The sequence below is a fragment of the Ascidiella aspersa genome, chromosome 8 (assembly GCF_963924565.1).
Source record: "Ascidiella aspersa chromosome 8, kaAscAspe10.2, whole genome shotgun sequence".
In the NCBI taxonomy this organism is placed as follows: domain Eukaryota; kingdom Metazoa; phylum Chordata; class Ascidiacea; order Phlebobranchia; family Ascidiidae; genus Ascidiella; species Ascidiella aspersa.
Window position 1 is genome coordinate 8,396,845 of NC_139454.1, and position 72,089 is coordinate 8,468,933.

At 35.1% G+C, this 72,089-nt stretch overlaps 1 protein-coding gene and 1 long non-coding RNA gene across 2 annotated transcripts; both read left to right on the forward strand.

Annotated features, from left to right (window-relative positions):
• The first annotated feature begins 218 nt into the window (after window positions 1-218).
• LOC146135644 (uncharacterized) lies at window positions 219-1,948 on the forward strand. The gene is made up of 4 exons (XR_014501581.1): window positions 219-334; window positions 678-798; window positions 1,455-1,519; window positions 1,779-1,948. It is a non-coding gene; the product is annotated as an uncharacterized LOC146135644 (long non-coding RNA).
• A 41,527-nt stretch (window positions 1,949-43,475) lies between these two features.
• LOC146135645 (receptor-type tyrosine-protein phosphatase alpha-like) lies at window positions 43,476-47,862 on the forward strand. The gene is made up of 9 exons (XM_083396101.1): window positions 43,476-43,594; window positions 43,707-43,850; window positions 43,963-44,111; window positions 44,492-44,627; window positions 45,412-45,515; window positions 46,339-46,445; window positions 46,649-46,689; window positions 46,764-46,880; window positions 47,677-47,862. Exons 1-9 carry the CDS (start codon window positions 43,529-43,531, stop codon window positions 47,860-47,862), a joined length of 1,050 nt encoding a protein of 349 aa, XP_083252227.1. The 5' UTR covers window positions 43,476-43,528.
• The last annotated feature ends 24,227 nt before the right edge of the window (window positions 47,863-72,089 follow it).

Consider the following 72,089-nt stretch of genomic DNA (forward strand, 5'->3'; position numbering starts at 1 on the left):
AAAATTGTATAGTAAAATGGAGTGTTAATAAGCTAATTAATAATAACATATTTTATATTTTATATGCCTAGGTTTAATTCATACAAATATATACTATGTGGATTTACAAAATGCTAGTTTCTATAAACTCTTTCGTAATGTTTTGGACAGCTGTTTATCGAAAGATCTAGTGGTGAAATAACCGGAAATGCTTCGGAAATATCCAAGTCTGCAGCAACCTTGGTAAAGCACAAGGTCAAGCTAAGCGACGGAGAGTCTCTCACGGTCAAATATCAGCCGGTCACCGCTAAATGCAAAGCAACCAACTTGCCAGCAACTGGAACTTGTGCAAGAGGTATGTTTTTATTTTGAAATCACTCTTTGTTGTATAGAAACAAATTTACATTAGTGATTGTTATAACGTTTTTAATACTATATTCAATTTTTTTATTAAATAAACACATTAGATCGCTTTATTTAAATGTCGCCATTGCGTTTAATACTAGCTTAAAGGCCGAACACGTTTATTATACAAATTTAAAACTACGGAGGTGTAGAACTCTGCCGACTTATTTCACCTGGTTTTTCACATTTAAGTCATCGGTATAAGATCCAATTATTCAGTAATTTCAAGCAACTCACAAGTTACCAATTTAAAAGATAATTTCAGTTACCCTATAGCGCACCTTTCATTGCAGCACCTGCTACTGTAACGACAGCACCTCACTCCCCGCCAAGCAACCCTGCACCAATTGTAGGAGGGACAGTCGGCTCGATTTTGATCGTCATTATTTTGCTGGGACTGGCCTTCTATAACAGGTGAATATTATTGAAGTGACGCGAGTCCGTAAGTGGTCTGCTAGTAGGTCCACGTACAATTTCTTATAGTCTGATGAAAAATTATCAAATAAAACTAACAGGTATTACTATTGCTAGGCCATTTTGAATAATAAAACATAACCAAGAACTGCAATTTGTTGTTTTAAACTTAAATCCAACGTAAATAAATCAATAAAAAGAAATATTGAAAATACCTGAATACTTAAGTTTCTGTAATTGGAAGCCAGTATATTAACTGTATTTTAATCAAGCAGTGGAATGTTTTATCATGTTATCTACCTATATCCTGAACACTGACGGCCTATAAATTAAATAAGGGGGAGGGGGGCAAAACCTGGGGTCGTTTCATTAATTTTTGTGGCCGTTCACATGTTTAGGAAAAAACAAGTGTTGGCGGCCGTGCGTTGATGAAAACTTGTGTTTACCTAATATAGTTGCATGATTTCGCACGAGTTCGTTAGAGAACACATTTCTTTTTAAGGTTTAATTGTTTAATGACGTTACGGTGTGACTTAAGTTTCTAAAGCCATCTCTAACAAAATTGCTACTGGCGGCCGTGAGACAAATAAAGACTGTCGTCACCAGCTAAAAGGTTGTGCACACCTGAATACAGAATAAAACTTTGTTCGTCACAGAACTGCTCTTCATGGGTTTATTACGAGAAGAAAGAAGCGATCCAGTCTTCTACCTCCTATCAGAGGTGACATAAAATGCATTTTTAATGACAATGACAACTCATATCTATATCAGTGTTAACGTTAACGGTATAGAATCAGATTCATGCTTTAAAAACTAGGCTGATAATTTTGACTAGAGAAGTGCTGAAGACATTTTACTTTTTCATGAGTTCTGGTCCAACCATATTTCATTGGCTCTCATCAATTTGTAGTCTAACTGCTTACGTTTTACAATAAAAACTAAAGAGTTTTCCGGTAAAGATTTTATTTGGCATCGTTCAGCGAGAGATGTCGGCCTCAACGCCGAAGAAAGTGAGGATGAGGAGAATCCTTACGGGAATGTCGATTTGAATCACGCACCGCAAAATGACGTCACAAGCATTCCTATTGTCAGCCTCGAGGGGAATTACCTTGCCAGTGTGCAAGCGAACCACGCTGAGTGGAATCGGCAATTCGCTGTAAGTTTGGTGATCATGTTATGCACATGAAAGTAAAACATTTCAAAATTTGGCTGCAATATTTAAAGTTATTTTAACATTTTTAACATTTTTATTTTGTTGGTGGCCTTTAATGAATCTGTCAGATAACCTTTAAATACTGGAATGATTTTCTACAGGATTGTGTTTGTCATAAAATTTTATTCCAACAGCTGATAAAAACGTCTACTGCCGCTCTTTTTACCACCGAAGTTGCAAAAAAAGAAGAAAATGCCAGCCGAAATCGATACAAGAACATCATTCCATGTATGCGTGTTGCTTTTGTTTAAAAAACGGTATTAAATAACAACGTTTGAATAATATTTTTAGACGACAACAACTATGTACCTCTCCAGGGAACAACATATAATTATATAAATGCTTCGATTATTGAGGTAAGAAATGCGATGAAAAACTCGTTCGACAGTCAAAGTTTGTTATTACATTGAAGTTTATTCTGTTTTGTTTAGTTTTAAAACTATACCTTGTTAATTATCACGTACAATTTTTCACAATCAATAAGCAAATATAAACCCGCCAATCAACATGAATCACTTTGGCACAGCCAAAACAATACATTTGCTCTAGGCTGACAAACTAAGGTAGTGGGCAGAAAATGTAAAACCAGCCCTGAAAAAACACTCCGAAAATAAGTCGGATACATGGAAATATGTAGAAAATAACGCGATTTACGTGAAAATATATTTAGGACTTGGCTAAATGGCTGCTTTCAACATTTTTACATTAAAAACAAAACATATAGTTGGTACTTATTCAGGGCTTTGATAAAACTCCAAAGTGGATTGCCACCCAGGGTCCGAATCATAACACAATTGGTGATTTCTGGATGATGATATGGCAACAAAACTCCAGGGTTGTCGTTATGCTCGCTAATCTATTCGAAAAAGGAAAGGTAACTATGAGTTTTCAAAGTTCTATTTGATTAGAAACAAAAGATTCCAAAGAAAATTTACAACCTTATGAAAACAGAAAAAAAACTCTATTAGGGTTTATCACTGTTTAACTAATTGTGTATTCAATTATAAATTGTTACAGTGCAAGTGCAACCAGTACTGGCCAGAAAAGGGTAAAACTTTGACTCGTGGGAAGATCAACGTGAAAACCGAAGACGTCATCAACAAGGGCTGTTACGTCATCAGAAAAATGTCGGTCGAACAAGCAAATAACGAATATTCGACAGTAAGTCTTTTACTTGTACTGCCATGTAACTATTTCATGTGAAACATTTATGCTAACAACAACCTATATAGGCAGTTTTAATATTCGCAGCTTAGATTTCGTTATTCTTCTTTACAGGAGCTTCGAACGATCACCCAGTTCCACTTCACCGCTTGGCCTGACCATGGCGTCCCAGCCACAACCAGCGGATTGCTGCGACTTTACAATGACGTCAGCAAAATGCAAAACCTCGGAGAAAATCAACCAACAGTCGTACATTGCAGGTTGTTGTTTGACATACACAGTTTTTGCAAAAGTTTTTTTTTTATTATTTAATAAAAATGTTTACCCTCTATACAGCCACTTTTTATTTTTTACCCTCTATACCGCGATTAAGTAAACTATTTCTAGATTGTTTGATGGGTTGAAATCGGTCATCATATTATTGATTTATGTTTAAGCAAGTCAAATCTAGAAAATAATTTTCCTCGTGGTGAGATTCGACTCACGATACGAGGAACGTTAATTGCTCTACCTACTGAGCTAAGGCTAGCGGTAAAATAGGTCATCATTCAATTGTCGAGCAATAGTGGCTAACATACCAAACGAGCACCCGTAACCTTCTTAAGGCCATACAAAAACCTAATTGTCCTTAATTGTAAATTTAGACGATTTGTTTTCACTTCAGTGCCGGAGCGGGAAGAACAGGGACCTTCATCGGACTCGATTACTTGCTGGAGGAGATGAAGATGAGATCAAGCATCGACGTCTACCAAGCTGTCATGCATATGAGAGAACAGAGGATGGAGATGGTTCAGACGGTGGTAAGGTGGAATAAAATAGTTTGTAACTTTCGGTTAAATCTGGATAGGTTTTCCTCTGCAGTAATTTATCTAGAAAAATGCAAATGTTGCACGCCTATTTAAAAGATTTAGGTAAACAAATGCTTTATTCCGATATATAATTCATAAAAATATTTGCAACTGTTATTTTTGTTATCAGCTGCAATACGTCTTTCTACACAAGCTACTTTACGAAATCCATGTGCTGGGAAATTCCGATAGCGACGCAGAAGGTTTAATAAGCAAGCATAACGAAATGCAAGGGTAAGACCAGTAAATATATCAAACTGTTACTTTGCAGTGTAAAACCAGAAGTATTTCGGTACATTAAAACGCATTCATTTACATTATTTATATATGTCGTTTTCTTTTCTTTCTAAAGTAGTGCTAGCTAACATATAGCGTAAACTTGGAAATAAGAAATTAATGTCTAACTCTTTATCACCAACTAACGGAAATTATATATATTGTGAACTGTACTATTTTCGTTTAATCTTTTAAACATTTTGCTTACAATTACAGCAATTGAATTTGCTATAAAAAAGCAAATAATGCTTTTTGCATTTGGCTATCATTAAATGTTTTATAATCAGGTTCACTATACTGCAATACACTTGTTAAGAAATTCTTTAAAGTTCAATATACTTGTATTAGGAATCCTCTCAACAACACAATATCCGTGGAATTCAACAAGTTAAAGTTTATAGAAAACAACCGACCAAAATCTCCAATTAGGATCAAAGATTTACCCCTTCTTCAATGTAAGTATGTGTTTGACTAAGCTTAAAAAAGTGTTGTTTTTTCTATCCGCTTCCTATATACTTTGAAATCCTTACGCAAAACAGAATGGGATATAATTGCGCAAACTTTGACGTGACGTAACGTATTTCAATAAGGCTTTTAACCTTTAAATTGCCCCGTATTTAAGCAATTACCAGTTTAAGCAGATTTGTTTGTTGCAGATAAGCCAAAATCGGATAATTTTTCCGCCTACACGGTCGAGGTAAGCAGTGTTAGCCTATTAAGACAGGGTATGGACTAAACATAAACTAACGATTTTGAATTTATAATTTTAGACTTATGCAAGAGTGGAAGGTGTTATCGTTTCGACCCAACCCAACAAAGACAAGGTTGAAGACTTTTGGTCGATCACTTTTGAGAGGGAAGTTGGACTCATCGTTGCGTTGGGAAAGGTCTGTATTGCTTAAGAAAAATAAGATAATTGAATAAATACATATTATTTGCGATGCTACAAAGAAATATTATAAGGGTAAGTCAAGTATTTTGCCATATATATGGCAGTATAGGTGAAACCTAAAGATTTATGCGCTTTTACAGCTTAAAATGTTTTACTCTTATATGTTTTAAGAGCGAGAAAAAACCTTAGATTGTTAAACATGGAAAGCTATACATATAGTTTGTGTGACTCTTATTAACAGAATTTCACACTAAACCCTCTTTAATAAAGAAATTGGTCACGCTTGTAATATTTTGTCATATATATAATCGTAGCTTGATTCTCATCATTGGCCTCAACCGCCCAGCACCAACCAGGAATTTGGAGACATCGTTGTGAGCAAGATATCTGAATGTGTGGAAAAATCAGTAATCCAAACACGTTTCACAGTGGAGAGCAAGCAACGTGGAATCAAGGCAAGTATTGCGTTGTTAATGTTTTCAAGATTCAAACTCTATTTAAAAGTAAAGTTCATTTGATTCTTATATTTTGTTAAACCGAAAACGTATGCCTCGTAAAGTAAATATTCACTTGTGTTCCCGTACATTTTGATATTTCGTTGATGATTTCAACATTAAATGAATTATGTGTAGATATTTCTTAGCCACAACACTTTGGTAGTTGATTTTGTAGATGTTATTCTTCTTGTTTGATGGTAGTAAACACTACCTATCAAATATGTTATACAACACTCTACCACATGTTCTAAATGTGCTAAAATAGGTTAAAATAAAGTAACAACATCCAACACTTAGGTCCCTGTAACTCAACTTGAGTTCGACAGTTGGTCGAGCCAGGGTTTACCAAACGAGGATTTGTTCAATATATTTTCTGTCATCGACTCGCATCTGAAAGGCAACTCAAACAAGAACATGATCTTGCTTGCTAAGTAAGTTGTTGCTGTATGCCAGTGAAAACTTATTTGCACCACCGTTTGTAAATTATGCACTTGTTGTGTTCCAAAACAGTTTGTGTCCCCCAGCAAATTTCTATGTAATCAGTTTGTTTATGGTAAATTGCTTGGCTTCACAATGTTTATTAACAGATCTAAAAGCTTTAGAAACACCTCTTTTATAGTTGTCTTAAACTATGACCGAATTTGACTTAATAACTGGCAAGAAACCCGAAGTGGTGCATAAGGCCAACACAACAATTTTTAGTTTAGAATTTTAAACAGCATTATGAAATTGTGTCTGGTTTGCACCTTGCGTTATTTTATTTGCTACATTTTTGTAAAACAGCGCGATGTCATTTTTTGTTTAGACACGATTTCACTCGTCCTGCGATGTTTTGTATTTGCTGGAACTTGGTGGCACGTTACAAAGCTGAAATTATGGTGGACGTTTATCGGGCGTTCAAAGATACCCAGGACTGCTTGCCGGGAGTTAGCTTAGATAAGGTGAAGCATTGTTTACTCTATTTGTAATACATGTGTTTGTGATATATTTATTTACTTACCATACAGACCCACTACGAATGCTGCTATTCACTGATGAAATCCTACATAGATTCATTTTCAAGCTACGCTAATTTCACTAAATGACTTTTAGCCGACCAAAGCATATATTGTATGGCAAATCTAAATTGTATTGTAGGTTAGCATGTATTGTCTTTTCATCCAATATTGTATTAGTTATTTGAGTATTTTATCGGGCTATTCATTCGTGTTTTATGATTGAGGCCGATTGGCAGTCGTATAACTAGTTAAATTTGCAATGTCTACATGTGAGCTCTAAACAGGAACACAGTTTGTTTTTAAATATTTTAAGCGTAAATGTACTCAATTATTTATGGGGAAATCTGAAAATCTTGTTTTGTAGAAAAGGTATATTATGTCATTTTATTGAAACCTACTTTTATGTTTATATCAGTGTCTCTTTATCGCGTTATTTTAATTATATATTGCATCTTATAACTTTTAGTGGCTGAAACATTATATGCACTTGATGTTTTGAGAAGAAAATATATATATATAAAATGCTGTGCTTTGCCTGGAGTATCAAACTTTCTTTTTGTCAGATATTATCATTCTGTGCAATAAATTAAATTAAAATGTACTATCATAACTTTGTACTGGTGTGTGTGGACTTTTGTTGTATTGACTCTTAATATTAGCAGTAACAAAACTAGGGAAGTCATGAAAAGTTCTAATTCTGTTCTCACAGAGAATTGCATATCTAGAAACTTAAAACAGGTGAGTGTTGATTATATTTAACACCGCTACGTTAAACTTCTATTCTGACGTTTTTAAAGTGGACTTTTTAACTCATGAGGGCTTTTTCATTTCAGAACCAACATTGACAGACATGAAAGCATGCGGTGAGTCTCATTTAAACATACAGTAAAATTACAGATGGATAATGTTGCTTCTTTTTGATTTTGCATGCCTTCTTTCTACAAGCTTTTCAGTATGCCTTCTTCTAGAAGCTTTTCTGTATGCCTTCTTCTAATAGATTTTCTGTATGCCTTTTTCTAGTAGCTTTTCTGTATGCCTTCTTCTAGTAGCTTTTCAGTATGCCTTCTTCTAGTAGCTTTTCTGCATGCCTTCTTCTAGTAGCTTTATTTCCTTCTTAGGTATTAGCATAATATAAATAACACGGGGGCGCAATTCAGAATTAGATCTGGCGGATCTTGCCAACGCTGTATGCTGCTGATAAACATAGCTCTTGAGTAGCTATATTGGAACCTGTTTGTTTTGTATGTAAGCATTCTGCTTAGGTATTTCAGTTAGAAAAAAGATACAACCCACAATCCGCTGTTATTTATATTTTTGATTGTTGTTGAAAAAAATATGCCGGTTGGTATAGTCGCTACTCGTGAAAGTTTACAATATTATACAAAGGTCGCCAATATTGGGTTGTCTCGTTGGCCATGCAACCCTTTACACTCGCAAATACCCTATAATTCACTTTTAAAAACTGTTGTTTAAATGTCAGCGATTTAAGTTACATGTTGAGAAAAAATCACTTTTATTATTAGATTCGATTAGGGCAGTGGTCGGCAACCGCCGGTTCGCGAGGAGTTCGTTACCGGTCCGTAGCAGGGTTTCTAGATTACAATTTTTACTTAAACCCAAAATGTACGTAAAAAGCCGGAAAAAAGTCAACAACAATTGAATGTATTTTTTTATTGAAAACAAAAACTTTGGTTTGGTTTAAAACTGTGGTTCCCAAACATTTTTGGCTCGCCACACACTAAAAAATCTTAACTATTTCGCGGCACACTTTTAACAGAACAACAATAGAGTCATTTTACAATTGCCCTTAACACCCGGCAAGCTATATATGTTGTACCGGTCCGCAGTGCAAAAAGGGTTGCCGACCCCTGGAGTAGAGCATGTCAACTATTTACATCGTGTAAATATATATTTTATGATTCATAAAACATTTCTAAAATGCATTCAAATAAACTACAACGACTTTTTATTGCTTCACTGCCTTTGATTGACAAAAAGCGTTTCGCGTGTTATTCTTTAATCAATTTAACGACTATATTTCCGTCCTTAAAATAACTCAACAGTCATTTAAAGTTGACAATTTTTTTTAGTTAAAAGGATTTTTTTACTGCTAAAGTGCGGAAAAAAACTTTTTTTATTTAGATATCAATTTTAATATAGTCCAAGTGCAATATGGTATACTGACATGATGATATAAAGTAACTAAGTTATTTATATTCATACTTCAACCTGTAATTTATGTTTTTTAAGTTGATACCAAAAGTAACAACGATAAGAAACAACAGATTATTCTTATATTTTTTTTCGATTCGTTCCATTTTTTACCTATGTTGCTTTGATTTGGATTTACGATTTGAAGCTTTGTATTCCCGGAACCCCAAAACTTTTCAAGGAGACCAATTGGTCGACCTTACTTTGTGAGACGCTGATCAAGTTTGAAAACCATACCTTTAATGATTTGCCGATACCCATGGGTTATTAGCCACATTGGACATACCATCATTTAAAGCAGAGGTTTTTAAACTTTTTTACCGCGGACCCCTAATTTGTTTTTGCTTCGCGTGGACCACGGTTGGCAAGAAATTTTCAAAACATGACGTCTTAAATGAACGTCACAGTCAAAAACTTTAGAAATACGCTGATGGTAAAATAAAGTCTAAACACATTGCTAAACATTTCTTTTTTGAAAAACTATTTTCTTTGAAAAATTGACTGCTTCTTAAATATACATTAATATTTCAATTTGACCTCCATGGACCCCCTTAAAATTAGTTCACGGAGCCTAAGGGGTCCATGGACCCCAGTTTAAGAACCCCTGATTTAAAGCCTCGTGCAAATAGCATATAGCGCTGTTTTATTTTTATCTTCCTCACTACTTTATTTTTTCCATTGCGACTTAGTTTGCGTATAAAAGCGAATGCTAGGCACAATTGTGCTCATTTTCGAGTTTAGTTGCGAGGTGGCAACTGCTATGCTGACTACCGAATAACAATGTGGTAGATATGATAAGCCTAACGATGAACAAAACGATAGTTTGTTTAATATTCGCCGTGGTATGCTGCTTCGGGAAAACAGGTTGGTTTTCTGGTTTTGTTTTTCTCTTGAATTATATTTAAAACTACTTTTTAGATGTCGTTGCGTCCCTTTTGAAAGACTCAAAGCCCTTTTGCGTACAGTCTGCATTATACAGACCGTTATTTCATATCAATGTAAACAGCGAAGTACAAAGAGGCGCTTTAAATCTTAAAATGTGGTTTTATAATTTGTTTTTTGTTTTTTATCAAAAGGTAATTTTGCAATGAAACGTCAATCAGCATTGGTAACACAGTAATGTTGTTGTTATGTCACAATTGCCAATTGTAGATGCGTTGCAAACCAGTATGTGGAGTTCCCGCAACCAGGCTTTGCATGAAAATTTTGAGAGATAGTGTCACAATGTTAAGTCATACCGTGAAGACCTAAAAAACTAATATTGTGAAAACTGCTGTTCTCGAATGAACGCGTGCTCAAATATGCTACTAAAGTTAAGTCTAATGGCGCCGTAAGCGAAAACAGTTCATTTATTTTGTTGGTTTGAAGATGTAACGCATTTCACACATAAAAGGGACAAAATTACTGTTCTATATGAGTTTATACGCGCGGCATGGCATGTACACAGCGCGTTTGGACTGAGAACATTTCTACAGAACGGGAAAAAACATTATAACGTTAAAAAATATTGTGCGTTTAACAAGTATAAGTTGACTAAGTTATAATTCAGGGGGCATGGCCTGGTGCCCCATCCTTGGTTTCGCCCCTGGAAAGAACCAATTTGACAAAACTAGTGTGTATATTCAGTATCGTGTCACATTTTGGTTATTTAAACGGAATGTTCAACATACGAAAAAAAATCATATTATTAAGAAGAATTAAGTTTCAGAGTTTGGAATAAAATAATATGTGTTAGTCATGGAATAAATAAGTTCATTAAAGGTATCCGGGTTTTTAAAACATTCTAAAAATTCAATTATTTCTTTCTCGTGGCGCCCCTCGCGCCCGCCAAGATTGTGCCCTCCCAGTTTAAAAACCCTTGCTATACTCGCTACCTCAAACAGCGATGTTTTGAAACAGAGGTCGGCAACCTACGGCCCGCGGGCCGCATCAGCCCGCCAATAGAATTCATCTGGCCTTTGGCCTCTTTGGACAAACTAGACACGAGTCTTTTTTAGATACCTATGGACTATTTTAACTACGTAAATGCGCTTGCGCGCTTCGCGCGAATGATCTTTGTACGTCCGGTTCGTTTACGTTTTAAGGCTGCCTTTTCAATTAAGTTAGCTCTTCTTCACCGTTGCGCCGTGGAAGACTGCCAAGTGCGTGGCGGACTATTGGGAAACGTATTCAAAAATGTTTGGAATATATTTTTACTTGTTTTTTTATTTTTGGCAAAGTAGGCCTTATAAGAACTTACACGAAATTTATAAAAAACTGCCAGTTAGCAAAAAAGAATCGCGCTAGCATCGCTCGCCATGTCCACACGAAAAGGTTAATAAACACTGAACTAACATAACTATTAAGGTTATCGCGTTCCCCCAAAGTAGTTTTGTTAGACTTTTTATTAGTAGTATGGATGGCGACGTGTGAACGCGAATTTTGAACCAACAAACGCCTGTTTTTCGCGCTTTGTGCCAGCACTTTACTGCCTCCTTAAATGTAATTAAAAACGTTTTGAAGTGTAAAAAAAGATCCGAGGCCCCCCTGAATAAAAGTTGTTCTAACATTTTAATAACACAATTCTTAGTTAGCATTTTGTGCGGCCCGTAGAGACATTTCTAAGTTTGGTTTGAACCGCGACTAGAAAAAGGTTGCCGACCCTTGTTTTAAAACAACAACGACATAATCGAATAATGTGTATTTTTGTTGGATCGTCAGCTTTCCTAATATTTGCAGCTTTAATGTCGGAGGTTAGAGGTATGGTTTTCACGTTAGTGAACTATTTTGCTGCTTTTTTAGTTTATGACAAAAATTTAAATATTTAAAAAAGCTACCATATTTTAATAAGGTTGCTAGAAACAAATTATTTTCGTGAACAAATGTCGTAATTCTCACTTTATTTTTCTAGTGTTAAATATAATCGACTACTGCAGTATATATTATTTTAGAAGCGCAAATGTATTACATTTTTTTGTTTATTGATACGCATACATTTCAATTTGGCGGGTTTACACCTGGACAGTCTCGTGGCACACCAGTTGCTGAGCACTTGCTTTGCCCATTATTCTTGTTTATAAAAACCTTATGTATATTGTTAGAAACCAAATGTATATAGTTAGAAACCAAGGCTGCGGAGTCGGATTCGGGAGTCGATGGAGTCGGTTTGTTTTGCTGTAATCGAACTCGGGACTCGAGTAAGACCACGTAAAACTATCCTAAGTCCTGAGTCCGTTTTTTAAAACTGATACCAACTTTAAATTGTAAAGGCGGCCTAGCATATAGTGAATATTTTCCAACCGGGTAGTGTGAGTGGATGAATTATATGGCACCCTATAAGTGCTAAGTGGATTGATGAATATCCACCGTTTTTATTTAGGAAAATTAGCGGAACACAGGCTGTAGAGTCAGAGCCGGACTCGGCGCGCACATTTGGCCGGAGTCGGACTCGGGTTTATTTATTTTTTGGCCGAACTCAGGGTCGGACTCGGGTTATTTCTAACCGACTTCGCAACCGTGTTAGGTACTATCCCGTGGGCATTGGATTTGTCAGTTACTAGGTGAAATAGTTAGTTTGGTAACAGTACACCCACCGATGCAACCTGTGCACCTCACCCGTACCCAGAACAAAAGGGCAATGCTTTGTAAGTTTTATTATATATTTTTCTTAACCTATTAATTAGGATTCACGTTATAAAATTTTGCAACTAAAAATGAAATAAACATAACTTTTAATCTTTCAAATTTATTTTTTGACGATATAATTGACGGCCTAATAATACAATTTAAATTGATGCACAACGTATTCTTTCAACGATGGCAGGGGCCACGGGGCCACGACCCTTACCAACATATATTTTGGAATAATTTCACTATATTTAAATGCAAAAATATACTAGGTTTACGCCATATTTGTATGACAACGTTTATTTAATTTGAGCAACTTATCAGTCCATTGGCACGCTGCATATGCAATTGGCACACTGAATTTGTTTTCCAGCTTAACAAACGCCCATTTTTATATTTCATTAATTTTAAATATAAACATTACATCGAAGATTTAAAGGTCTATATTAAGTCACAGTGTTTGTTAACATAGTTATTTTATAATTTTTCGTTTCGTGGGTAATTAGTTAGCTTTTAACTTAAAACTGCCACTTTTCTCCAAATACCACATAATGTGATTACATCTCGGAAGCTAACATAAAAAACGTATAGGATGCTGCCAACAAGGACTGCAGAAAAAAATTACAACAAGTCATATCATTGCTGTTAAAATGATGGCGGCCAGTATATGTTTTTTTATAGCTGTCACTTGGTTTAAAGAGCTCGGAATGAAATTGCAAGGGTAAATGCATGTGGAATATTAAACTGCTTCGATATCTTGTAACAATTATATTGGCAGTAAGTAGATCTATCACCATAACGCTTATTACTTTTTATGCTTTTGCTTTCATTCATGAGAGTTTCTATGCAGGCTGTCAGTGTTGAAATGCAACCTTATAATAATTAATGTTTTATTATATATTGAAGAGGTACTATAAGAGCTGAATAACATAGGCTACCGCCGAAGTAGCCTACTGTCAACAAACGTAGTTTCCCGCACTGTGGTTGTCTTATTTATTTGTTATCTTACTAAACAACGAATGTTATTGGGAGGCCTACTCCAATAACTATTTGTGATCGCTGTAACTTTATGTTGGGTTACGCACTTAATTAGTTAAGGGCCGCAAGGCCATAACTTCTTTTAACTGTCCAACAGTCAATATGTTGTTTGCCTAATTGCAAAAATTATTTAGGTGTTGTATACGCGTAAAGACGGCAAACAAGAAGGAAAGAAAATGCCGTTTTAGAACAAATTACAAAAAATGCGAAGAAAGTCAGATTCGCCCCACATAAATATAATCACTGCCAAACGTTGCGAAGAGGCATTTTAATATGGCTAAGTTATTGTTTGACAAGTTACATCAGTTAGTTCTATGCATACCTCCGCTTGATCCCCTAATGAACTTAGATGCTCAAATAAAGCTCAATATTCTACCGTTTTTTTCCATCGCTGGTTCGGGCTGGGAGTATAAAAACGATTGCAAACGTCAGTTGAGTTTAGTTTGTGTGTTAGGTAACATATTGCAACAGTAACCCGACACTTAACATATAGCAAGTTATGATGGAATGCTAGGCCACCATGGAGAAGCCTGTGACTTGTTTAATAATAATCATTGCGGCCGTCTGTTTCGGAAAAGCAGGTCAGTGTTCTTGTGATTTCTCTTTTAAATTACCATATATAAAGTTAGATAAATACAGCTCCTATGGTAATTATAATTGTTATTTATAATTGTACATACTTTCTGCTACAAGCTTCAACGTCATTCACCCCGAAGAAGGCGACTTAAACAGGTTGCCGAAACGTTCGTTAACATTTATAATCACCCGAGGAGCAGTTTTTGACTAATATTATGCCTGCTAGCAGCAGTTGATATATACAATGTTATTCATATAAGTATACATATGTGCAGTTTGCTTCGGAATATTTTTCACATATGGGGGAGTAGCACATTTTGTGTTTAGCCAGGCTTTATGTAGCAGGACACATTTATGAGAACTTTATTTCAACAGGTGCTCACAAATCGCGATTTTGGATATACTGTGCAAAAAGTATATGCTACGGGGCGAAAAGTATGTTGTTTAACATTTAATCAGTAAGTGTCCCACCGAACGCAAGATCGTCCATTTTTCCCTTATCAGCTGCGTTGAAATATATATTTAATCGCTTTGTTTTACCAGGGCGGCTAAAGTAAATTTCGGTGTTGGGTCGTAAGCAATGAAAAATAACTATTATAAAAATATGCCGCTCCGTAAATTACATATGCTTAGCACTTGCGCGTATAAAACATGACTTCCAGTTATGCATTATCCCTTTGGAAGAAATTAAGTTTAGTTTTTTCTTTGTGCAAGACATCTTATTTAGGCAAGCAGTCTGTATAACACCGTAATACATTAACAATAAGTTGGCTCGGACAGGGGGATATGCGACCGTTTTAATACATTTAAACAACTTCGATGTATATGCTACTCTTGTTAGTTTAACCGGATTACGTTTGCTTAAACCGAACACAGCAGCTAAATTGGAAGCCGTTCGCTTTGAATGTAAACATTCTATTTTGATATGTTAATTGAAAAAATATGCAACCAACAACTCGCTGTCCTGCATTCGATTGACATACGATTGCCATTTTGAACCAGGAACATCACACACTATTAGTAAACTATTGTGGAATCGTTGTATAACTTTCCAAGTAAATTAATTTTTTCCTCTAACATGCTTGATTTAATCAGTCGAATCGAGAAACGTAAACATTTATTTTTATTTCTATTTATGTAATTTGTACGTACTCGTAATTTGGCTCATGGGACTCGGCAAGTATCGTAGTAGGTCCGCCTTTGAGAACTATGTTTGTCCGTAAAAAAAGTTGGTTGTGTAAGTAAATGACCTTTTTTATTAAACTTTCCTGTAAAATTTGGTTATTTTACCTTTTATTATTTTACATGGACCCTTGTGAAATGTAGTTTTACCTTCATTTTTTATAAGAAGGATCGTGGATCATTCAAAAAAGATATGCATTTTTGAAAACTTAAAGAATTTCAGTGTAATTTCAGTGATCTATATTACAGTGAGGTTGTACGAACAGACAAGTTAAAGGCAGTAGTTATTGGTGCTATGAACGGTCCTAACTGAGCCATTACGTAGCTTAGTTGTAGCGCGACTAAAACTATATGGCTGAGGTCGCGGGTTCGAATCTTATATCGTTGGTTTAGAATCGTCATAAAGTTTCAAAACAAACAAAATTCAGTTCATAAGGTTCATAAACAAAAATATCAATATAATGTAAGAAACCTATACTTGACTCACTAGAATACTGTCATTAAAATCAAGCTTGACTTATCGTTACAAATACATCTGTCCAGATTGATTTGCCTGATTTTTAAACATCTGGAACTCCCACGGCTGTTTGCCCCGAAAACAAATAATAAATGATCGAAGCGGAATATTATGCAATTTTACATTTTAAGAATGGTTAGTTTGCATGTGGAATATGAAAATGTATAGTTTGGGTGTGGAATATGGATTAGCGCAGTGGTTTCAAAACATTTTAAAAAAATCATACGTGGCAGACTCGCTTGCCGTTAAATACGTATACAAAAAATAATAAAAGCAACTAATATTTTACTTAGTTGGTTGAGTTGGGTTCATTTGATTCGATTCATTTCATTTACCTTTTATGGGCTAGGTTTGCGACTATAAGCTTTACATTCGCGAACCCCTAAACTTTTCACGAACAATAATAAATTGTGTTTTAATAAAAATGCACAAAACAACGAAAAAGAAAATCCCGCAGGCAGCTAACGACCATTTACTTTTGTAATATTGCTCGAAAGTTCGCACAGAAGATAACATCGCGAAAAAGCGTAACATGGTCGGGACACTCTCGGCATATTTACATTGATAAATTACATATCTTGCAGATAAAAAGACACATATCACAAACGTTTTGCACGGTTCATCTTTGTGCACTCCGAAGAGTAATTGCTCGGGGAAAAATACACGATTTTCGTAGTTTTATACTTAACCACGCGCTCATGTTTCCCCGGTATAAACACGTCACAGAACACAATTAAAACAGGTGGTATGCGGTTTCCGTAGCCTTTTTGCAGAAAGTACATACATTCGATTCTATTTTATCAAACGAATAAAGGGAATCCTTTGTGGTAATTACGCCCAAGTTGAACTTAATCTGGAAGCTTCTTGGTTTGTTTTCGATTGTTGATTTGTACAGGTTTCGATATATGATTTTTCAATGCAAACCTGCACTCCCGCAACTTAAGGACCGATGCCAGGCTGTTGTAGGCCTAGGTAGTTGTGGTAAAACGTTTTGGTGGAATTGTATTAGTGAATAAATATTTTTAAGGTTTCGGTTCTACACGATCGTGAAGATGTTATGTTATTCAAACTCATTTTTCTGGGAGACTCGCTATTAATTTAATGGAACAACAATAAGTCCGATAGAATTTTTTTGGACGCATCTAGCACAGTCTCGCGGCACAACAGTTCATGAACACTTGTTTTGACCACGTTGCTTGTTTATGAAACAATAAAATATCTAGCTAGGTACTGTCCACAACAAAGTTGAGACTTTTAAATTTGGCAGTTACGCGGGTAAAATGGTTATAGCTAAGTACCATATTATTTTGTAAACCAGGAGGTATTCTCTGTGTTTTCTAAGGTACAGAACATTGAAAACATAAAATATGTAAAATTAACTCTGTTATTGTTCTATATTTTATTGTAATTTTATATTTTATTTTATTTGTAATTTGGTCAAAGAGGTCGCGTTAAAATTGCAAGGTAAATTGAGAAAAACCTAATAAATTACTTCAATATTTTGTAGCTATATTAATTTGGAAGTTTTCTGTAGATCGGTCACCACAACGCCTATTGTTAAGCAATTTAACCATGAAGCAAAACCTATAAGAATTGAGAGCAAAGCAGTTAGTTGTCCAAAACTCAATTGTCATTTTTATCGTTATATGTTCGCTTTAAAGTTTTACAAATATATAGTATCAGAAAAATTTATTGCTGTTAGTTTAACGTAAAGTATACAGCATTTTTACTTGAACTATATATCTTAGTTTGAAGACATACACATAATTATATTTTGGTTTAAAGTGTTCAAAACCAAAGTTTTGCACAGTTAACGTTGGAACGACAAGTAAATTGCTTGACTATATAAGTATAATGTCAAGTCACCTTCTTGTAGATCGGACAACATAACGTGAATTTGTTTTTAACGATGCAATACGACACACGAACAATATTGGTATGTTGTCATAAAACAAGTGGTAAACCAGGCCTGCACAATTTAAAATGGTACACGGACTGCTACCATAAAAAACAATTACGCGGGCCCCACACTGAAGTTAACAGACAATTCTTTTGGGATGACGTTGCGTTGTACACATGACTTCATAAAACAATTAATCTTAAAACCACCTTTTTTTAGGCAATCTCGTGAGCGAAAAAAGGTGCAGCTGAAATATAATCTACTTGCAAACAGCGCAAACAAAAACAATTACGTTTATTTGGTTTAAACCCGTAAAATTGACGTATAAAGCTAATAAAAGAGATTCGCATATTGCTCGAAGTAACGGAATTTAAAGTCAGATATAACAAAAAATGCACCGACAAAAACATACTAAAAACCGAAAAAGTAAAACAAAATGTATCAACAGAGTAACGTTGGCAAAAAATATAGCTTTGGGACAATCCCTGGATTCGTCTTTCACTTAATATACACCTACAGTCTGTGCAACTAATATTAACAATTACGTATGATCATGCAGTACACAAGCAAGTCAGGACTGATGAAAAAATAAAGCAATTATCTGAAAATGTTATCACTTCGTGGGCCGCATTATTAGGTTATTCTGGTCGCATGCGGCAGCACGTTGTGCAATGGTCAGGCCTCTTTAAACCTACAGTATAAAAACAAATGGAAACTGTACTATAATGTTAATTCCTATCATTTCGAGGTTACGTATACAACATCATTCCTTGAAATATGAATCTCAATTTTAAACCATACAAGTAGCCTCCTTACTTTTTGAGCAGTATTAATCAGGGAATGGTGGGCGTTAACATTTTTTTCGATAAGATCAATAGTTTTACAATTCAACCTTTTAAAATAATTTTAGGTGTTACCTTATTATTCCTTCATTGTTTCTTTTGTCATCTTTATATCTCTTAAAATATGTCCGAATTTAAAAAAAAAAATTGGATATTTTTGTCTCTTGAGCGATAAGATACGCACCTTTTGGCCGAAACGCTCAATTTCTCTGAACCTTTTCTGATGTGACTCGCCGTCTGGACATTCGGAATTTTAACATTCTCGGTAGCATCAGCAGGTTGGATCAATTATTATTTTTTTCGGGCAATACAGGGCAAAATAACAAAGAAAACAAAATAACAAATTCCCAATAACGCTGTAAACCAGTGTTTCCCAACCATTTTTGTACTAGTGTCACCTCTGGCTTGACAGACTTATTTAACGCCACCCAAGTTACAACAACCCTGGGGAGTGGGATGGGGTTTAAGGTGCCTGCTTGGTTAGGAGGCGGCATAACAACTTTAAAATATGACGTTAAACAAGATTACCACGAGGCGAAAGTATATGCAAATTTAGTCTAAATTGGCCTGTAATTTAGTATTGATGATGATTATGGGTCACTAATATATTTAACACAACAAGCTAAATAATATTAGAGGCAAATAAAGACTAATACCATCCCAATAATATACCTTTGTCGTATAATTTTAACTAAACGTTAAAGTATTTTTTTGTTATTCAAAGTTGTTAAAATGGAATATTTATAGCAATTTCAATAACAAAAATCTTGAGTCACCTTCTTCTGAATGTTGGCTTTTAAATCTTGTAGCCTACACTTTGACATCATATACCAGCAATTGCTTAAATGCAAGCAATTTTAAAATAAAAATAGGTGAAACGGCATTAGAAAAAACATGTTTCGCGAGTCACGATCTGTATTTTCTGTTCAGTGGTCACTGTACAGTACAAGTTGCCTAAGTAGTTGCCAATTTGTTATGTGTGGCTCTAGAGAGTTAACAAATTACATTAAAAAGGAAACAACGCACTTTTCTGTAGTTGGTTACCCCAATATACAAGTTTAAAAAGTACATTTTATAACAATATTTCAAGGTTTACAGAAATTAAAACAACTGTAGCTGTGGCGTGGTTTATAGCATAATTTGTGATTCTATTAACGCCCCCTTATATTGGCTTGGCGCCCCCCAAATCAGAAAAAGACTCACATTGCACCAATGTAACCACTAGATTAGAAAAAGACGCCATTGGTCCAAAAGGTTTTTTGTATCCCAATAAACTAAGGCAAAACACATACATAGTTAAAAATGCGAGTTGATCTTTATATGCTTTGCTAAAATTACAAAAAAATAGAGGTTGGCCTCGTACCTAGTTTTGAACAGAGGCGGGGGCGTAGGTGACCGACCCCTATACTAAACAAAAAATAATCTTGTAAACTCATAGACATGCTTTATTGAAGTGACTTGCATACCGTTAATGTTGCAATATTTAGTCCAATATGATACGAAGCCAAATAAAAGCGCATGACGCAATAATTCAGTCTTTTGGAATAGAACGAACCTGCATAGAAGAAATTAGTTCATAGATATACTTAAACCAATAAAATTTTGGGCAGATTTGACGACCTATTTTATACCATGGGACGACCTATTTTATACCATGGGTGGCGACCTACACTTTGGGAACCTCTATATTCTATAGTAACAACCACATGTCTGGAATCCACATTCAACCTAAACGTAAAATTGAGCCCTGCCGTACAACATCAATCTAAAAAGGCACAAGCTATACCACGTTAAAGGCTGCAATATACTTTTTTCACCTTTTAGTTAAATAACAATCAGTCTCATGTTATATTACGTGTAGAATAAGTGTTTTTTGTCTCGACAAACAACTAATTGAAATCTTGATAAATAAAAGTGTTTTTTACACTTTGTTCAAAACAACAATTATTTGGTATTATACATAGTTCCATTGGTCAAAGTGATCCATTAAATAAAAAGCATTCTTAAACTAAGACAAGCTGAGCTCACAACTTAAAAATAAGCACATTTTAGAAATAAGCATATTGGTGTTTTCTCAGACACTGCATTTAAAAAAGGACAAACTTTCAAATGAGCACGGAATGGTAATCCTACGTATGATAGTTGAAATAACCATAAGCGGATTTAGTGATAGATTAAATAAGGGACGAGCAAAATTTACTAGGGAATCGCATTTTAAATTCAGTGGTTTAACAAATAGGCACATACTGGGTGGATAAGTGTGTGCAGAATGTTTGTAGTCTATTGCATGGGGCTATACCTACAACACAGCAAGTTTGTTGAAACATGGTTACAAGCAGGTGCGGGTCTGTGGACAACCAGGCCCTGTCCACTCAAACTACATTTTTGGCCGACTTTTAAAATGAAAGTACTATTTTGTAACTTCTATCCGTTTTAAATATGTTTTTGTTCGTTGTAAGGATTTATTGCATACTGTGGCATGTTGCATAAACCGTATGCAAACCCTATACAAATTCTGTTGAAACCAGATTATTAGACTATGAGTGCGAACAATATGCAGTTTTGCCAATTTAAATCAAATAATTTTTTTTTTTTGCGTTATACGAGATTAGCGAGGAGTTTAGCTGCTTATCAGCACACAAGTTCGCTTAAGAACATTGCACGTTACAATGGTTATATCAACTCAAGCTATAGGAATCTGGATGAAAACAAAATTTCTCAACAGGAATCTAGATGCACATTTTTATTTCATTTTTCAATCAATCATATAGCAAAATAATAAAATTTAATTTAGACTTTGTAAAAGACCATGATTTTCTACATTTAATGGATTTATTATTTTTCATTTGGATGGCTTATTTTTCATTGCTTTACGACTTAGCATAATGCTTGGTTTGCCACTAAATGTACAACTTTATGCACGGTCTGTAAAGCCTTTTATAAAATTTAATAATTAACCATTAAGATTTTAGATGGTGGACGCACAAATTGCTTCATATCACGTGAAGCTGTTGTGCTACCGGTATTTCATCTGATGTAAACGAGACCTTAAACATGTTTTTTTTTTCAACTAAATATCATTATTTCGCGGTAAACCTAAAGGTCAAAGGATAAAGGATATGCAAATTATTAAACAGGTCACCTTTTAGGAAATGTAAATAAATGGCTTTTAAGAACAAGTTAAAGATGATGTATTATTGCTACAATGCAAACGTTAACGATTGCAACGTTACAATAAAAAGCGCGATCTTTATTATCGTATAAATGTTGCCATGTCAACTATTTAGGTGTCGTGTGTAGGCCTATATGGTCGTGATATTTTAAAATCTTTACCGTATCTCTTTCCAATGCATACATAGCGGTTGCGCCTAGAAATTTCCTAGTTCAAGTAAAATCAATAATAAATATAAATATAGCAATCACAAATAACGTTTCAAAATAAAATTTTTTAAGTGCTGTTACATTTTTTGTGTTTGTCAGCGCCATGCTTATACATGTGAAGGCTTGGCGCCTGTTTAAATGTTTGGATGATATACGTAATAAACGTAACGTTATTTCTAGCCACCGCAACATGCATGGGAAGAAACTTTGTGCTTTCAAGCAGCAAGGTAACTCAAGCAACCGCCAAGTCAGTTTGCATTGCTGGAAGTGGTAACTTGGCAAGCATTCTTGACGAAGCAACCCAAAACCACCTCAGCACTCGTGCAAGTAGGGGGACCAGTTGGATGTGGACTATAGGTCGGGACGGCCCCCCAGAAACAGTTTGTAAGAAATATAAAATTATAATTTGCTCTGTTGTTTGTGCAACAACAATGTGTGTTATCAGATGCTTTCATCGGAGGAAAACGTTCTGGAAACGATTTTAAGTGGCCCGACGGCACAATCTTTTCAACATTATCAGGTGCGTTTGTTACTGAAACTATCCGTTTGACTTAAGGTATGTTTTTCACTAACCTCGCGGGCCTGGTTAAACGCATTGCATTAGGTTTAGCTTGAACTTCTTTTTTGCTACATATGGTTGTGTATTTCTGTTTCAACCAAATGTTTTGAACAGGACTTGCTGGTATTATTTCGGTGATGATTTACCATTACCCCATTTATTGTTTTGTTAATATGCTACTTCAGGACTAAAGTGGTAGCGAAAGGGTCCATAGTACGGTAGTAACAGTCCAGTATATTAACTTCGGGTTGATTGAAGGTTGCGTGTTCCAACAGCTTAGCCACAGCAAGGTATTAAACGTATCTGAGTTTATTGAATAACATCAGAGCGGCAATTAACTTACAGGAATAGCTTAAGGTCCATGAACAGTACTGACGGTCCAGCATAATAACTTCTGTCCGTTGCATTATTTTAGTTGGGTGGGTTGTCCAGTTCAGTTCCAGTTACCATTAAATTCTGTTCTGTTAACTTGAGATACGTTTCGTTAAGTTTCGTTTGGATTTTGTACACACCGCCTGGCCATAGAATCGTTTAGCAGAGGCGTGTTAACGGAATGCAAATAACATCTTCCTGGTACTTAACGAGGTCAATGCTTTATGGTGACAGGTCTGCGTTTGCGTCACGTCATTAAGCTGGTTAAAAACATATTTTCGAATAATAAGAACAAATAATAAGACGACCCCTATACTTACTTCTTTGTTTTTGCAATTCTTTTATTTATTGCTCAAACAATTTTTAAATAACTAGCTTCTTGTTTTCCTTCGCATTTTTAAAGTTGCTTCCTTTTTTTGGCATGCCAACAACTAAGCATTTTCAAGTGTCTGGTATAAACCTAAAGAAAACCTAACTGCGTTCCACCGATCGTCAACAAAACATCAAAACCCGAGCACCACTGCAATTTTTTAAATATGTCGAAAAATAATCGCCTTATAAATAAGTTATCGTGTTTCTAAGAACAGGGGTCGGCAACCTTTTTCTAGTCGCGGGCCAAAACCAAACTCAGAAAGGTCTCTGCGGGCCGCACAAAATGTTAACTAATAATTGTTTTATTAACATGTTAGAACTGTGAATCAGGCGGGGCTCGGATCGTTTTTGCACTTAAAAACGTGTTTAATTACATTTAAGGAGGAAGTAAAATGTTGACGCAAAGCGAAAAAACGCGTTTGTTTGTTTTAAAATTCGAGTTCACACGTCGTCATCTATACTACTCACGAAAAGTGTAATAAAACAACTTTGAGGGAACGCGATAAAATTGAAAGGTAAATCTAGCTCAGTGTTTGTTAACTTTTCTAGTCAAGTCACAACTGGCGAAAGCGCGATTTTTTTGGGGTTTACGAACATTTCGCACGTTTTTATTACATTGCCGAAAAAAAAAATAAGTAAAATGATAAAAAATATTTGTCCAATACTTAAGAATACGTTTTCCGTTTTTCTGCGATGCACTTGGCAGCTTTCCACGGCGCAACGGCAAAAAATCGCTGATCTAGTTGAAAAGCCAGCTTTAAAACGTAAACAAACCGGACGAAAAAAGATCATTAAAAAAAAAGTTTTTCGCACTTACGTACTTAAAATAGTCAAAAAGCGTGTGAAATGGACTCGTGTCTAAGTTGTCAAAGAGGCGGCGGACCGGATGAATTACATCGACGGGTCGGATCTGGCCCGGGGGGCCGTAGGTTGCCGACCCCTGTTCTAGAATATACTTTAAGGAAAAAATACGTCGCTAGGCAAATAAATGGTCGAACGATTTTGAAATATGTATTAGCTATTTAAAATAAATGATTATATTTTCAACATGTAAACATGTAGTTCTTTGTTTGCCGTCGCAATCGCTTTCCGACTTAATCTTCTATTATAAGGGGTTTGTAAACAATACAGACAATTAACTGTTATCAACAAGGTTTTTACATTCTGTTTGAAATTAGGAAGCACCTGGTCTACATCTGGATACAACGGATGGGAAAGTGGAACTGGACCTTCAGGCAGTGGAACTTGTATGGTGTTTGCTGGAACTAGATCGAAATCATCCGGCAGCTATACTTACACTTGGCAGTGGGGAAATGCGGCGTGTACTGGCAAATATTACTACATCTGTGAATACCAAGGCAAGATTTCATCGTTACGATTTATGCAATATACGATAAATAATGTTGACATTTTACATGCTTTAGATAAAAATGGATTGCGGGCAATATTTTTTAGATTTAAGTTTTAGACCTTTATATTTACGTCAAGCATTTGAGTTAACAATAGTAAGTACGGAAGCGCGCTCTAAGAACGCATTAAACACTGTTTGGCTTATAATATTCGTAGGTGTGTAATGTGTATACATAGTTTTTCCTATAATCAATATAGGAGAATTTAGCTTGTCGAATATAGTGTTTGCAGCGTACTTGGAAAAAAGGGTAATAGCTTTATTTTAAGCAGATCACCAGGTAAATATTTTTCTGATCACCAGGTAAATATTTGTCGTGCCATCGTATAAAAAATGTGTCAATTAGAATTTTTTATAAGTTAAAACTGATAACGAAATTTCAAGTTGCATAAATGATTGGTTTGTGTTTCTAAACTTTACTTAAAGAAAAATATAACAAAAGCATAATTGACTTAGCTGATGATAACTTGGTAAGCTAAATGCTGGTATTTAATATAGGGTTATGCGGTATTTTTAAAAACGATGTGAAGCAAAAACGGTAATTTTTCGAAAAAACGTAATCTTTGGAAAACATTTAACTTCTGTTAAATCAGTTGTCTCTTACTCTCGGTATTTAGATTAAAAACTTTTAATTCATCGTATACTTATCGACCTTATACCGTGTCTATGTATATATGTATACAAAAATATATTATGTATATATATTTTGGAATGTTTGTAGTTATTTATTTCATTCCTGCTATTTTATCTGTTTTATTGAAAGCAAGGGCAAGGGCTTCGTACAATACGTTTGTTCCTAACTTGCGCAGTACAAAACTGTTCTATGAGATTCAAAATCGTTCATCGAGCGCTTTACAATATCATACGTCTCCATTGTTCCAATCTGCTTAGCTGTTATTCGCCAACATATATATATATATATATATATATATATATACTGTATATCAGGGGTCGGCAACCTTTTATATGTAGTGTGCCAGTTTATATATAAAGTCAAAATATCAACAACTCGCGTGCCAAACATTTTTCTATGTTTGGTACCTCCGGAATTGGTTGAAAAACAACGACTTCGGCAAAAATGTGCAATTTCATAGAGTCCCGAACCGGTTCAGACTGTACAAACTGCATTTCACCGATTTACGCAAATAAGATAGATATTCAGCAATCCACTCATAGGGGTTATGGAAAATATGCCACCATATTCTATTCCACTTGAACAATTTACAGTTATCAGTTTCGAAATTTGGTATTGCGCACGCGCACACGTACTCGAGTCCGACTCCGCTGCCCTGCTGTGATTTGCTAACTTACGAATGATCTGACATCTAATTTACGTATCTTGAGGGACGCCATTAAATCAAATTGCATAGGTTTAATTCTGTAAAGATAACCTAACCCTGAACACAACACTGTGCCCGCTTTGGAATATACTTCTGCGCTTTTTAGCCCATACCTAGAAGCGTTAACTCAGTTTCGCTTTTCGCTTGGTTTCTAAGTCGCACAAAAATACACGCTTGATTTCAATGTAGAATGCCCACGCAGTAAACATCACGCCAATTTTAGGGCATTGTGCCAAATACAAACATTTAGTCGTAAACAACAAGTTTAACGACCACAACAAATAATGTTAAATACAACAGTTAAGAACTAATATGTGACACGAATTGGCAATGTGTGCAACCATTTAGTTAGCCCTAGTGTTAGTAATGTAATAATAATGTTAAAGATGTGGTAGTTATGTAATAATTGCACTTTGTTTAGGTGATATAACGTGCGCGTCGAATCATTCGGCGGGCCCTGAAGAATCATCTAGCGTGCCACTTTTGGCACGCGTTGCCGACCCCTGCTGTATATATACATAGGTGCTGAAAATGGTACAAGGACCGCAACAAGCCAAATATCTTCGCGGGCCGCCTACTGTAGTTCATGCAACCACTGTATATAATGTTCTCTTTATAGCCAGCGTGTGTCAACTATATGCAGCTAAAATCCGGAAGACTCGCGCAAAGCCCGAAAAAAGTATTTATTTGTTTTAAATTGACAAAACTTACAATTTAAAATGATACGTGGCGCATTAGGCATATAAACAGATTCGCATATTGCTCGCATTTATAAGCTTATTTAATTGAAATTACACTTAAGTTTACGAGTCGCGCGGTACAATATGGTATAAGAAGCATTATGCTTTTGGGCTGAACATAAATCCTTCACCGGTTTAAATCATGCTGGCTAGAACTGGTTGTACATATTCTATTTTATTAGGGAACAAGCACAACCGGAGGCACATTTTCCTTATAGCGGAAATATAACTGGATGAATTACTAAACTTGGAATACCTATGTTATCATTGTTACCGGTAATTACGCATGCCGGACTTTTACATTTAGTTGAGCAAAGTAAGGGGTTCAAGGAGTTAAGTGACTAGAATTTTAACCAGTTAAAGGTTGGAATGTAGAACATTTGTTGGAAGAATAATATACAATAGCTATGGTAAGGTCAAGGATTTAACCGGCCAGCTACTTTTTACAACACTTTTTTTCTTGTCACGCTATTTCAACGACTCTTTTTTTATTTTGCTCTTCAGTGCAAAAAATGTCACTTTGAAAGTCAGTAAGCTACATAGGTGAAATCAGCCGTTTTAGCTACCTGTTTGTTTACCTTGTATTTTAAGTATTTATCAAATAAGTTACATTTTTACGGCAAGATTTTTTATGTTTAATATGTTTAGTCTATAGTCTATACCTTTTCTTATCAGCTAGGGGCGTGACTTAAAACTTATATTTTGACATATGTTAATTACACAAATGCTAATTGTTTCATTGCTTCGCGGTAAATTGTCTTTCTTGTATGAAAGTTTGGCTTAACCTTTCTAAAAAACACAATTTGTCCGTCAAGTGACTTTATTCCGTCTTTAAATGATAAACAAGACATTCGGAGCAAAAGAGCCCTATTCACATTCAACATACGGTGGCCTAATACTGTTCCAACCTCATAACGTTAGTGGAATTTTCGTGTTTGCCGTAACCTTTAACGGCTTTGCGCAGGCTATGTATCTCCAAAGCAAATCTTAAGTAAGGTAAGCACACTGCGTTTATTGACCTATACTGTTTATTCCATATATGTCAGAAAATAACCGTTTAATTAGTTTTATTGATTCATAAAAAGGGATTTGTATTAGACTTTTTTTAGCACAGCATTGTATGAGACAGTTTTAAAAATGCAACCATTATATTGTGTTTGTTGACCGATACCAGTAACGTCATTTTGCCAAACAAGGTCAACACTTCAAGGTAAAAACGAAAGCAATTTAAATGTACGAAGTTGAAGCATAAGCAGCGGAAACGGCGATAAGGAGTTCAAATGCTAATAAATTCACAGACACACGCTTAAATGCGGCGCGTTGTAAAAAGTAATTTGCTTGTTCCTGGATGGACAGATGGTGTTTGGGAGTTAAACATTTAGAATAATTTTGTTAATAGGGTTAATGATATACAGACATTTTGGATATGGCAAAGAACAACAACTTGGACATCAGGACTCAAAGAGTCGGTTTGTTTCGCTGGAGTCGCACTCGGGACTTGGGACTCGGGACTCGAGTAAGACTACGTAAAACTACCCGTGTCCCGAGTCCGACATGCGCATGTACAGTACCAAATTTAAAATCTGTTATGGCCGCCAACTGAAAATTGTTTAAGTGGAATAGCATATGATGGATTATTTTTCAACCATGTTTTGAGAGTGAATACATTACGACACCCCTATAATTGGATTGCTGAATATCCACGTTAATTTTTAGTTTGGTGTAATACGGGCTGTAGAGCCAGGGCCGGCTTCGAAACTCGACGAAATCCCACATTTGACCTGAATCGGACTGTTTAATTTGTGTTAGGACACTATGCTGATGGAATGCTTCGCCAGACGGTATCACTTTTTTCATCCGATTATAGCTTTTACCAAGATGTTCTTTATACTGCAGAGATTGTGTACTGCTGTAATGTTCATATGTTGATCCACGTATATTCGAATTATAAGTCGTTGTTCATCTTAAAAAACATTAAGACCAATATACAATTTCGTTTAACGGATATAAGCCTAAACGTGAAAAATATTACATAGCTCCCAAAGAAATGGCTCAAAAGATATGTAGCTTTTATGGCTTAAACATATGTAGTTTTCATGGCTCAAAAGATATGTTACTTTTATGGCTGAAAAGGTGGCTGACCCCTGGACTAATGCGAGTCTGAGACGTAACAGTCACTCCACTACACGTGTGCACTTTTTTTAAACAAAGTATAGCATGTAGGGTCATTAAATTACTGCAATAATTGAACTACTTTTGTAACTTTACTTCTAAGCAATCATGTTAGTTGTTATAGTTTTTATTTTCATTTATCCTGGATAGAAAAAACTGATTACTTTGGAGTATTACAACCTACATGTGGCTTTTATTGATGGTCCGTACGGCCTCACAAGGCTGTAAGACGTTTGTATATAAATGTGCGTAAATGTTTTTATGTTTTTTTGCTTGTATAATTTTTTATTTTGCAAAAATTATCTAACATTTTTACGTCACAGTTCCACGTAATTTGGCGGTGACGTCATCAACTGGCACACCAACATTGGGAAGCAGTTTGACATTCATAGGAAACATCTCTGGGCTTTACAACGAACCTCTTAATGTGGTTGTTGCCCATAGTGGAACAAACACCAACGTAATAAGTAATTTCGTTGGAACGAGCTTTACTTACGTGATCAACTCTGTCGCATTGTCACATAACGGAGATTTCGTGTTTACTGCAAGCAATAGTGCTGGGAACTGTTCTGTAGTGGCTTCAGTCAACATAATGGTCGGTAAGTCACGTTTTGTACCACATTTTTTGCATTGTTTAATTTTGTATACAAATTTAAAGGACCTGCTGTTAAGGGGGCCTTCAAACCATTTTGGTGTATATTGTTAAGTAATAAAAAACGCTTGACTATTCGTAGTATGCCGCCTTAAAAAATCGTTTCGGTGACTTTATTATAATAATAAACCAGACTTTATAAAAAAAGGGGTTGTGCGTATTTCACAAACACGCGATATGGTATTTATATGTTTATACTGAGACTTTCCAATGGCAAAAACACATATCAAACCAGCCCTAACAGTAATATGTCCTCCAGGAATTAAATTGAAAACCTTTGTTATCTTTTTAAATGATAAAGATGGCCTAATTTTGCCTTTCTTCCTATTTAGTGGGGAAGCTATGCACCAAGAAACCTTTCTGGCATAAATGTTCATTTTGGCGTTTTATTCTGATTTTTTGCCCAGACCCAGCTTGACTTTGTTGTGACCTCCGCTAATTTTGACATTTTAACCTTAGCGAAATACGCTTTTTAATTTTATAATTTATTTGTCCAAATTATTGCTTTGTTTTTCGCGTGTAACCTGTAACTAATTCAATTTTACTTGAAGAGCTATGGTTGGGATTTTGCACTCGCGTCCTTGAAAATGTAAATCCAATTCACTATGGTTTGCTAACTGCATGTAGTCATAAGGAACCATAATTGTTGTGTAATATAAACGAAAATATTTTTCTGAACAAAGAAAATAACTACAATGTGGACATTTTGACCACACTATAGGATCGCTAAATAGTTTAAAGTATATCAGTAAGTTAATCGACATGTTTATTTTGTGTGGGTGTACGATTTGCCGACAATTAGCCTATTTAATATCAAACATATAGAACAGTGTTTCTCAATCTTTTTGAGCGGCGACCCAGATGGCGTAAGTATAAAAGCCGCGATTTGGCGACCCAATTTTTACTAAGATCTTTGTAAGCGACCTAAACATAATGACAAAGGCGGGAATAAGCTAGAATTTAGTTTTAAACGAGCCATGTTTTCATATTGCTTCCAACACTGTTTGAAATATAGGCGTAATCTTGCTCAGAACCACTCTCAATAAATTTAACAAAGTAAAACCGAATCAGGCATTTTTTGGGTCACAACCCAAGGGTTCAAAATCACTGATACAGCAAAAGATTATCCGTAACTCGACAGTAATTACCAAATGATATAATGCCTACTTGTTTTATTACTTTGCCTTTGCCTCCTGGTTTTCATTTTGTCTTATAAAAAAAAGTTGTTGAGCCAAAACAATATTCACTCCCCAAAAAATTTAAATTTTCTCCTTAGTTAGCTGAGTGGCGGCCCCACTGACCACTGCGTTTAAACGACATTAGTGACCAAGTGTTGAAACCAAAATCGTTTCAAAAACTTCTACTTTAAAATAAGCAGTTATGTAAAAAAAACTTCTTGCTTAAGAATATATAATTTACGCACATAGTTTGTTTTTTTCATAATGTATTTTGTGCAATTCCTTGTGTTATTTTGGTTCTCGACTCTTACAGAATTTAACGTAAATCTAATTGTAATTATTTAAAAAATTACACATACCTTTACTTCAGTGGTTCCCAGGGTTGGCGTTTTAATTCTATGCCGAGAGATGTTTTAGACTTTAACATTTTTAATCTTTGATTCTATAGGCATCAGGAATCAGGAACGTACTATAATGGCCAATACTTACTAATATGCAGCGCAATATATCCGCTATTGTGACGTATCACATATAGTTTCGACGGTATTGCTGACACAAGGAAGCAGCTCCAAAGTTTAACGATATACATAAAGTTCAGAAGTATAACAGTTATTAAGTTTGATTTATTTCGTATTAAATAGGCCTATACGGACATCAAATGTCGAACTATTTCGAACTTGGATGAAATCTATGAGCGTATTATTAAGAAGCAAAACTCGAACGCCAATTATTTGGAAGAAAAGGCTTAAACTGTTAGTAGTTACGGAGATTTAAGAAATTTTAAACAGATAAAATATTTAGGACAGCTCTTGATTTTATATTTTCTTGTTTTATAAAGTGTTTACTGGATAGGGTGTTATTATATGAACAATTATGAAACTATGCGTAATTTGAAAAAATCTGATATTTTTAACGTTGAATTTCAAGAGTAGCAAATTTCTTAGGTTTACTTGTTTTAAGGCGTCAGTAAAGGGGGCGTAATCGTTGTTTTGTGTTCTGTAGCGGGGATGGCGAACCTTTTCATTGCGTAAGTCACAAACAGGACCTTAATCCTTACAAAATGCACAAGTGGGTCATATATTCAAATATAAGCTAATTATGGTCAGTGGTTTGCCATCCATGTTCTGCAGGATGCCTAAGTCATAAAATGATAATAATTGGACGCCACTGTCTTTCGTATTTCTCTCGGCCATTACAAATATAGCCCTTATTTGAGGTCACTGTATATTGCGCTTTAAAAATTTTGAAAACTTAACTCTGTATGTTACAATTAAATTATTTACTGGTTACATTTCGATGCTCGATGCTCCACGGCTGATTTAAAAGGATTTCGCCGCCGCAGTTTGAGTTCGCAACATAACAAAACCACACTGAAAATTTTAAATGCTCCCACAGATAACAGTTATAATTTAAAAACATTTTTTTAAGTTGTTTAAATTACAAGATACGGAAAGTGTCAGGCGTGCAGTAAATATTGATCATATTTGAAAATTATGAAAGGCAATGACGTCACTATAACATGTTAATCCGACTAAATATAAAAATAAGAATTCGCTAAAAATGAAAACCCAAATAAGTTATTGGAATACGCTAGAACAGGGGTTCCCAACCTTTTTTACACCGTCGTGGCCCCCATTGGAAATTTTTAAAAATCAATAGCCCCCCTAGTTTTTCAACATTTTAAAAATTAAAAAAGTCATTTCAATTTAAAAAATGGGTTATACCGTAACCGGTAGTTCATACAGTAATAGGGTCATACGGAGGGCAAAAATCAAAATAAAACGCCAAAATTAACATCCGTGCTAAAAATGTCTATACCTATCGTATGCATGGCAATGTACATAGCGCCCCAACGATTGGATAGGCAATAGGTTAATCTCTTCTTATTGTAAATTTTATAAAACTGTTTGAAAAGGTAAAAAAAGGAAAAAAATGTATTAAGCATGCAAATGAAAAAAATTTACAAAAAGCAAGTTTAAGCATTTTTAAATTTCCGTTCATTGGACCTAGAACCGTATTGTTAGTGGCAGACGAATTGACGTTTTTAAGCGGTGCAAGAAACCCATAAAAATATTTTAAGCCTATTTGATTTGAGAGAACTGGATGCGCAGCATAAGAATAAAAACATGACAATTTAAAGTTTAAATTATTTAGCTAGAACCTTAACTCGTGCGAGATAAATGGTTAGAAATGTGCGCAATCAAGCTTATTTCTAATTTGAGAAAGTGATTGTTAACACGCGTTTGAAGTGATATTATAAATATATAAATTTATTTTTTAAGCAAAAAAATCGTCATATTCCAGATAGTGTAAAATAAAAAAGTATTTTTTTAAAGATACATGTAGCAGGGACTTTCATAACAGATATTATGCGTTAGTGTTCCTGATCGTTTAAAAGTGCTATTTATTTACTATTTAATTAATTGCTCCCTTCTCCGTAATTAATTACTCCCTTTTCCGTAATTAATTACTCCATTCTCCGTAAGTATATTAAATCTATAGAAAATATAAGTATCTTATAAAATTATGTTTAGATAACAATCAGTCCAGACTTGAATTAAATTAATATGGGCTTTCACAACGAATATTATGTGCTGCTTTTAATGTTGGTTTACGTTTTTTCTGATTGAATTGGCAGGCTCTTCCGCATTACATCTCACATCGACTACACGGACAGTGGGCATTAACTCAGTGACATCGGTGACATGTACGTGCTCTGGTTATCACCAACCTCAATGTAGATGGTTCAGGTGAGGTGGTTTATTGCCCATAAATTAACCTTTGCCGACATATTTAACTTACGGAAAGGTTTGGCAACATGTTTGCAAGTCGCGGGAAAAAAACAACTCAGAACGGTATCAGCGTGGCGTCATTAATGTTAACTGACAGTTGTAATCTCAAAATTTGAAACGTGTTGTTTTTCAGCATTTTGTTTTAACAACTGTTTATGAGGGGTGCGCCAAATTTTTATGTAGGTGAAAATAGGTCTATTTTAACAAAAGTTTGCGCGAATCAAGAAAAACGGCCTTTATTTGATTTAAAATTTGGGTGAACAGATCGTCATACATAATTACCCTGAAGGTGCATTAAAATCGCAAAAAAATGCGATAAATAGAATGGTTAAACTAGTTTATGGTATATTTGAATATGGCTGTTGAACTTTCGTTTGATGTTCATATTGAAAAGACACAATAAATTCGTGCGAAACATAATGAAAAGCATTTACATATACTAGAACTGTGCAAAACTTTTCTTACTGATAATTCCTGGGTATGTATGGCGCCTTTAGGACTAAACGATTTTTTCTAAACACAACAAACATTTGATGTAAAAAGATGTTAAGCTCGAAATGTTTGGCATTTAAGTAGTTAAAATAACCCAAAATGAGAAATTGCCTCGTGTCTAGTTATAAAAGAAGTGGCTGGGTGAAAGATTTACATTGGCAGGTCACTTAGCCTACCTACTTGGCGGATTTATTTACTTTGTTGGATCCGGCCTTTCAATGTTTAATTGTTTCACTTGCGATCCAAAAGAGGACTGTTATCTCCGTAACAAAACATAAGTAAAATATTAAATTCTGTAAACAGTAAACTTAACATTAGGTTTGTAATAGATTTGTTTTAAATGTGACAAACCAGTTTAGCGTTTTTAATACTTTTATACACAAAAATCAAAACAAAAGTACACTATTTTGTTTCCATATGCTGTTGATTACCTGATCAAAGCGGCGAAAATTTTATTCCTAACTAAATGACACACAAAATCAATTAATAGAAAGGCTAACCGAAGCAAACTTTTCTTTAAATAAATATTATTTGTTTAAGGAACGACGTTGAGGTATCTTCAAGTTCTTCAACTGTAGTTTATCAAGTATCAACCACAACAAGTGGGGGATCGACTGGAAAATCTGTTCTTCACATCAGAATCAACAACGACGCTGGAAACGGGGGATTGTACAAATGTAGGACGACCAACTGGGCGGGAAGTGGCGTGAAAAGCAAGACTTTAACAGTCCGTGGTAGGTATAGTTACTTGAAATGACATCGCATTTTTTATATTATTACCGACATTATACTTTTTAATCAGTCATATGAACGGCCACGGTTGTAACACGAAAAAATAGTCAATTCATTTTTACTATGTTATACATATTTCAGCGGGAAAAAATTTATTTAACCTATATACAAATATTTATACAGTGGAGTAAATCTTAATGAAAAAAAGTCTCCTTTTTGTTTTTGGAAAGAGTAGTGCATACTTTTAACATCGCACCAAAAGTTGTAAAAGAGGCGGTAACCAATTTATCATGACGAGAGTTGTAACTAAAATGACAGAACATTTAGTTGGTAATATGCCGCCAGGGGACAATGAAGTTCTGTTAAAGTCTTTGCACTTATCAGGTGGAATGACTAAACAAATTGTAGAGAGTTAAAAAATAAATTTAATTGCCGATTCAGTAACGTCGACCATAGCAATTTCGCACACCGCAATAGACCTTGAACATGGATCAACGCAAGAAGTTAATTGCGTGTCCAGAGGAAATCCAATTCTGCAAGTCGATTGGATGAGGTTGGTTGTTTATATTAGTTGTTGTAAATTTATACCACAATAGTGTTAATTCCATTCATATCGATTTTACTAACCTTGCTACCGTCCTAATTCCATCCGCTTTTCGATAAATCTTTGAGGGGATAACTTGCCTAAATCCCAGCCAGTGACCTCCTCTAACCAATACCTCGGCCAGCATATAACATTACAAAGTCCTATGGCGTACATACTGCAGATTTTGGCCTGGATTTTTTTGGTCATAAAGTTGTGGAATGCGGATCGGCTGCTATAAAACTTTTCTTAATTTCAACTTGTAAATCATTTGAATGCCTACGGTGACTATCACAACCTTACCGTAATGCTAGCATTGGTACAAGTATATATAACTGTAAAAATAATAAAATTAAATCTATATGGATTTTTACTTTTCGTCTCTTTCAGAGGCAGTTCACCAGTTTCCACCGACACAACCCGCCACGTTTACCAATCAACATCTTCAAATGGATTTGTCGTAACACAAACCCTGCACATCAGCCTTGTGAATGTTGTTGACGGTGGAGATTACGTTTGTAAAGTTGCGGGCAACTTGGTTGGTGGCCAGCAAACAAAAACGTTAACTGTGACAGGTAAGTGTGACAAAACTGGAATTTTATAACATTTCAAGAGCTAGAAAAAGAAACGATAGTAATAAGTATCAAGAGTAGTACCATAGGTTGGTATTTGGGTGATATATTAAGTGATTAAGCATATAGCGTTTTCTTATTAGGGATCGATCGTTTTGCATTCAAATAAATCTGCGTTAACTTATTTCGAGGCACAACTTGTTACTTGCAACTTTTATAGCTTTTATTTTTATGGTCCACCTATACACATACCTGCCTATATTCCAGGTAAACGGATAATTTGAGAAAAGAAGGCTTTAAAAAATGATATCCTGGACAACTTTAATAAACCAACCATAATCGTAAATTTCAAACGCCGTTAGTTTTTTCTTAAGTCTAATCACCACTAAAACTCTTTGCAGTGCAACCGAACATGACATTATCAACGTCGAATGTAATTTCAGCTAATTACGGTAAATCCATCACATCAAGATGCACCAGTTATGGTTATCCCACCCCCAACGTATATTGGAAGAGGTTGGTTGTGCTTCGTGAATTAATTGGTTTGTTTAAATTTAATTTTAAAATACACTCACCGTAGCACATCCATAATTGTTAAGCTTTCGGATTTTATACGAAAACAAAGAACACAAATAATTAACAAAATTTGTCTAAATTATTTCTATAACCTAAATCGCATACAAAATGCACTTGTGTTATCCTGGAAGTTGCGTTGCCGAGTATGCGTTGCCTAAAGACTTAGGTGATAACTACTAAACTGTTAACCTGGCAATATCAGAGGATAGGAACGACACCAAGACTCAGATTTTTCTTTAAAAGTTGCAAATAATGTTTTGCATATACCCGAATGAACAACTGATTTGCGTTAGAACTATTATAAGTAAAACAACAAACACTCATTTTGATACGAAATTGCAGACGCCCAAGAATCAGCCAAGTAATGCCTCTAACAAAATCGGTGTTTGAAAAACTATATTCTTCAAAGTTAAAATGTAGTCAAACGATTGTTTCGAAGCTAAATATTTTTAGGTTCAAATACCTCGTTTTAGTTTAAATATTAATTGATAAATGAATAAATACACGTTACCACTTACACATTGGGTGCGCTAAGATCTCGGGTCTTTTTAGAACTAACGATGTGGCAGTTCCATCCAACGACAACGATCCGTTTTATCAAACGAAATTGACGGAAGCTTCGAAATACAAATCAACTGCGATCCTTCATATTTCAAAAGCAATGGTTGAAGTAGGAGGAAGATACATTTGCACCGCTCAAAATGGAGGAAAAGTGAAGTTTACAGTTCTAGAAATGTTAAGTAAGTGACTTAATGTCAAACATTTGCACTGTAAACAGCTAATTGTTTTGTAAAAGTTGTTACGAGTTCACAAGAAAAAATATAATCGTTTTAAAAACTCTGACTTAAATTTGATTTGTCATTATCATATATTGTTGTTTAAAATAAGTATTCTTCGCTAACAATAATGTAAGTGGCAATGCTCGTTGAATTTCATATTAATTAAAAACAACAACCGTCAAGTTCAGTAATGCGATCTAGCATCTATATTTTTTTTAATATTTTAGTTCGTGCCAACATTTCACTATCCCATTCATCGCCGTGGGTCATCTCAGTGTTTCCAGCTACTTTCCATGTGGATTGCGTTTCTTATGGATGGCGCGCACCAACAGTGACCTGGAGCATGTAATGACGATTACTTATAATGCTAGTGTTGCTTAAAATTACACCATGTTTGTTTAAAGAAATGCACAAGCAATCAGCGCTGATTCGGCTCGTCGGGTACATCAATTTACAACTGTTCCCAACCCAAATAACAAACAGATCGGTCGTCTCCAGTTTAACGCAGCAAGCATCGAGCAAGTTGGAGTTTACAAATGCACAGCTGTTAATAACAAGGAAAATGCTTATGCTGTTAGCAGAACATTTCAACTTCAAGGTACATAACATCTCACATTCTGTTAAAAAACTTCGTCCAAATGAGGAATGATGGCGAATTCTTGCATATTCAAAACATATTTCTACATTTTATCAGATTTTAGTTTTTCTTTGGGTACACAGACGGAGTCTTCCTAGCAAAAGTAATCAATATATTTTTTTTCGTCTACTAATGCTGCTGATACTCATGTTAGATTTAAGCTACATAAAATTTGTCCAATTTTGACATGGCGTTCAAGCAGATCAAAGCCGTTTCACGAAGTAATATTTTCTTTGGGCACGCAGACGGAATATACCTAGCAAAGCTAATAAATAAATATTTATTTTTATCTAATAATGCTGCATGGGCGCGACAGTTCAAAACACCCTCGAAAAGGTTTTCGTCATTTATTTATTTTAAACCGGTCGACTAATTGTCGAAAACCTAAATTTATTTAGTATTGTTACATTGGCCATACTAATTTGTAAGGTCTTAATTGAAAACAAAACTATCCAAATATTTAGCGAATCTCTAAATATAAAAGTTTGCAGTATGGAATGTTTCGTTTTTTGGTCTGTGTTTAATATACCTACCATAAATTGAAATTGAATATTCAAAGTAAAATCGTACAGTACCCATTATTCAGCTGGGTAAAGTACCTAAATATATCCGATTCCTAAATCTAACCGCATCATTCTTGTTTGCAGCGAAGGCTAACATATCACTCCCTTCGACAACAGTATTACTTAAAGACGGAAAGCAACAACAAATTAACTGCACATCGTACGGCTTTCCAACGCCAGAAGTTTATTGGACAAAGTAGGCCTTAGTAAAATTTATTTTATCGTTGACGGACAAACATATTCTCACCACAGAATCCATTTAATTTTCAACAAATACAAACAGATTTTATTTTCGATATCTTAATTTATCACAATGTCTAATTTCAAATGTAGAATGTTTAGTTTTAATTCATTATTTTAATAGAGATTTTCAAAACGTTTCAAGCGGCGTTGGAAAGGTAAAACAGCAGGAAACCAAACCTCAGGTGGACTTCAAGACTGTGACGACTCTCACATTTAAAGGACCCCATTCACCTGTTGACGGTGGAGATTACATTTGCCATGCAAGCAACATAGTTGGCGACGGAGAAATTGCCGCAGTTACAAAAACACTGACAGTTAGAGGTAATAAAAGAACGTCTGAAAACTATTTGAGTTAAAAAGAAACTCTATGTATTGCGGCTCCAACAACAGACTACTTCTGAACGGTTAAACATTTACAACACCTTAATTCACCCTATCTTAATTAACTAAATTCGAATTGCGACTCGCGAACTGAAAAGTTTGCTTACTTCAGAAATTTGAACCTCCAGAAAATGTTTTACTTCAAAAATAGCGGACTGCAACATTGAGCATAGATTTTGATTGAAAATGTCTGTCAATTCTATAATAGTATTCGATTCGTCTTTCTCTGGACGACAACGAAATCCTAACCGGAAATCGTACTTTACTGGGAGGTTTGTTAAACTTGGAAAAAGTCTGCAATAAAAATGTCACTGTAAACACATAAAGTATAGCCTACTATATAACACCTTTTTTCCATTTCACCATATATCCTTAAAAACACTCAATTCTCAAAACTATCTTGCTCTTTATTCTATTACAGTTGGGCCAACATTTCTGAACTCCTCAAAACCAGCTACAAAATTCAGCCAATCACAGTCGTTGAATTGCACGTTTTCCGCCGACCTGTCGACCACAATTCATTGGAGCATCAACAACCAAAACGTCACAAGGGATAACTCGCCAACCTACGTCACCAACCACCGTCGAGATAACATAGTGACGTCACAAATCAGTATAAAGGCAGCAGCTATATTTGGCCCCAACGCAACTTGCAAATGTTGGGCTAAAAACACAGTAGGTGTTTCAAAGAATCATACCATCATTATCAACAAAGGTAGTTGAATATTATTATAAAAGTTGTGCGTAACAAAATTAAAAAATTATATTATTGACAGATATTACTTTCCATGGTGTCCAATACTACAATTACAACAATGGGCTACTTAACCACAATTTAGCCAACAAGTACTGTTCAGATCACGGCGGGGAATTACCTAATGCAGAATATATTAAAACATTAATTTTACCCGCCTCTTTCAAAGATGGATCGTGGGTACAAGGCAAGTTATTGAAAAACAAAAATAGGCGATATTAATTAGCTTGCATATAACACGCATTCTGTGTTTTACAAGCTAAACTTTTTTATTTTTTAGGTGGAACAATTTCATGTTTGAAAGCTAATGCAAGCAACTCCTACGCAGCAAGTTGTTCCGAATTACACACATTTCTTTGCGTTTTTCCAGGTAATTTTGCTGTTCTTGTTTAGGAATATATATATTTTTTAAATAGCGGCTTATTAAAAAACTAAATCTGAAATTTTTCGATAACGTTTGTATTATTTTTATTGGAAAATGGACTGAGCCTTTCTGACAGTTCAGTATATTCCAAAAATAATTGTTAATTCTAGTGATTGAGATTTTGGAAGTGAGCAACTGCCATCCAGAAAGCATTGATGTAAAGTGGAAATATAAAGCTAAGATCCAAGGCAGTATTCCATACGTCATTGCTGCTCAGAAGATCAGCTCCAATACTTTCCACAACAACACGAATGTCACTCAACATTCCTCCACTAATGTGTACACAGCTACTATAAGAAATTTGGCATCTGACCAAAACTACACAGTTGCGGTAAGTCAACTCTTAAGTTGTTTAACGTTACAAATGACAGTTCAAATAAATATCAAAATGCATTGAATATATTCCGCACAGCTTTTTCTCCGGACTTTTTTGAAATATACAGTTTATTATTAAACAACATTTCCGCTTTGTTAAGTAAATGGAGTTTCCTGATTCTATTTTCAGCTGAATTTGTTTCCTGGTATTTCGCAACTTCCAGAACCTTCCACGGCCAACGGATCAACATCCAATATTTTCCAGAGCGTCAATGGAAGCATTTCTCTTGACGGCGACCAATGTGTTGTTAAAATAAAATTTCCGGAAAGTGTATTGCCAAGTGTTTCATCCGTCAAGGTTTGCCTATGTTTTGTATAAATTCCGTATTCAGGCCTAATCACTACTATATTTTTTAATAAAGTCTAACGTTATTTTTAATTTGTTTTATCAAAATGGTATTATATAAATAAAAAAATTGTATAGTAAAATGGAGTGTTAATAAGCTAATTAATAGTAACATATTTTATATTCAATGTGTCTTAGGTAAAATTCATACAAATATATACTATGTATAGATTTATAAAATGCTAGTTTCTATAAACTTTTTCGTAATGTTTTTAACAGCTGTTTATCGAAAGATCTAGCGGTGAAACAACCGGAAATGCTTCGGAAATATCCAAGTCTGCAGCGACCTTGGTAGAGCACAAGGTCAAGTTAAGCGACGGAGAGTTTCTCAAGGTCAAATATCAGCCGGTCACCGCTAAATGCAAAGCAACCAACTTGCCAGCAACTGGAACTTGTGCAAGAGGTATGTTTTTATTTTGAAATCAGTCTTTGTTGTATAGAAACAAATTTACATTAGTGATTGTTATAACTTGTTTAATACTATATTCAATTTTTTTATTAAATAAACACATTAGATCGGTTTATTTAAATGTCACCATTGCGTTTAATACTAGCTTAAAGGCCGAACACGTTTACTATACAAATTTAAAACTACGGAGGTGTAGAACTCTGCCGACTTATTTCACCTGGTTTTTCACATTTAAGTCATCGGTATAAGTTCCAATTATTCAGTAGTTTCAAGCAACTCACAAGTTAACCATTTAAAAGATAATTTTAGTTAACCTAGCGCACCTTTAATTGCAGCACCTGCTGCTGTAACGACTGCATCTCACTCCCCGCCAAGCAACCCTGCACCAATTGTAGGAGGGACAGTAGGCTCGATTTTGATCGTCATTATATTGCTGGGACTGGCCTTCTATAACAGGTGAATATTATTGAAGTGACGCGAGAACCTGGGGTCGTTTCATCAATTTTTGTGGCCGTTCACATGTGGAAAAAACAAGTGTTGGCGGCCGTACGTTGATGAAAACTCGTGTTTACCTAATATAGTTGCATGATTTCGCACGAGTTCGTTAGAGAACACATGTCTTTTTAAGGTTTAATTGTTTAATGACGTTACAGCGTGACTTAAGTTTCTAAAGCCATCTCTAATAAAAGTGCTATTGGCGGCCGTGAGATAAATAAAGACTGTCGTCACCAGCTAAAAGGTTGTACACAACTGAATACAGAATAAAACTTTGTTCGTTACAGAACTGCTCTTCATGGGTTTATTGCGAGAAGAAAGAAGCGATCCAGTCTTCTACCGCCCATAAGAGGTGACATAAAATGAACTTTTAATGACAATGACAACTCATATCTATATCAGTGTTAACGTTAACGGTATAGAATCAGATTCATGCTTTAAAAACTAGGCTTATAATTTTAACTAAAGAACTGCTGAAGACATTTTACTTTTTCATGAGTTCTGGTCCAACCACATTTGATTGGCTCTCATCAATTTGTAGTCTAACTGCTTACGTTTTACAATAAAAACTAAAGAGTTTTTCGATAAAGATTTTATTTGGCATCGTTCAGCGAGAGATGTCGGCCTCAACGCCGAAGAAAGTGAGGATGAGGAGAATCCTTACGGGAATGTCGATTTAAATCACGCACCGCAAAATGACGTCACAAGCATACCCATTGTCAGCCTCGAGGGGAATTACCTTGCCAGTGTGCAAGCGAACCACGCTGAGTGGAATCGGCAATTCGCTGTAAGTTTCGCTATCATACTATGCCCATGAAAGTAAAACATTTACAAGTTTTGCTGTATTATTATAAGGTATTTAAAAAAATTCAATTATTTTGCGAATGGCCTTTAATGGAAGTTTTAGACAACCTTGAAATACTGGAATGATTTTCTACATGACTGTGTTTATCATGAAATATTATTCCAACAGCTGATGAAAACGTCTACTGTCGCTCTTTTTACCACAGAAGTTGCAAAAAAAGAAGAAAATGCCAGCCGAAATCGATACAAGAACATCATTCCATGTATGCGTGTTGCTTTTGTTTAAAAAACAGTATTCAATAACAACGTTTGAATAATATTTTTAGACGACAACAACTATGTGCCTCTCCAGGAAACAACATATAATTATATAAATGCTTCGATTATTGAGGTGAGAAATGCGATGAAAAACTCGTTGGACAGTCAAAGTTTGTTATTACATTGAAGTTTATTCTGTTTGTTTAGTTTCAAAACAACCTTTTTAATTATCACGTACAATTTTTCACAATCGATAAGCAAATATAAACCCGCCAAACAATATGAATCCCTTTGGCACAGCCAAAACAATACATTTGCTCTAGGCTGACAAACTAAGATAGGGGCCAGAAAATGTAAAACCAGCCCCGAAAATCACCCCAAAAATTAGTCGGATACATGGAAATTTGTAGAAAATAACGCGATTCAAGTGAAAATATATTTAGGACTCGGCTAAATGGCTGCTTTTAACACTTTTACATTAAAAACAAAACATATAGTTGTTACTTATTCAGGGCTTTGATAAAACTCCAAAGTGGATTGCCACCCAGGGTCCGAATCATAACACAATTGGTGATTTCTGGATGATGATATGGCAACAAAACTCCAGGGTTGTCGTTATGCTCGCTAATCTATTCGAAAAAGGAAAGGTAACTATGAATTTCGACAATTCTATTTGATTATAAATAAAAGACTCGAAAAAAATCAATTAGGGCTCACCACTGTTTAACTAAAAGTGAATTCAATTATAAATTGTCACAGTGTAAGTGCAACCAGTACTGGCCGGAAAAGGGTAAAACGTTGACTCGTGGAAAGATCAACGTAAAAACCGAAGACGTCATCAACAAGGGCTGCTACGTCATCAGAAAAATGTCGGTCGAACAAGCGAATAACGAATATTCAACAGTAAGTCATTAACTTGTACTATGTAACTATTTCATGAGATATTTATGCTAACAACACATTATATAAGCAGTTTTAATTTTTCGCAACTTAACTTTTGTTATTCCTTTTACAGGAGCTTCGAACGATCACCCAGTTCCACTTCACAGCTTGGCCTGACCATGGCGTCCCAGCCACAACCAGCGGATTGCTGAGACTTTACAATGACGTCAGCAAAATGATGACAAACCTCGGAGAAAACCAACCAACAGTTGTACATTGCAGGTTAGACTGATGTTGTTTTTGGCATACACAATTAGTTGCCAAAGTTCTGCTTTACCCTCTTTACAGATATTACCCTCTTTACAGATATTAAATATACTACACCATTGTTTGCTAGGTTGAAATACTTCAGCTTATTAATAATTTACGTTTAAGCTAGGCAAAGCAAGAAAAAAAATTGCCCGTGGTGAGATTCGAACTTACGATGCCAGGAACGTTGCTCTAACTACTGAGCTATGGTTGTTAGTAAAATAAGTCGTCAGTCAATTGTCTATCTATATTGGCTAACGTAACACGCAAGCACCCATAACCTTCTAAGGCGATACAAAATCCTAACTGTTTTAATTGTGAAGTTAGCCAATTAGTTTTTGTTGCTCTTCCAGTGCCGGAGCGGGAAGAACAGGGACCTTCATCGGACTCGATTACTTGCTGGAGGAGATGAAGACGAGATCAAGCATCGACGTCTACCAAGCTGTCATGCATATGAGGGAACAGAGGATGGAGATGGTTCAGACTGTGGTAAGGTGGAATAAAATTGTTTGCAAATTGTCTGGAGAGTGTGCACTATACTATAAAGAAAAATAGAAATGTTACACACTTTTTAAAGGGATTTAATTAAACAGATTCTTTAATCCGACTTTAACTAAGAATGCCTCTTTTACGATACTCGGGGACACCAATTTTACGACCTTATATATCGTAAATAACAATTTAGCGTGAGTTCTAGTTGTTTTTATCTTAGCGCTAATGTTCTGCCTCAGTAAAAATATCTGCCTGGTTCTCAAAAATACCAAGAAACGTAATTACCATTATTAATTATTTACAACAAAAACGAGCTTGCGCATTTCAATAGATTACATATATTTTCGGCTAAACAATGAACAACTAATTAAAGACTTTTACATAACAATTTCCCTTATCATAGAATATATCTTCAAAACTACAGCAATACATAGCGACAAATACCCTAATATTAACTATAACCACAATAAGAAATCCTTAATAGTAACTTTGCCATTTCATTAACATAACGAATCCATAATCAAACAATTTTTACTCATATACACAATAATGGCGTGATCTCACATGCTAGTCATACCATAGCGGCGAGGTGAATACCGTGGTAACCGGCGCCTATGAAATGCACAAATGTTTAAAACCCATTGGGGTACTGAGTGTGTTAATTTAGTATTCCTTAAGTATAATTACTAACGGCTAAAGATGTTGCAAGACCGCAACAGCCTCAAAACAAATACATTGCCAAATTCATAAAAATATTTATAACTGTCATATTTGTAAATAGCTTCAATACGTCTTTCTGCACAAGCTACTTTACGAAATTCACGTGCTGGGAAATTCCGACAGCGATGCTGAAGGTTTAATAAGCAAGCATAAGGAACTGCAAGGGTAAGATGCGGAAGTGTCACAAACTGGTACTTTTACAGTATAATACATATTAGGGTTGTTCAAAAAAAAAACTCTTTTTTGACGAATTTCAGTGGGACCCTTGGAATTGTTTAGTTGCTTCTAAAAAACCCACAAACCAGTTCTGACCATGTTTGGTTCAGTATTGACTGTGCTACGTCAATTTAAAAATTCAGATTTCCGTTACAATTAAAAAAACAATTATCCTACTCCTATTTTTTTTTTTACTTTTTTTGCATTGCTTAAAATAGAATAGCAATAAATAAACCTGTTTAACAGTTTAGAAGTGAGTAGTCTGGTATAAATGTCACATTTCAACAACACGTCTTAGGCAGTTTTATATGAAAAATGTCCTTTTTAGCATGTTTTCATGAACTTTAGGAAAGTAATTAATATAATTGTGAATACTAAATGCACTTTGATTTGATGCCATGTCTGTTGCATCTTCAATATTTTTGAACTAAAAATATATTTTCATTAGTTGGTAGAATTTGTTGCCAATGTCATTCTTCGCTATAATCTATAAACCACTGTTGGTTGATCATCAGGCTTAATTAGGCAGCTGAAGGGCAATCTTGGTATAAAGCCTAAACACCGCGTTAAGGTATATGACATATCATTGTCTTGTCCTTCTGAAGTCGTACGTGTTAACAAATGGCTTGTTATGCCGGAAATACATACAAGCTTCGAAGGCTAGGAAAAAATATGTTTTTTAATCAAGTTCACTGTATTTATTGCGAAACAATTGTTAACGGAAGCTGACACTTGTTGGGAATTCTTTTAAAACCCACCATACTTGTACTAGGAATCCTCTCAACAACGCAATATCCGTGGAATTCAACAAGCTGAAGTTTATCAAAGACGACCGACCGAAATCTCCAATTAGAGTCAATGATGTGCCACTTATTCACTGTAAGTATGTGCTTGACTTAATTTAAAATTATGTTCATTTTTTCAATCTGCTTCCTATTATTTTAAATGTCAACGCCTATACAGTATTATATATAGGTATGTGAACTGCGATGTGACGTTACGCATTTAAACAAGGCTTTTAACCTTAACATTGCCCAGGTTCTTAATAAATTACAAGTTTAAGCAGATATTGTTTGTTACAGACAAGCCAAAATCGGACAATTTCTCCGCCTACACGGTCGAGGTAAGACATTTCAAACTTGAGATATAAAGCATAGACTAAAAAACGACCAGAAATTTTTGGATTTATTATTTCAGACTTATGCGAGGGTTGAAGGTGTTATCGTGTCGACCCAACCCAACAAAGACAAGGTTGAAGACTTTTGGTCAATCACTTTTGAGAGGGACGTTGGACTCATCGTTGCGCTGGGAAAGGTCTGTATTGTAGCTTAAGAAAAAAATAAAATTATTCAACAAATGTTACGCCAAATTAATCCAGAACTCTACTTAACGGCCTGCCGAGTGCCAAGCGCTACAACGCGTGTCTTTTACTTGTATTAAAATAAGCGACAGTAAAATACTAAAACACTGAAACAACGAAAAGCGGCCAACGCCTAAAACGGTGACTTAAACGATAATTCCCAGGGCTTTCTACAATGAGATGCACTCAAGCTAGACCCCAAACGCGACTGCCCACATTAGATTTCGCGCACCCATTAACTACAACGAGAGAAAAAAAGGAGTGCGTGTCAAACGTAACTAATTATTAGGTACCAGCAGAAAACGTGATAAGATAAGAAATAAAGCGTGAAAGGTGAGGTGCAAAAGTGGAAAAAAGTTGTAATTTATGTGAGTGAGAAAGAAAGAGGAAAACGAAAACACGCGTACAAACGATAAAACAGAGAAACAATAGCACACATAGAAACTATAAATAATCGGTTTACCACACATACATATTATTTGTGAAGCCACAAAGACGTATTACAAGGGTAAGTCAAGATTTTTGCCATTTATATGATAGTATTGGTGACACTTAAAAGTTTATGCGCTTTTACAGCTTAAAATGTCATACTCTTTCAAGTTTTAAGGGCGAGAAAAAAACTTATATTTTTAAACATGGAAAGCTATATATATAGTTTGTGTGACTCTTATTAACAGAATATAACACTAAACCCTTCTGAATGAAGAAATTGGTCACGTTCGCAATATTTTGTCATATTTATACTCTTAGCTTGATTCTCATCATTGGCCTCAACCGCCCAACACCAACCAGGAATTTGGAGACATCGTTGTGAGCAAGATATCTGAATGTGTGGAAAAATCAGTAATCCAAACACGTTTCACCGTGGAGAGCAAGCAACGTGGAATCAAGGCAAGTATCGCACTGTTAATGTTTCAAGATTCAAACTCTATTTAAAGTTAAAGTTCTTTTTATTCCTTTATTCAAAATAAAAAAACATTTAGCTCACAAAATCATTTGTTAATTAGTGCCCTTTTAATCAATATTTAATTAATATCTTTTAGTACATTTTAATATTGTGTCTATGTTTTAACATTAATTCAATGATATACATATTCCGCAAGACTTTAGTAATTTTTTTGTTAATGTGATTCTTTCTTGTTTATCGGTATGGAAAAGGAAATGTGTATTAAATACGTTATACAACACCTACCTCATCTCCAAATGAACTAAGATTAGTTGAAATAAAATAACAATATTTGACACTTAGGTCCCTATAACTCAACTTGAGTTCGACAGTTGGTCGAGCCAGGGTTTACCAAACGAGGATTTGTTCAATATCTTTTCTGTCATCGACTCGCATCTGAAAGGCAACTCAAACAAGAACATGATCTTGCTTGCCAAGTAAGTTGTTGCTGTATGTCAGTCAAAATTTATTTGTACCAATGCTCGTAAACTATGCACTTGTTGCGTAGTTTGTCACCTTGGGCTGCAAGCAAATTTCAACGTAATCAGTTTGTTTACGGCAAATTGCTTGGTGTGCTTCAAAATATGTCAGCAAATCTGAAAGTTTTAGAAACGCCACCACTTTAGTCGTTTTTTAAACTAATTCGCAACAAACCCGATGTAGTGCATAAGGGCAATACAACAAATTTTAGTTTAGAATTTCAAACAGCATTATGAAAGTGTGCCTTTTTGTACACTCCGTTATTTTATTTGCTGCATTTTTGTGAAACAACGCGATTTAAACTATTGCCATTTTTCGTTTAGACACGATTTCACTCGTCCTGCGATGTTTTGTATTTGCTGGAACTTGGTGGCACGTTACAAAGCTGAGATGATGGTGGACGTTTATCGGGCGTTCAAAGACACCCAGGAGTGCTTGCCGGGAGTTAACTTAGATAAGGTGAGGCATTGTTTACTCTATTTGTAATACTGTAGAATACATGTGGTTGTAATGCATATATTTACCATACAGACTCACTACGAATGCTGTTATTCACTGATGAAATCCTACATCGATTCATTTTCAAGCTACGCTAATTTCACTAATTGACTTTTGGCCGACCAAAGTATATATTTTATGGCAAATCTGAATTGTATTGTTGTTTAGCATGTATTGTTGTCTTTTCATTTAATATTGTATTACTTATTTGAGTATTCTATCGGGCTGTTCATTTGAGCTTTATAATTGAGGCCGATTGGCAGTCGTATAACAAGTTAAATTTGCAATGTCTACATGTGCGCTCTAAACACGAACGCAGTTTGTTTTTAAATATTTTAAGGCGTAAATCTACCAAATGTTTTATGGGGATATCTGAAAATCTTGTTTAGTAGAAATGGTATATTATGTCATTTAATTGAAACCTACTTTTATGTTTATATCAGTGTCTCTTTATCGCGTTATTTTAATTATGCACTTATATTGCATCTTATAACTTTTAGGGGCTGAAACATTATATGCACTTGAGGTTTTGAGAAGAACATATATATATATAAAATGCTGTGCTTTGCCTGGAGTATCAAACTTTCTTTTTGTCAGATATTATCATTCTGTGCAATAAATTAAATTAAAATGTACTATCATAACTTTGTACTGGTGTGTGTGGACTTTTGTTGTATTGACACTTAATATTAGCAGTAACAAAACTAGGAAAGTCACGAAAAGTTCTAATTCTGTTCTCACAGAGAATTGCATATCTAGAAACTTAAAACAGGTGAGTGTTGATTATATTTAACACCGCTACGTTAAACTTCTATTCTGACGTTTTTGAAGTGGACTTTTTAACTCATGAGGGCTTTTTCATTGCAGAACCAACATTGACAGACATGAAAGCATGCGGTGAGTCTCATTTAAACATACAGTAAAATTACAGATGGATAATGTTGCTTCTTTTTGGTTTTGCATGCCTTCTTTCTACAAGCTTTTCAGTATGCCTTCTTCTAGAAGCTTTTCTGTATGCCTTCTTCTAATAGATTTTCTGCATGCTTTTTTCTAGTAGCTTTTCTGTATGCCTTCTTCTAGTAGATTTTCAGTATGCCTTCTTCTTGTAGCTTTTCTGCATGCCTTCTTCTAGTAGCTTTATTTCCTTCTTAGGTATTAGCATAATATAAATAACACGGGGGCGCAATTCAGAATTAGATCTGGCGGATCTTGCCAACGCTGTATGCTGCTGATAAACATAGCTCTTGAGTAGCTATATTGGAACCTGTTTGTTTTGTATGTAAGCATTCTGTTTAGGTATGTCAGTTAGAAAAAAAGATACAACCCACAATCCGCGGTTATTTATATTTTTGATTGTGTTTAAAAAAATATGCCGGTTGGTATAGTCGCTACTCGTGAAAGTTTACAATATTATACAAGGGTCGCCAATATTGGGTTGTCTCGTTGGCCATGCAACCCTTTACACTCGCAAATACCCCATAATTCACTTTTAAAAACTGTTGTTTAAATGTCAGCGATTTAAGTTACATGTTGAGAAAAAATCACTTTTATTATTAGATTCGATTAGGGCAGTGGTCGGCAACCGCCGGTTCGCGAGGATTTCGTTACCGGTCCGTAGCAGGGTTTCTAGATTACAATTTTTATTTAAACCCAAAATGTACGTAAAAAGCCGGAAAAAAGTCAACAACAATTAAATGTATTTTTTTATTGAAAACAAAAACTTTGGTTTGGTTTAAAACTGTGGTTCCCAAACATTTTTGGCTCGCGACACACTAAAAAATCTTAACTATTTCGCGGCACACTTTTAACAGAACAACAATAGAGTCAATTTACAATTGCCCTTAACACCCGGCAAGCTATATATGTTGTACCGGTCCGCAGTGCAAAAAAGGTTGCCGACCCCTGGAGTAGAGCATGTCCACTATTTACATCGTGTAAATATATATTTTATGATTCATAAAACATTTCTAAAATGCATTCAAATAAACTACAACGACTTTTTATTGCTTCACTGCCTTTGATTGACAAAAAGCGTTTCGCGTGTTATTCTTTAATCAATTTAACGACTATATTTCCGTCCTTAAAATAACTCAGCAGTCATTTAAAGTTGACAATTTTTTTTAGTTAAAAGGATTTTTTTACTGCTAAAGTGCGGAAAAAAACTTTTGTTATTTAGATATCAATTTTAACATAGTCCAAGTGCAATATGGTATACTGACATGATGATATAAAGTAACTAAGTTATTTATATTCATACTTCAACCTGTAATTTAGGTTTTTTAAGTTGATACCAAAAGTAACAACGGTATGAAACAACAGATTATTTTTATATTTTTTTTCGATTCGTTCCATTTTTTACCTATGTTGCTTTGATTTGGATTTACGATTTGAAGCTTTGTATTCCCGGAAACCCTAAAACAAGGAGACCAATTGGTCGACCTTACTTTGTGAGACGCTGATCAAGTATGAAAACCATACCATTGATGATTTGCCGATACCCATGGCTTATTAGCCACATTGCACATACCATCATTTAAAGCAGAGGTTTTTAAACTTTTTTACCGCGGACCCCTAATTTATTTTTGCTTCGCGTGGACCACGGTTGGCAAGAAATTTTCAAAACTTGACGTCTTAAATGAACGTCACAGTCAAAAACTTTAGAAATACGCTGATGGTAAAATAAAGTCTAAACACATTGCTAAACATTTCTTTTTTGAAAAACTATTTTCTTTGAAAAATTGACTGCTTCTTAAATATACATTAATATTTCAATTTGACCTCCATGGACCCCCTTAAAATTAGTTCACGGAGCCTAAGGGGTCCATGGACCCCAGTTTAAGAACCCCTGATTTAAAGTCTCGTGCAAATAGCATATAGCGCTGTTTTATTTTTATCTTCCTCACTACTTTATTTTTTCCATTGCGACTTCTAGTTTGCGTATAAAAGCGAATGCTGGAACCAGTTGGACTCATTTTCGAGTTTAGTTGTGAGGTGGCAACTGCTATGCTGACTACCGTATAACAATGTGGTAGATATGATAAGCCTCACAATGAACAAAACGATAGTTTGTTTAATATTCGCCGTCGTATGTTGCTTCGGGAAAACAGGTTGGTTTTCTGGTTTTGTTTTTCTCTTGAATTATGTTTTAAAACTACTTTTTAGATGTAGTTGCGTCCCTTTTGAAAGGCCCAAAGCCCTTGTGTGTACGCCGTACAGCCTGTATCGTACAGACAGTTATTTCATACCAATGTATACAGCGAAGTACAAAGAGGCGCTTTAAATCTTAAACTGTGGTTTCATAATTTTTTAAGTCTGTTTTTTACCAAAAGGTAATTTTGCAATGAAACGTCAATCAGCATCGGTAACACAGTAAAGTTATTGTTATGTCACAATTGCCAATTGTAGATTCGTTACAGACGAATAGTTACGCAAAATCAAAATCAAATATGAAAATATAACTAAACAACTAATATTGTGAAAACTGCTGTTCTCGAATGAACTCGTGCTCAAATATGCTACTAAAGTTAAGTCTAATGGCGCCGTGAGCGAAAACAGTTCATTTATTAGGTTTGTTTAAAGATGTAACGCTTTGCACACATAGTAGAGACATAATAGGTGTTCTATATGAGTTTATAGGCGCGGCATGGCATGCATAATGTACACAGCGCGTTTAGGCTGAGGGCATTTCTATAAAACGGGGGGAAAAAGTTGAAACGGGAAAAATTTGCTTTTAAAAAGTAAAACTTGACAAAAAATACAGTTAGCCTGATGCCCCCATTCCTGAAAAGAACCAATGTGACAAAACTGTACATAGTAAGTATCGTCTCACATTCAGGTTACTTTAACGGAATATTAAAAATACGAAAAAAATCATATTATTAAGAAGAGTTAAGTTTAAGCGATTGGCATAAAATAATATGTGTCAGTCATGGAATAAATAAGTTCATTAAAGGTATTTTGGTTTTCAAAACATTCTAAAAATTCAATTATTTTTCCTCCTGGCGACCCTCGCGTCGCCAGGATTGCGCCCACCCAGTTTAAGAATCCCTGCTATAGTCGCTAAAGCAAACAACGATGTTTTAAAACAACATCGACACAATCGAATATTGTGTATTGTTGGTGGAATCGATAGCCTTCCTAATATTTGCAGCTTTAATGTCGGAGGTTAGAGGTATGGTTTCCACTTTGGTGACTATTTTGCTGTTTTTTTTAGTTTATGACAAAAATTGAAATATTTAAAAAAGCTACCATATTTTAATAAGGTTGCTACAAACAAATTATTTTCGTGAACAAATGTCTTAATTCTCACTTTATTTTTCTAGTGTTAAATATAATCGAGTACTGCAGTATATATTATTTTAGAAGCGCAAATGTATTAAAATTTTTTGTTTGTTGAAACGCATACATTTCAATTTGGCGGGTTTACACCTGGACAGTCTCGTGGCACACCAGTTGCTGAGCACTTGCTTTGCCCACGATTCTTGTTTATAAAACCTTATGTACATAGTTAGAAACCAAATGTATATAGTTGGAAACCAGGGCTGCGGAGTCGGATTCGGGAGTCGATGTTGTTGGTTTGTTTTGCTGTTGTCGGACTCGGGACTCGGGTAAGACCACGTAAAACAACCCAAGCCCCGAGTTCAACGTGCGCATCGCAGTGTTAAATTTTTAAAACTGATGCCAACTTTAAATTGCAAAGGCGGACTAGCATATAATGAATATTTTCCAACCAGGTATTGTGAGTGGATGAATTATATCACACCCTATAAGTGGTAAGTGGATTGGTGAATATCCACCGTTTTTATTTAGGAAAATTGGCGGAACACAGGCTGTAGAGTCAGAGCCGGACTCGGCGCGCACATTTGGCCGGAGTCGGGACTGGGGTTCAGACTCGGTCTATTTTTAACCGACTTTGCAGCAGTGTTGTATACTATCCCAAAACGCTGTAGGCATTGGACTTGCCAGTTACTTGGTAAATAGTTAGTTTAGTAACAGGGCCGTACACCCACCGATGCAACCTATATGTACCACACGTGTACCCAGAACAAAAGTTTTATTATATATTTTTTCTTAACCTATTAATTAGGATCCACGTTATAAAAAACTTTTGCAACTAAAAAAGAAATAATCATAATTTCTAATCTTTCAAATTTATTTTTTGACGATATAATTGACGGCTAATAACACAATTTAAATTGATGCACAACGTATTCTTTCAACGATGGCAGGGGCCACGGGGCCATGACCCTTACCAACATATATTTTGGAATAATTTAACTATACTTAAATGCAAAAATATACTAGGTTTTCGCCATATTTATATGACAACGTCGATTTAATTTGAGCAACTTATCAGTCCATTGACACGCTATATTTGTTTTCCAGCTTAACAAACGCACTTTTTTATATTTCAATAATTTTAAATATAAACATAACATCGAAAATTTAAAGGTCTATATTAAGTCACAGTGTTTGTTAACATAGTTATTTTATAATTTTTCGTTTCGTGGGTAATTAGTTAGCTTTTAACTTAAAACTGCCACTTTTCTTCCAATACCACATAATATGATTAAATCTCGGAAGCTAACATAAAAACCGTGTAGGATGCTGCCAACAAGGACTGCAGAAAACAATTGCAACAAGTCATATCATTGCTGTTAAAGTGATGGCGGCCAGTATATGTTTTTTTATAGCTGTCACTTGGTTTAAAGAGCTCGAAACGAAATTGCAAGAATAACTGTGGAATATTAAACTGCTTCGATATCTTGTAACAATTATGTTGGCAGTAAGTAGATCTATCACCATAACGCTTATTACTTTCCATGTTTTTGCTATCATTAGTGAGTTTCTATGCAGGCTGCCAGTGTTAAACTGCAACCTTATAATAATAAATGTTTTACTATATTGATGAGGTAGTATAAGAGCTTAATAACATAGGCTACCGTCTAAGTAGCCTACTGTCAACAAACGTAGTTTCCCGCACTGTGGTTGTCTTATTTCTTTGTTATCTTACTAAACAACTAATGTTATTGGGAGGCCTACTCCAATAACTATTTGTGGTTGCTGTAACTTTATGTTGGGTTACGCATTTAATTAGTTAAGGGACGCAAGGCCATAATTTATTTTAACTGTCCAACAGTCAATATGTTGTTTGCCTAATTGCAAAGAGTATTTAGGTGTTGTATACGCGTAAACGTTATTTTTTGCAAAACAGTAAGACGGCAAATATGATGCAACAGATCGTTTTAAAGTCACAAAGCAAAGAAAATGCCGTTTTGGAACAAATTACAAAAACATACGAAGAAAAACAGCGGAGAAAGTCAGATTCGCCCCGCATTGATATAATCACTGTCAAATGTTGCAAAGAGGCATTTTAATATGAATGAGTATTTCTTTGACATCAAATCATCAGTTAGTTCTATGCATACCTCCGCTTGATCTCCTAATGAACACAGAGGCACAAATAAAGCTCGAAATTCTACCGTTTTTTTTTCCATCGCTGGTTCGGGCTGGGAGTATAAAAGCGATTGCAAACGTCAGTTGAGCTCAGTTTGTGCGTTAGGTAATAGATGGCAACAGTAATTCGACACTTAACATATAGCAAGTTATGATGGAATGCTAGGCCACCATGGAGAAGGCAGTGACTTGTTTAATAATACTCATTACGGCCGTCTATTTTGGAAAAGCAGGTCAGTGTTTTTGTGATTTCTCTTTTAAATTATCATATCTAAAGTTAGTCAAAAACAGCTCCTATGGTAATTATAATTGTTAATTGTAATTGCCCATACTTTGTGCTACAATCTTCAACGCCATTTACCATTCACAAGCGATTTGAATAGGTTGCCGAAACGTTGGTTAACAATTATAATTACACAAGGAGCTGGTTTGACTAATATTATGCCTGCTAGCAGCAGTTTATATGTATAATGTTATTCATAATATAAGTATGCATATGCGCAGTTTGCTTTGGAATATTTTTGACATATTAGGGGAATAGCACATTTTGTGTTCAGCCAGGCTTTATGCAGCATTGTAGCAGGGTCATTTTATGAGAACTTTATTTCAACAGATGCCCCTAAATTGCAATTTTGGATATCTTTTGCAAAAAGTATGTTACGGCGCGAAAAGTGTGTTGTTTAACATTTAATCAGTAAGTTCTCCATAAAGCGCAAGATCGTCCATTTTTCCCTTTCAGTTGCGCTGAAATTACGTATTTAATCGCTTTATTTTTACCAGGGCAGTTAAAGTAAAAGTAGCACTTGCGCATACGAAACATGACTTCCCGTTATGCATTGTCCCTCCGGAAGGAATTAAGTTTTTTCTTTGTGGCCGAAGCAGTAGGGCAGTGGTCGGCAAACTTTTGTTGTCGCGGCCCAAAGTACTTTTTTCAGAGCTTTTGAAGGCCCACTACGTAAAACCACTAGGAAAACAGTGGCGGATTCAGGATATTTGATTTTAAGGGTTAAATGTTACATCGCGCCTCAATGCTCAAAACACTGTTGTAGCATCATGAAATTGAAAAACATATTACAAAACCAAGCTAAGCGCGAAAATTTTTTTAATTATATATAGTCAAAGTTGGCAAAAAATATAGTTCGACAGGTTCTCAGGACCACATTTGACACGTGTGCCTTTCTGAGCTGAGCCAAGTTTAAAATTCTGTTTCACACAAACTTTTAAAATAGAGTGTAATAATTGTAAGGTTATCACGCGGCCCACAACTACATAATAACACTAAACTATTCAAAAGTAACTCGCGGCCCACTAAAAATGGCTCTGCGGCCCACATTTGGTCCGCGGCCCACAGTTTGCCTACCACTGCAGTAGGGGAAAGGTAAATTAAATTCCATCAGTGGTTCTTAACCGCAACGTTTCCTTAACTATTTGCCCGTTGGAAAAATGTTCACTTTATTTGAGCAGTTGGCAAACTATAATGTTTTGCCAAATGAAACTGCATAAATGTAAAATAAAATCGGACTATGGATATATAGGTTTAGTTTTGAATTGCTGTATTTAATCACATTAAAATAATAATATCAGCACAAAAGGGCCTAAATAGTTGGTGGCACTCTAAAGTAAAAGTGTCATCTTGCAATGACGTTTATGTGACGCCTACAATAAAAAGGCCTGGGCGGTACCTAAAAATTTCATACGACAAAATGCAAATTACATAAACCTAACAATTGTGAAATTGATGAAGGCTTTCTTGTGATCAGCTGGACCGCAATCGGGTCTAGATCCTCAGCATGAAAAAGCCCCGATGGTATTCGATAGCAACTTGTTGTGGTATTCGGACATCTCATTTAGGCACGCAGTCTATATAACATACTGTAATAAATTAACAACAAGTTAGCGGCTTCGACACGATGATTCGCGACCAGTCTTCGCGACCAGCCTAATACATTCAAACAACTTTGATATACACAGTAGGCTATAGTCTTGTTAGTTTAACCGGATTACGTTTGTTTAAAACTATCACAGCAGCTATATTGGAAGCCGTTTGCTTTGAATGTAAACATTCTATTTTGGTATGTTATGAAAAGTTTTTTCGCTATTATGTTTGATTTAATCAGTCGAATCGAGAAGCGTAAATTTTTATTTATTTATTTATGAAATTTGTCCAATTAGTATTCGCAATTTGGCTCATGGGACTCGGAAAGTACCGTTGGAGTCATATGTCATGTTCATTGATACCAACAGTGGTTCCACAATTGAAGTAGTAGCCTAAAGGTCCGCCTTAAAAACTATGTTTGTCCGTAAAAAATAAATTAAATCGTAAGTAAATGCACCTTACTTATTAAACGTTGCTATAAATTTTGTGTATTGTGATTTTTATTATTTTACATAAGCCCTTGTGAAATGTAGTTTTACTTTCTCTTTTTATAAGAAGTGATCCTGCATCATTGAAAAAAGATATGCTTTTTTAAAAACTTAAAGAAATTGAGGTTGTACGAACAGACAAGAAAAAGGCAGTAGTTATTGCTGCTATGAACGGTCCTCACCAAGCCATTACGTAGCTCAGTTGTAGCGCGAATAAAACGATATGGTTAAGGTCGCGGATTCGATTCTTATATCATTGGCTTGTATTCACCATAAAGTTATAAAACAAAACAAAATTCAATTCATAAACAAAAATACTAATGCAATGCAAGAATCATATACTTAAAATCGAGTCTGACTTTTTTGTAACGCAAGCATGATAACGTTAGCAAAATACAGCTAATAAATGGTCGAAGACGAATATTATAAAAATTTTATATTATTTTGTCTTCAAAATGTGTAGTTTTGTTTTTTAAAATGTGGTTTGGCCCAGTGGCTGTAAAATATTTTACAAATTGTTACGTGGCAGATTCTTGAGTAATTATTTAAATGATTCGGGTTCTTTGGTATAAAAATAATTTGACAAGGAAAAGCGTCAAATAAATACGTAAAAAATAATAATAAAGCAACTAATATTTTACTTATTTTGTGAGTTGGGTTCACTTGCTTCGATTCATTTCATTTACCTTTCATGGGTTAGGTTTGCGACTAAAAGCTTTACATTCGCGGACCCCTAAACTTTTTTTCACGAACAACAATAGGTTCGATCAAAAGTTTTTGTCGGGTGTCTACGGCATCTATCACAGTGTCGCGGCACACAAGTTCATGAAAACTTACTTTGGCTAAGTTGTTGAGAGTATTGAATTTGCCATTACGCGGTAAAATGATTGTAGTTAAATACCATATTATTTTGTCAATCAGGGGGTATTTAGTGTGTTTTATTTGGTAAAGAACATTCAAAACATAAAAAAAATTAACTCTGTTATTGTTCTATATTTTTGCGATTTTTTTGGTCAAAGAGCTCGCATTGAAATTCCAAGAAAATACTTTGATATTTTGTAGCTATATTTAATTAGAATTTTTCTATAGATCGGTCACCAGTTGCCAAAAAAAACAGTTGTCATTTTTATCATTATATTATTTCTTTAATTTTTTGCAAATAAAATCAATATAAAAAAAAATATTTCTGTTAGTTTGGGGTAATGTATACAACATCTTTCTTTGCACTATTTATCTTAGTTTGAAGTCATACACATGCTTTGTGGTTCAAAGGGTTTGAAACAGGGAGTCGAACCGGAACTTTATGAACATGTTTTGGGTCAATTTTATCCGAACCGTAACCGAACCTGAACCGGGTTTTATAAGATTTTAAGGAGCCGAACCGGAACTGAACCGAATAATTTGAAAGTACCTGAACTTTAACCGAACCCGAACCTGTAAATAAAAGCGGTTCGCTCCTGCATGACGTCACAACTTCTATTTTACAGAGTCAAGTTACACCATATTCGAAATTTTATGAAAAAATATGAATATTGAATGGAAAATCGTTGATTTAGATTTTTTAGATATTTCAATAATGAGCTGCTGTTTTTCAAATACGTTAAGGAACTTAGATTAAATGACTCAAACATTATTCTCTACATTTATCGATCCACATTTTGAGATTTAACGCAAATTATATTGCATCTGAACCGGAACTTTATGAACCGGTTTGAAATAGCGATGGTCGAACCGGAGCTGAACCGGAACTTTTAAATTCCTCCGAACCGAAACCGGAACTGAACCGGTTTCCGAAAAAAAATTTTGAACCTGAACCGAAACTAAACCGGAAAAGTCAAACCGTTCGACTCCCTGGTTTGAAATAAAATATGAACGATAATTAAACTGGTGAATTGGTATAAATATAGTGTAATTGTTACGCCAAACTATTCAGAACTCTACTTAACGGCATGTCGACTGCCAAGCGCTACAACGCGTGTATTTTAATTGTATTAAAATAAGCGACAGTAAAATACTACAACACTAAAACAACGAAAAGCGGCCAACGCCTAAAAAGGTGACAACATCGTAAATTCCAAGGGTTTTATAATGAACACAAGCTAGCCCCAAAACGCGACTGCCCACATTGGATTTCGGGACGCCAAATAGAACAACGAGAGAAAAAGGGTGTGTGTATCAAACGTAACTAATTATTACGTGCCAACGGGAAACGTGTTAAGATAAAAATAAAGCGTGAAAGGTGAGGTGCAAAAGTGGAAAAGCGATATAATTTACGTGAGTGAGAAAGACTGAGTGAAAACGAAAACACGCGTACAAACGATAAACCTGAGAAAAAATAACGCACACACAAACGATAAAATCGGTGTACAAAATCACCTCCTGGTAGATCGGACTTTACATAACGCGAATTTGAATTTGTCCCACGAAAAATAGCGGTTTATTATAAAAAAAACAAGTGTTATTCGTTTATTTACATGCGATCGCTTCAAACCAGCCGTGCACAACTTAAAATGGTACAAGGACTGCAACACAAAAACAAATACGCTGCCGCATACTGACGTTGAATGACAATTCGTTTGGAATGACGTTACAAAGCAACGTCATAGCATGACTTCAGAAAGCAATTAATCTTATGAACACATGTTTTTCTCGAGCGATCACGTGCGCAAAAGTTCAGCTGAAATGCAGTGAGTCGCAAGAAGCGCCAAAAAAGAAAATAATTTAAAGTCTGATTTAACCGATACTATACGTACAAAAGCAACGTAAAAAGAAAAAAAAAGAAAAAAAAATGTATTAACAGAGTAACGTTAACAAAAATATAGTTGGGGACCTTGGCCTTGTTACCCCTTTTCCGTTTGTGACAATGTTTTTCCAAGAACACTCTGTGCGACTCTTTATTTAACTATCGCATTTCAAAATGGGACTATAGAGCTAAAATGTTGCCAGCCCCTGGATTGTTCTTTCACTTAGCTATTATACGCCTACTGTCACTTCAACTATTATTGACACTTTGAACGTTTAATTCTGTCAATTCGAGGTTACGTATACAACATCATTTATTGAAATGTTTATCTAAATTTTAACCATACAAGTTTTTACTTTTTAAACAGTATTAATAGTTTGATGGCAGACGTTTTGATCGATTGTTTTAAAATTCAACCTTAAAAATCAAAAATAAATCATACAAAGGACAAATTTTGGATATTGTTGTCCAATGAGCGAAAACAGAAGTCGGAAACGCTTAATTTGTGACGCGAATTTGTTAAAGTTTTTATGATGTGTATTGCCGTCTGGGCATTAGGTACTTTAGCATTGTTCTCAGTAGCACGCCCAGGATGGCTAAAAAAATATGTCAATACAGGGCAAAATAATTTTAAAATAATAAATTTTAAACAGACACCAATTACTAATATGTCTATGTAAATGGTTGGACAAAGTACGTAACATTATTGTTTTCAAGCCACAACAACATGCAAGGGAAGAAACTTCGTGCTTTCAAGCACGACGGTTGGACATCAAGAAACCGCCAAGTCAGCTTGCATTACTGGAGGTGGTAACTTGGCAAGTATTCCAGACGAAGCAACACAAAACCACTTGAACACTCTCGCAAGTAACAAGGTTGGCAACGGGTGGATGGGAGGAAGCCATGTTTGTAAGTATTAGGAATGGAAACTGTCTTTTCAAATGTACAAGGTAATTCTTTTTTCAGTAATCTGTGCAATAATAAATAAATGTTGGTAGATGCTTACATCGGCGGGGAGCTTCATGAAAATGATTTTAAGTGGCCTGACGGAACAATCTTTGCAACTAAAACAAGTGCGTTTGTTATTTGACGTTTTTCTCTGGCTTTAAAAATGCAATGACGTTGGATTAGCGTTCTGATTTACCTAGCTTGGACTTACTACAATATCTAGTGCTAAATTTGGAAGCAATGTTTTTAAACATACATATGACCTTCGTGCGCTAGATTTGTGATTAAAAATGGTTCTTTGAAATAGTTCATCAAAATAATATCCGTAATCTATTCGTGAAAACAGAAAGCACCTGGTTTTTTCGCGGATACAACGGATGGACAAGTCTAAATGGACCTTCAGGCAGTGGCACTTGTATGGTGTTTGGTGGAACACGATCTGGCTCACCAGGCAGTTATACTTACACTTGGAAGTGGGGCAATGCTTTGTGTACTGGCACATTCTACTACATCTGTGAACACCAAGGTAAATTTAAAAAAAAAATATCTCTTATCGAGGGACTATGTCCTTGAATTACGTTTGTGTCTTCACCTGAAGAAAGTGTTTCGCGTGATGTCACATTTCTATACGCGAGTCTGATTTTGCAGCAATTGGCACAGTTCCTAAAATTGTAAGTGCGCTTTTTAACCCAATAAACTATAGGGATACTCGACTCTAGTATTAGCAAGAGTCCATATATGAAAGTATAGTCAATTTTTTTACGTCCATCTAATGCAGTTAAATATTTTAGAATACCGTATGACCCCCTAAACCCCTAAATTTTACCTTCAGCAAAAATAGCCGTGATTGGTCTCAAACAAGTTATGGTTATTTCAAATTTGGATGGCGTCATCGCTAGAATGGAAATTTCGTCTTCTTAATCAATAAATATCCTTATTTTTATAACTTTTATAGATTTTATTTCGCGTTTTTGTTTTATAGATTTTTTTTACATCTCACGTCGAAATATGACGTCATAGTGACGTCATCGGTTGTTAAAATTGCACATATTTTTCGAAATTACTTCACAGCAGACGTTAAATTTTTCGTTTTAGGGTTTAAACATAGACAAATCTATATACGTTCATTAAATACAGACTATTGTATTTAAAAATCACCCAAGTGAATTTGCCTTGTAGTCACATGTAGGCTGTAACTAAAGCAACTATATATGATACATCAAAGGTCTCTTAATTTCGTATCATTTAATAATCAAGAGATGAAAACTGTGTAAATAAGATATCAATTAGCGATGAAACAACAACATGCCGGGCAAAATACAATTGTAACGATATATGTCTATTGGTAAATAATGAACAATAGACTTATGTTCAAGCAAATACGATATCAATTAGCGATGAATCAACAGCATGCCGGGCAAAACACAATTGTAACGATATATACATATTGGTAAATAAAGAACAAAACATTTATGTTAAAGTAAGTAAATAAAATCAGAAAAATAGTAAACAAGAAATTGCGCTAAAAATAATATATTATTATCTAAACAACAACATTTTATTTAATAAAAAAATGAGTAATCATTACACTGGTCTTCAGGTTAAACAAGACTTTTTACATTTGCACAAAGGTGAACAACTTAATTTTGCCTTTCTACACGAGCAATTCGTTGGGCAGCCCTTGATGCAGCCACAAACGATTATGTGTTTTGTTTTATGTGCTGGAGGCAATTCAGTCCAAAATGGAACCAATTAATTGCTTTTCCAACACCAACCCCATTGAATAGCGTCTCAAAATTTGCTGAGGAGTTAAGGACTGCCCCCAAACGTAACCAGCTTGATAAGTCGCCCTTTTGACGTGGTTAAGTAAAGCTGCTGCTGTTGGTAGCAGTCTATCTACGGACGACCCCTTTGTTAACAGCATTTCTTTTCTTAATTCATTAACGCCAGTTGCGTTGCTACTTTTGGAATAAACACGAACGACAAACTTTTCGATTACTCTCTCATTTGTTCTTCTGTAATTTTTAGGGTTGGTTGTGATAATGATTGAAGAACATTGTCTATTTCGTTGAAAGAAAAACAGCAATTCCACATTTGTTTTTTTCCATGCCCTAGAAAAACCGACACGGTGTCACACCCTGTAAATGCATGGAAAAAAGGTAGGCCATTGCATTTTTCACCCATAATGTCGGCAAACAAGTGGACGGGAATATACTGTTTTTTTTCCAACGCCAAATTTCATCCATAGCTCTTTAATTTGAAGTTTTTTTACATAATAAGCAGCCAGAACAACAACATCGGTATCCACTGTACGAATAGGCATATTCATAAAACCAGATTTTACACAATGTGCGCAATGCAGAAAAATTCTTGTGTCAGCTTCTTCATGGTTCGAAGGTCCAAGGAGTTCTAAATTGGATATTTTACTTGGTCCCCTTAAAATGGAAACCTGTTTTCCAACAGTGGAAAAAATTGTTTCTCCGTCCATACTTTGCCTTGATGTTTGAAGGAAATTAAAGAGATTTTCCTTGTTTTCGTAAACCGCTAAGAAGCCACGCCAGTTTTTCGGGATAGGGGCATTTTCTTTTATGTTGATCACACCGTAAGTACTAACCGACTCAACATGTTTAAACCTGGCAAAAGACTTTATGCTAGCAGTTAAATAGCGATCAAATACTACATCTATTCTTTCACAACCTCCTGATTTTTTTAAAACGTGTTTCCAGAAATGCACCATCAAAAATGACACACGGAGAATGTGGATTGGAAAACCTTGTGGATTGGAAAAAAAGATTTCCTAGACAGTCATCATAATACGTTTTAAATCAGACTTTGTTCCAAATCTTATTTGACCGTCAATGGACAAAGAAGATGCACTTTCATGAGAAAAAAAGTGCCGTAATCTGATCCTCTAGCTTGAATATTTACGAGGCATTGCAAAGACAAACTGTGATTTCTGCGAATACTTGCGATAGATTGTTGTTTTGATTTCAGGCTGATCGGAACTTTTGACATGGTTTTAAAAAGAATAAGCTTGTTGTTAGGAAATTTTCCCCAAAATGACGTTTTTTGTTCAATTAAAACGTTACGTACAAAATATAAATATTGTTTGGTTCCATTCTCTTTAAGAGATTGCAAGCAATTAGAAACGCTATCTGGTGCTACAAATCTTGTATACAAATTTATTAGTTGTGACCGTTTTCCCTAATTGATGATACCAATGATTTTACTTTGCATTCAAATTTAACTTGGACCAAACTACCTTCGTCATGATGGTAACCTCGTCGATCACGAGATGTAATGCCAATTTCGGTTTCAAACTAAAGTTGAAGTTATTTCGGGTGCTGCTACCATCCATCGGCGCAAGGCGTCGTCTTTGTTGAAAAAAAAAAAATTGAAAAATGTCGGGATGCCTCGTTCGAAGTTCTTCAAGATCTTTTATATGGACAGACATCTATTTCTTAAAGTTCACATGGTTTAGAGCGAAGAACCAAGGGACAATTGCCTTTAGAGAACTTAAATATAAGGCAAAATTGTGTTCCCTAAAAGATCTGATCAAATAAAGCACATTGCATTCTAAACCTAATATCATGTACCAAAATTGGAATTAGGTAGAGTATGATTTTTATGTCTATCCAATTTTCAAACGACATGTGGGCATTATCGTTAAGATATGCCTCTTGCAATAAGTAATATAGGGATGCCGCCGTGACTTGGTGCACATGTCTGGTTTTGGATATGTTAATCGCTTTTAAAAATGATTCAGCTGTTCCAAAACCGGAAATTTCGGAATCAGCTAAGGTTTCTATCCACCCGGAGCCAGTTAACAGATCCCCAAGCACAGTGAGACAAACTTTTTCGACATGTAAACCACCAATCATCGCCAAGAAATGCTTTTCGCCATATTCGTCTGGGATAGCCCATTGTATTCGTTTGCATAAGGCATATAGCGGTTGATCTAAAACAATAACAGGTATTTGACCAGGATGTAAAAACGATGTGGCGCGTTTGACAATATCCATGCAGTGTTTGCTGGTCGATAATTTGTTTGATTTATCAGGCAAAAGGGGTAATAATCCGGTAAGACATGGTTTAAGATTTGTAGATCGCCTCTGTTTCGCTGTACGAAAAATCTCACGTCTACCTATCGTATGCATGCCAGTGCAGACAGCGCCCCCACTAAATAGAATAAATAAAAACAAACAAACATGCAAATATACTGTTATTAAATAACCTCCTAATGACCGCATCTATATTAGGATCACTTTAGTTCAACTGAACTAGTTTAATTATTGTTATTTTGTTCAAGTTACAATGCGGGCTTACGGGAAGTCAATAATTCATTGGTAGGTCAGAAGCTCATAATATATTTTCTTGTTTACGACTAAAACGTCTCATGACGCAAATACACCTTAAACCAGCCAGACCTGGGCAACATACGGCCCGCCAGGCAATTTAATCCGGCACGCGGTTTAGTTTTCTAAATACATAAGCCGAGCGAAAACAAAGGGGAATTTCTACATGTTTGGTTGTATCGTTAGCACTATTTCTAGGGATCCAAACTCTATATTGTAAGCCTGTTTTAAGACTAAAATTTTTTTTTTTTCGCCTCGCGCGAATCTTTTCTGTCTTTTTCGTATCTTCCACGAATTATTTGGCCATATTTGCAGATCAAAAGCGTCCTCTGCACTGTGACACTCTCTCCAACCAAAGTTTAGCAAACTGAGCCTTAATATTTATATATGTATATATATCCTTTATATGTATATATATATTGCGCTGCTTTCGAACCTATTCCGACTTTAAAATATGAACGAAATACATGTCGTTTTCTAAACTTTGAAACATACAAATTCACGTTTGTCAGCCTAATTTACTTAATGCCATGTTGTGTGTTTCGCCCGATTTATACCTTCTTTGCAATATGGCCATTGTAGCCAAGTATAACACATTGGTAACTTGAAGCCTCAAAAGCCAAAAAACATTGTAAGTTTTTTTGTGGGAAATTTTTACGTATTTAGCCTTAATTTTTTAGTCAACTCGACCCACAACTTGATAAACGCCAACATATCAAGCAATGTACATTTTTTATCTGTGCTAAATGCTTGACGTTCCCCTCTATGTGTAAATTAAAATTTTCGTTTTAAAACAAATCGCCCAGCGTTTCTCAACCGGTGCGCCATGGAAGGCTGCCAGGTGCGCCGCGAGCAAAAGAAAAACATAATGTAGGTCCTATTATATGAAACATATATTTTTTACTTTCCTATTAAGCTTAGCTCATTGATTCCACAGGCCTTTTAAGTAGAAAACGCAATAAGACCTACAATGCAACAATATCTAAATCAGATAATTAATCTATAAATAGGCTACCATAGTAGACCTATTGAGACCACCGACATAACGCCATATTCGCAGTAATAGCCATGACAGAATAAGATCTAAAATGGTCTAAATAAGACCTAAACACGAAATAAGTCCAAAATTATTCGGAAAAAGACTTAAATGGACAAAATAAGGATTTTAGTCTTAAAGGCTGAAGTCCCTTTAAATATATGAAACTATATAAAACCTATATATTTAAAAAAAATGCAGGCAATTTAAGAGAATTGCCGGTACACCTAAAAAATTCGCGCTCGCTTCGCTCGCAAGGTGCGCCCCAAGCAAAAAAGGTTAAGAAACATCTGCGCACATCTCTTAACGTAATAACAAGTTGGTTAGCATATATATTAATTTTCTTGTGCATGCTCTTGGCGTAAATCTGGACATTATTAATTTACACAAAATCTTGAAATTATGGTGGGACTGATAAAATAGGGCGATTATTTTGGGACCTAAAAAATGAGAAATTTTGACCTAAAAAATTGAAATTTTAACAAATTTCGATCTAAATATATATATTTTTTGACAAAATTTTGACCTAATAGAAATACATTCATTTAAGCACCACATTGTTATTTGAAGTACAGCATTAGTGTTTTGAAGTCGTCAACTACTCGTTTCAGATTTTACTGACTTCCGGTCAACGCAAATCAGTTATTTTTGGGGTTTTATGAAGAACTCATGAAAATACTTAGTTGATATTTTGGTCATTTGTAAAAGACTAATAAACAAAACGCTGGTTATTTTATAAAAATGTTGTGTAAACAGTAGAAATACAACGTAAATTTTTTTTTAGAAAATTAAAAAAGACCTAGTTATTCAAATGGGATGATTGCAAATCACAAGCGAAAAAAAGACAGCAAACACTATTCAATACATTTGTCCAAATCAGAGATAAACAACTATATAATCCAAAAACGAAGCTGAGCCTACAAGGCTTGGGTGTTTAACTGTGCAAGATCGTGTATACCGTATATATATTGTTTGCTCTAATGAAGCAATATAACAGTAGAAATGTCGTTGAATATAACTGAAAACTAAACCACAGTTTCAAAAAGGTGACTTTTTTTAATTTTGTAAACGATTTATGTGCATTTTTAATCGATTTTAACTTGAAATATTTTTGACCTAACAGGTAAATTTGGCATATCGCGGTTCTATTACATTATACCAGGGATTTTAACGCTGTGCCGCTATATTTTAACAGGACCATTGTGTATATTTATACCATATTTTCCAATCGGTGTAATTTGATGATGTACATATACTTCCGAAGTTATGTAATTTTCAGTATTTTAGAAGGCAAAAGCGGATGTGATCCAAAGTTGCGTGCCATTAGTTGGACGTGGTGCGCTTTTACAAGATAGGTTGAAGGGTAAATTTTGACATGAAACACTCTCCTTTTAAAGAAAGGGTAAATGTTTATTTTTTTAATACTTTGAAATTCTGACATTTGTGAACTTTTTAGATTCTTAAGTCATTGCCTTGTGTGTTAAATGTATCATTGAAATTGCCTAACGTTTTGCTCATTTTCATATTTTGTTTGAGCAACTCAATAACGTCGGATAACATACAATTCGAAAAAGCCAAAATAGGACTAATAGTTTATGTACAGAATAAGATATAAACCAGTGCTTTTCAACCGGGTGTATCGTACACCCCAGGGTGTACCATAATTTTGAAAGGGTGTTCCACTTTGGTGGGGTGTACTGCAGTGCAGCAGATACCGCATTACAATAGGCTGATGACTAGCTGATAGTAGTTGCGTTGCTTTGCCATCTATCACTGACCTTGTGAAGTAATTTTATTATTGTGATACATTATCGTGCGATCAGTTGACCCGTAGTAGCCTGTTGTTTTTGACGTGACTTTGTGGCAAGACGTGGCGCCGTGGCGTGTTATTCGACATAAACGACGTTAAAGTAAGCATCTGTACCAAATAAAGTCAATCACTTGTTATAAATTGGCAGGTTTATGTTTCAGATCAGGTTGACTGGATGTGCAATATATGGTACAACATTTATATCTAGTATTCTCAGCTTGTAAGTTATAACATTCTATTTGTGATAACATGACCAAATGTTTTTCTGGTTAATTTCCCCATGTGAGCGGCAAAGTGTGGGCCGCAGAGCCATTTTAGTAGGTCGCGAGTTACCTTTTAATAGTTTAGTGTTATCAGGTAGTTGTAGGCCGCGTGATAGCCGTACAATCATTGGTGTGACATAGAATTTTTAAATTGGCTCAGCTTGGAAAGGCCTGAAAGCCTGTCGAGCTATATTTTTTCCAACTTTAGCAATGTGTAATTAAAAATTTCGCGCTTCGGGCAATGTTTTGGGCAGTTGGCGCCGTGTATTATTTCACCCTAAATACAAATATCCGGAATCCTCCACTGTTTTCGTAGTGGTTTTACGTAGTGGGCCTTCAATAGCTCTGAAAAGAGTACTTTGGGCCTCGACAAAAGAATTTGCCGACCACTGATTTAACCGTTGGTTATGGTTTATTTTGTAGTAGAACAGGATGTAGCTACCACAGCTGGCTAAAAACATTTAACTTTTTGTATTTCATACAGGCTACACAGGACTACTACATATGCTGTTTATTGCGTGGGTGTATAAGCTTTGAGTAAATATTAAACTGGTGTACCATTTCCGAAAAAAGTTTAAGCACTGATCTAAACGGCCAAAATAAGATTTGAACAACCTGTTATCTAACCAAACACATGGTATAAACTTCATTGCTAACTACAAATTAGCTCCAACCCTAACGCGAATTTTAACCGCAGTCATTCATTGCCTACCACTAACCCCAAACAAATCGTTCACCCCTAATTCACCTATCTCGGTTGAATCACCCTTGAAAAAAATCCCTTTACCCTGGAGTGAACTATTCACCAGTCAATAAAGACTGTTATAGATGGTCCAACATCGATGCGAAGAAATAAAATTTGTTTTGAGCAACCTACGTTGCGTTTAGTCGTTGACTGTGAGTTGGAAAACAAGTATCCTTAATACAGACCTTAAATTAAACTAAATGAAAAACCTTTTTTTTTGTTTCATTAATTTTCAGTTGCCCCTAAATGTTTATTCTGATGTGTATTGTATAATTATAAAATTATAAACAGTGTTATATAAGAAAAAATGCTGTCCAGATCGTCTGTTGACTATTACAAAGATAACTGTAATTTTTGGAGCGTTGTTTTTTGTGGTGAAATTCAATTGTTTTATTTGCTCAGTATAAAATTTTTGCAGCCTTAAATATATTGCATTATGAGACTACAGTGTAACTTTTTGATTTCGTTACAGGTCATTCTATGTTTTTCTGCGCCAGACTATATAATACAACAAATTAAGGATTTAACACAGCCTAAATTTGCAACAATACTATTTCGCTTTCGCTAACTGATATCTGCTATTTGGCGTCTTACCACATTTTTAGACACTTGTCGTTCATTTCTAACTTAGTTCTTGAAATGGGCCCAAGACAAGTCGGTAATCGTATTCTGCCTGTTGAAACCTATAGCTTTTTACAACGATTGAAACCTATAGCTTTTTTCCATCGATGTTTTAAACGCAGTTTCTAGCGATTTGCATGTTACGTCATCAACCAGCGCACCAACATTGGGAAGCAGTTTGACATTCACCGGAACCATATCTGGCTTTTCCAACGAACCTCTTAACGTGGTTGTTGCTCATGGTGGAACAAACACCAACGTAAAAAGTAATTTCAATGGAACGAGCTTTACTTACGTGATCAACCCTGTCGCATTGTCACATAACGGAGATTTCGTTTTTACTGTAAGCAATAGTGCTGGGAGCTGTTCTCTAGTGGCTTCAGTCAGAATTACAGTCGGTAAGTCACGTTTTGTATCACATATTTGCGTCGTCTATTTTTTAGAGATATTATACATTACAAATGTCTATTTACGCATTTCACAAACAAAATATATGGTATTTGTTTGTTTATGCTGATACTTTCTAATGGGAAAAACGCATAGTCAAAAGCTGCACATATTGCTGGTTCTTCACCTCTTTCTTGTTTTCAAACGGAAAACTATGATTACTTTATTTAAAAATTGCTCAATTAGAACACAAAACCAGCACTGATTGTAATATGTCCTCCAGGAATAAAAATTGAAAATGTTTGTTTTATTTTTAAATAATAAACGTGGCCTAATTACGCCTTTTTTCCTCCAGTTGGCGACATATGTGTCCAAAAAACATTCTGGCATAAACAAGAAATAAAGTTTTATTCTAAAACGACCTATGTTTCCGAGCTATTACCGTTTATAGCATTAATAACGGCATAGTTAAAAATTAATTTTTTGTACATCCAATTTTAGCTTATTTAAAAAACTGTTTTGGGTTTTGATTAGGGTGATAGACTTGCAGATCTTTTTTTATTATACATACGGGTATGACGTTATGGTGACATTTTTTTTTTAAATTGTTAAATATGTTCAAAATTATTGAGTATCGGACGTTAAACCTTTTCTTATCCTACGATTAAACAAATTAAATAAATGTTGTCTGTGAGAGAGTTTTAAATGTTACATTGTTATTTTGTTTTGTTTCGCGCATGTAACTTGAAACTAACTAAATTTTGCCTGAAGAGTTGTGTTGGGATTTTGTATTCGTCTCCTTGAAAATGTAATGCAATTCAATATGATTTGCTAACTGCATGTAGTTATAGATCACAACATTTTTTGCGTAATGTATACCAAAAAGTTTTGCTGTATGAAGGAAATAACTAAAATGTCGAAACTTTGAGATAGGATTAATAAAAAGTTGAAAAGACCTGTAATTTAATCGACATGTTTGTTTGTGTGGGTGTAACATTCCAACATGTAGCGCAGTGTTTATCAACCTTTTGACGCAATGTATTTATTGAGCTGGGTGCCGTAAGTTTAAAAAGGTTGGGAGCCACTGATAACATTCTTCTTTCGAGCATTACAAATTTACCCCTCATTTCATTTCACTGTTTATTCCGTTTTGAATTATTAAATGTGGACAAAATTTAATCAACTCTTAATTCACAAATTTATTAGTTGCTGGTAACAAGCGAGAAACATAGCAAAAACAATAAAATTTAATTGTTGTTAGTTTGAGTTCAATAAGAGCGTGTTTCGCTAAGGTTGAAACTTGAGAGTTTGTGTGCATACTGAGGGAGGTACACCAAAAAAAGATTCAAGTTGAGTCCGTCGTTAAAAATAAAACGCCAAAATTAACATCTGTGACAAAAATGCCATGTCTACCTAGCGTATGTATGGCAACATAGCGCCCCAATTACTTAAATATAGGTTTATCATCTCTTCATATTACAAATATTGGAAAACTGTTTGGAAAACTAAAA

What these genes read in the sequence shown, in the direction of transcription:
- LOC146135645 (XM_083396101.1), top strand. Translation starts at nt 43,529, where the DNA reads ATGATGATATGGCAACAAAACTCCAGGGTTGTCGTTATGCTCGCTAAT. An exon ending in TCTCCGCCTACACGGTCGAG is followed by an intron (nt 46,690 to 46,763) that starts GTAAGACATTTC and finishes TTATTATTTCAG; the next exon opens with ACTTATGCGAGGGTTGAAGG. An exon ending in TCATCGTTGCGCTGGGAAAG is followed by an intron (nt 46,881 to 47,676) that starts GTCTGTATTGTA and finishes TTATACTCTTAG; the next exon opens with CTTGATTCTCATCATTGGCC.